A 69,387-nucleotide genomic window follows, 5' to 3' on the forward strand; every position below is an offset into this window, starting at 1 on the left:
TCTGTAACGCAGTTGGACAGCTTATCTGGAAAGTGTGATATAAATTGTTTGAATTTGTTTAAGTGCTCAAATAAGTTTAGTAATGCCTCGTGCTCGACTCCGGCGACGGTCTCGGGTAAAGGGGGCGTTACATTTATTGGTATCAGAGCTTTGGTTTAGTCGATTCTCGGAGCGAATTTGATGTGTAAAATGTTTAAAATACATGCCATATAAATCTGTGATAGTGTGATGTGAATGATTCGATCTAATTACTAATTTTGTTATAGATTGTAAAGATGTCGATAGACCCGATGGTGCTAGTCAAGAAGAGGAAGTTAATAGTAGAATCAGACTTACGGCGGGGAACAAGTGGTAATGTCCTATTTCTTTGATGAGAGAGGAAGAACTTAAAAATATGATTTACGGATTAATGAATCGGTGGTATCATGAAACAATACAAGGAAGAAGTCAGGCACAACAACCTCCTCCTCCCCTCTTGTACCACCGTTACAACCCGGTTGCTCCTTCTTTAATAGATGAATCTAGCAAAGAACACCAATTGAAAAACTCGAAAGTTTGGAGTGAAGAATTTCGAGGAGATCGGACGATGATCCGGTTAAAGCGAGTATTGGTTAAAGAGTTTGAGAGAGTTTTAAGCAGATGATGTGTTCTCCGGAGGACTATTTGGGATGTGCGGTTTAGCTATTGAAAGAAGAAGCGTATAATTGGTGGGAAACCATTGAGGCGATGGTACTGCAGATAAACTTACAGGAATTCTTCCAAAACGAATTTAAGAAGAAGTATGTGGGAAAGAGATATTTAGATAAGAAGAAGAGAGAATTTCTTGATCTTCGACAAGGAATAAAACAGTGGTCGAATATGAAAGAGAATTTGTGTATCTCAAGAGATATGCTCGGGATGTTGTACCGACAGAGGAAGAAATGTGCATTAGATTTGAAGAAGGGCTTAATGATGAAATCGAATGATGATTGGAGGTACAGAGATTCGGAATTTGTGATTCTGTCGATCGAGCTCAAAAGATGGAAGAAGTGTATAATGAGAAAGATGCAAAGAGAAAGAAGAGGTAAAGAGGTATACAAAAGAAGTTTCTCTAGACCAACTTTGACTTTTTCGCCAAAAGTTCGAAATGATTACGTCGACTGTTATAATCCCGAACGATCGAATAAAAGTAAAACGACTCAATAAGATGTCGGAGTAACTAAGAAACCAGCAGCTAGTGCTAGTAGTGTGCAAAATATTCGAGACTTAGATGTAAAATTGTGGTAGATTTCATATTGGTGAGTGTTGGGGAAGAGTGGAGCTTGCTATAAATATGGTGGAACTGATCATTTTATTCGGGATTGTCCTCAATTATTAAAGAAGATAGAGAACAAGGGAGAAGCAAGCAAATACTCCTCGAAAGGTAAACGTTCGGGTCAAAGTAGTGTCTTTGGACTGTTCATTCGGGAACGAGAGATCTGCACTCGATCGAGACAAGAGTACCTACACGTACATATGCTATCCGCAAGGAAGAAGCTTCGCTCCGGATGTGATAGTGGTAATTTCTATCTTTTGATGATTACGTATATGCTTTAATTGATCCCGGATCTACACATTCATATATTTGCTTTGCATTAGTGTCGAAAAGAAAATATTTATTGAGTCCACCGACCTTGAATTGCAAGTCACTAATCCACTAGGGCAAAGTGTGTTGGTTAATTTAATATGTCGGAATTGTCCACTTTGAAAATACAAGGTCGTGAATTCTCTGCTGATTTAATGTTGTTACCTTTCCGAGAATTTGATGTTATTCTTGGAATGGATTGGTTGATTGAACACGATGCCATAGTGAATTGTAGAGAAAAACGGATTGATTTAAAATGTCGATGGGGAAATAGTTTGGTGAGTTTGGGGATAAAAGAATGATGTCAGAATTATTTCAGCCTTTACAGCTCGAAAATTGATTCGGAAAGGTAATGAAGCATTTTTAGCTTATATTCTTGATACTCGGGGTTCTGAATTGAAGATGGAACAATTGTCGATTGTTAATGAGTTTCTTGATGTGTTTCGAGGAATTACGGTTTACCCCGGATCGTGAGGTTGAATTCACAATTGATGTAATTCCGCATGCAGCCCAATATCAACAACACCGTATAGAATGGCACCGGTGAGTTAAAAGAGTTGAAGACACAGTTGCAAGAGTTATTGGATAAAGGGTTCATCGGATCGAGTACATCACCTTGGGCGCTTTTGTCTTATTTGTGAAAAAGAAAGATGGTTCGTTGCGATTGTGTATTGATTACGAGCGGTTGAATAAGGTAACAATTAAAATAAATATCCATTACCTCGTATCGATGATTTGTTTGATCAAGCGAAAGGTCTTTGCAGTGTTCTCAAAAATAGACCTTAGATCCGGGTATTATCGGTGAAGGTTAAAGAGTGTGATGTGCCAAAGGCGCTTTTGAACTCGGTATGGTCACTACGAATTTTTGGTAATGCCTTTTGGTTTAACGAATGCCCCCGCTGCATTTATGGATTTAATGAATCAATTTTCAGTCTTATTTGGATAGATTTGTGGTGGTATTTATTGATGACATATTGGTCTATTCAAAGACAGAATCCGAACATGCACAGCACTTGAGAATTGTACTACAGACGTTGAGAGAAAAACGGTTATATGCGAAATTTAGTAAATGTGAGTTTTGGCTTCATGAGGTTGGATTTCTGGGTCATATTATATCAACTGAAGGAATTCGTGTGGATCCAAGTAAAGTTTCAGCAGTGGTGAATTGGAAAACACCGAAGAATGTAACTGAAGTGCGAAGTTTTCTGGGATTAGCAGGATACTATCGCCGTTTTGTAAAGAATTTTTCCATGATTGCTTCACCAATGACTCGTTTATTACAGAAGAATGTTGAGTTTATGTGGTCTGATGAATGTCGTGAGCTTTGATCGATTAAAGAAAATGTTAATGAAGCTCGGTCTTAACTCAACCGAATCGGTATACCGTATGTTGTGTACTGATGATGCATCTTTAAGTGGTTTGGGTTGTGTGTTAATGCGATCGGAAAGGTGGTGGCTTATGCTTCACGGCAATTAAAACCACATGAAAAGAATTACCCTACACATGATCTTGAGTTAGTGCAATTGTTTTTGCCTTAAAATTTGGAGACATTATTTATATGGTGAGAAGTGTTATATGTATACGGATCACAAAAGTTTGAAATACTTAATGACTCGAAGGAACCGAACTTAAGACAGAGATGGTGGTTAGAGTTCTTTGAAAGACTATGATTTGGTTATTGACTATCATCCAGGAAAGCTAATGTAGTTCTTGATGCCTTGAGTCGAAAGTCATCCTTGTTTGTACTTGGCAATGAATGCTCATTTGGCTCTTAATGAAGAAGGTGTTGTATTAGTAGAATTGAAGGTAAAACCAATGTTTCTTCAACAAATTCGAAGCTGCAGAATGAAGATCCAAAATTGGTCTTTGAAACGGCAAATGGTTCGGGATAATTTAGATTCGAGTTCAATATTGATGATGAAGGTATATTGCGCTATCATAATAGGATTTGTGTTCCCAATAATTCGATTTAAAGAATGATATTCTTTGAAGCACATAATAGTATGTATTCTATTCATCCGGTAGTACAAAAATGTATGGTGATCTGAAAAAGACATATTGGTGGCTGGTATGAAAAGAGAAATTTCGAATTTATTGCAAAATGTTTGATTTGCCGACAAGTTAAAGCGAGCATCAAGTGCCAACGGGTTTATTACAACCCATTATGATTCTGAATGGAAGTGGGAGCATATTTCAATGGATTTTGTGTCGATTGCTGTGACTCAGAAAGAAAGATTCGATATGGGTGATTGTTGATAGATTGACAAAGTCAAGACACTTTATTCGATCGAGCAGATTTTTCACTTAATAAGTTAGCGAATTGTATGTGTCGAGATTGTGAGACTACATGGAGTTCCAATATCTATCATTTCGCATCGGGATCCGAGGTTTACTTCAAGATTTTGGAATAAATTGCAAGAAGCCTTAGGCACCAGATTGAATTTTAGTACTGACATTTCATCCTCAAACAGATGGACAATCGAAGCGAGTGATTCAAATTTTAGAAGATATGTTAAGATGTTGTATACTCGAGTTTGGTAACAGTTGGGAAAGGTATTTACCGTTGGTGAGTTTGCTTACAACAATAGCTATCAGTCTAGTATAAAAATGACACCATTTGAGGCTCTTTATGGTAGAAAATGCAAGACTCCATTGTGTTGGTGCGAATTGAGTGAATAAAAATAGTTGGGGTTGATTTGATTCGAGAAACCAAGAGAAAGTCCGGATTATTCGAGATAGTCTAAAAGCGCTTGGATCATCAAAAGTCATATGCGGATTTAAAACGAAGAGACATAGAATATGCACGTGGGTGATCGAGTATTTTAAAAGTTTCACCATGGAAAAGGGTGTTACGATTTGGTAAAAAGGAAAATTAAGTCCGAGATTCATAGGGCCATATGAAATTGTGGAAAGGGTTGGTCCTGTGGCTTATCGTTTGGCTTTACCTCCGAACTTGAGAAGATTCATAATGTGTTTCATGTGTCTATGCTAAGGCGGTATAGGTCGATCCTTCACACGTAATTCCCATCTGAAATTGAGTTTCAACCAGATATGACTTATTCAGAAGAACCAGTGAAGATTTTGGCTCGTGAAGTTAAGGAATTGTGGAACAAAAGAGTACCATTGGTTAAAGTATTATGGCATCGACATGATATGGAGGAGGCAACCTGGGAAACAGAGGAGTCAATGAGATCACAGTATCCAAATCTATTTTGGGTAACAAATTTCGAGGACGAAATTTTTAAAGGGGAGAGTTATAACGGACTAATTTTTCGGTGGTGTCGGAAATAGTGATTTGAGATCACTAAATTCGACAAATAAGATTGAACAAGATAGTAATTTAATATTTATGAGTCAAGTAAGAATTTAGAAGAATTTGTGAAATGGTGAAATTAGTGAATTAAAAGAATTTATTAGGTCAAGCGGGTCAAAAATGAGGTATCGAGACCTCAAAGTTGAAAATCGAGCTATAAATATTTTTATAAATATTTATGGAGTGTCATTGAGTTAGTATTAAAGTTTCGTTAGAAAATTTTAACGTTTGGATGGCTAATTAATTAAAAGGATTAAATTGAAAATAGCACAAAATTTGTTAAATTGTGAGTAAATAGCTTAAGTATTTAAAAAGATGGATTTAAAGAGCAATTAGATCCAAAGGTTAATGGCTGGACGGTTTGGGTATGAAATAAGCAAGAAAACAATGTGAACAAGGGGCAAAATTGGAAATAGATAAAAGTTAATAGTTAAATAATGATGTAATTGAAAAATCTAGACATTTCTTCATATTTTCTCAGCCAAAATGCCATATAAGGTCTGGATAAATCTGTTTTTTCATATTTTTACATCATGTGAGTCTAATTCTTGCTTTTTCTTGATAATTTTTATGTTTTTATGACTTTTACAATTAGGTCCACTTGTAGAATTCATTAGTTTTTGATTTTATGGGTGAAATTGGAAGTTACCCTGGATGGATAAGGGAATTTTATGATGAATTATTATGAAATTTAAGTTCTAATTTCATATTAAGGTGGTTTTATTAAGTGATTTTGATAGGAAATGATATTTAGGACCTAATTGTGAAAAAGTTGTGAATTGAAGGTTGCTGTTGAAATTCAGAATATAAAAGGTTTTGAAATAGTTTATAATGATAAAATAAAGTGTTAATTGAGAAAATTAGTTCAATTGATGGGTGAATTGAGTAGGGACTAAATTGTGAAAAGCTGTAAATTTTGGGGTAAAAGTGCTATTTCAAAATTTGAACAGCATAAATTGTGAAGTGAAATAGAAATCAAATAAATGCTAATGAGTAGAAATATTTTATATTATAGATCAAGAATCCAAAGAAGAACGAGGAAAAGAAAAAGTTATGAGTAGTCCCTAAATTTCAATATCTTCTACAAATTAGCCGGTAAGTTCATATGGTTGAATTTAGATGTTTATTTGTGAATGATTGAAGTTTATAATGTGTTATTATATACTGAATTTGTTGTGGGATTGTGTAGATTTTGTTAATGAAAGAATAAATGTGGAAATGCAAATTAGGAAAACGCAGGATTGAGTACGTTAGTATCGTGACGTGTGATGAATTGATTGGATAAGACCATGGTTGTTCCATGGCAAAGTGTGAAATGTAGGTATGGTATCATCCATAATGAGTTGTGAAATGTAGGTATGGTATTATCCATCTTGAAGTTGTGAAATGTAGGTATGGTATTATCAAATCCATCTTGAGTTAAGAAATGTAGGTATGGCATTTCCCATACCGAGTTGAAAAATGTAGGTATGGTATTTCAATGAGGAAAACCATACTGAGTTGTGAATCGTGGCATTGAGCAACGACGTACTCAATTTCGTAAGCCGTTTCCTAATTTGATTATAAGAAATAAAAGAGAAGTGATCCAAATGGAAGAGATTGAGTAGTTATTCTTGTTGAGCTCAACTATGTGAATTATTATAACAATGGTTGTGAATCGCAGGAAACTTTAGTAAGTGTTTTGGTATTGTTTGGAAATATTATGTTTGGTAAGCATTACTTTTAACCTATGAACTTACTAAGCTTCAATAAGCTTACTTGTGTGTGTTTAATATTTTATGTAGATTGACTTGAAGTGAAGTGGGTAGATCGGATCAACACAACAAAGCACACTATCCAGATCAATTCCGGTAGCTTTTGTTTTATGTTTGAAGATTTATATGGCATGTATAGAGTTTAAATGAAATGAAGTAAAGATGTTATAAACTAGTTAACAACATTTTGTACTAAAATAGTTTTTGGTTAGTAACAGTAGTCTGAGTTTGAAAATTCACCATAAATCATAAAAATATAATTATAGGTTGAATAAAATATGAAATTAAATCTTATTGAATCTAGTTTCACATAGAAGAAACGGTGTAAGCAAAAGGCTTTCATATCAGGAGATATTTGAATTTTTGTGAGACAAGGTCAGAGTGATTTTGAACTCCCCTGTTCTGATTTGTAAAAATCATTAAAAATTATAAAAAATTAATTAGGAGTCATACTATATATGTATGGATTCCTTATTGAGTCTATTTTTAATAGAAATAAACATCTTGGTTATTTGAATTCTGTACATGGAGAAATTTGGTTCGTAGTGAACATGGGTCAGAGCAGCCGAACCCTGAAACAGGGGAGACTTCAACTAATAAACTGTACTAATTGGCCCAACCAAAATTCTAGAAAAAATTAGTAAGTAGATATATGAGCCTAGATTTGGGGAAAATTTACGGATTTATATTTCGAGTTTTGTAACTCGAGATATGATTTTTTTTGCATCTGTAACGCAGTTGGACAGCTTGTCTGGAAAGTGTGATATAAATTGTTTGAATTTGTTTAAGTGCTCAAATAAGTTTAGTAATGCCTCGTGCTCGACTCCGGCGACGGTCTCGGGTAAAGGGGGCGTTACATTGTTTTAATCCATACAAAGCTCAGTAAGCGTCCATGATGTGAGCACGACCACATCATGTTATGATGCAGTTCGACGGTGTCGAGATTGGCCCAAGCACGAAGGGCCCAAGTGCAAAATGAAATATCTCATGGGCCTGATTAATTATTGGGCCAACAATTTTAAAGACTTTTTAATTTAATTAAGTTTTATTTGATTTAATAAGTTTGCATATTTAATTATGACTTGCATTATGTGTTCTGCATTTAATTAGTCATGCATTAAAGCATCTCATATGTTCATAAAGTTTGTGTTTGAATTATGTCATGTATTAAGTATCTCCTATGTTAATTAAGTTGCATCCAAAATTATGCATTATGTAACTCATTTGTCCATTTGGTTTGCATTTTAATTAAACCATGCATTTAAGCATCTTATTTGTTAATTATGTTTAAGCACGAGTTAGTTTCATAAGTGTGTAAAGTGTTTCATTTATTTTAGTTGTTACTTTTTAATGCATAAGTTATAGTGTGTTTATTTTCATAAATAAATATGTGTGTCTCTAGTTAATTGACAAGTTGAATAAGAACGTGAAAAGTTTGCAATGCTTATTGTTTCTTAAATAAATTAATTGTGTGTTCAATTGTTTGTCCTAGGAAAGTCCAAAAGGCTGGTTACATATTTTAAAGCTACAATTGGGTTGTTCGTTTGTAAAGAAGAATCAAATGTTGTCACATTCAAATGAATATTTAGTTTTGGCATAAGAGTGTGCATTCGATCACTTAATTACTAGTGCATCAAAGGAACGTTTTTGGTGGATAATGAAGCACTCAAAGCTCATTATGGTTGTTGTTCAAAATGGTGACTATTCATAGGACCAATGACTCTTCAAGTTTGGACGGTTTCAAGCATTCAAAAGTTCATTATGGTGGCTGTTCAAATGGACCAAGGAAGACTTTTCAAATCTGATCGATTTTTGTGCCTTCAAAGCTCATTATTATGTCATTTTAAGAGGTCTTTGCACAAACCTTTTGACATTCGATTTTAAAGGAGATAAAGTGACACCAAACAACACATTAAGGGAACAAGTCATCAACAAGTGAAGAGACATATTTTTTCAACTACACATGAATCAAGTGAAAAGATATGACTCATCGGTTGCCCAACATGAGTTAAATCAAATTTAAATACTTTTATTAACAGTTAGTTAAATGTTAAATTGAAAGGTCCTTTATAGGCATTTGAAGAGTCATATTAGGCCTATAAATAATTTGCAAGATGACACTGTTTTGGTTAGACTATGATGAATCAATATACATTTTGTAAGAATTTTCTCTTGAGTTATTTAGAACATACAAACTGAACTTATCAAGGCTTATTGCTTTGTGACATTCTTTTTTCTTTTCTATACCTTCGGTTTCTTTTTTTTAAACAACGGGTCGAGGTCCATTAAAATCTATTCTTGTTTTTGATTATTTGTCATATAGAAAAAGAGTTACGTTCCAATAACACTGGTTCTTTTCTTATACAAGTCGTTGATTTAAGATTCCTATCATATTTCTTTCATTACAAGTGCCTATTTAGAAACGATCGAGCATTCGAGTGACTTGTAATTCTAAATCAATTAAGAGCTCACATCAATCCATATTTTGTTCTTCTCAATGGATTTGATTTCGCTTTCCATGGCTATTTTCCAATTTTTGCTTTCACTACTTCTTCAAAGTATAATAGATCATTTGATACTACTTGAGCCATATGAACCTTATCATTAAATAGGCCCAAAACCTTTGCACTAACATAATCACCCATTCAGATAGGAGGTCTCCTAATCTTCTTTTCACTCTCACTAGAGCTATCTTCCTCTCTTCTAACTTCCTCACCACTCACTTCTTCATCAGTACTAACTCTATTATCATTTTCACTCACCCCTTCTTCATTCTTACCCCATTCTAAGTCTACTACTATGTGTTTTTTATGACTCTCATTCTAATCTTATTGTTTACCCTCTTCAAAAGTTACATCTCTACTCACAATGACTCTTTTAGTAATAAGATCAATAATCTATAACCTTTTGATACCTCATAGCCCCCAATAACACATAAACAATGCTTCTATTGTCAAGTTTTTTCCTCATTGCTTTTGGAACATGGTCATGTGCTATGCAGTCGAAAACTCAAAAATGTTCTACTGATGGCTTTAACCCATTCTAGGCCTCCTTTGGTGTAACGCCTTTGACCGCCAATGTTGGACACCTATTAAGGACATAGATAGTCCAGTTTACTATTTTTATCCAAAATGTTTTGGGAATACTTTTATCATATATCACCGATCGGGCCATGTTCATGATGGCTTTATTCTTTTGTTTAGCCATGTTGTTCTGTTGTGATGTACAAGTGATGGTCAGTTACCTCTTTACTCCATTTTTGTTTGCAAAAATCATTGAACTTATTTGAATTAAATTCGCCTCATCTATCAATGTGTAGACACTTGAAAAATAATCTTGTTTCTTTCTCAACCATGTTCTTAAAGCATTTAAAAGTATTAAAAGCCTCTAACTTCTCTACCAAAAAAATACACCCAAGCTTTTTTGCTGTAACCATCAATGAATAACAAAATGTACCTCTTATTGTTATTGGAAGTAGGAGTGACCAGACCGCCAATACCCGCATGAATAAATGTCAATTTTTGAGTTGCTCTTCAATTACTTTTATTTGGGATGGGATCACACCGTTGTTTTCCATTAATACAATCAGTATATGCCACCTTTAAGGTGGTGAGTTGAGATAGTCCATGTACCATGGGTTTGTTTAGCAAAGTTCTCAAGCCTTTAGAGCTTAGATGCTCATATCTTCTATGCCAAAGATGAGTCAAGTTTTTAGCTTCTATGTGAAAGCACTGATAAACTCGTGTTGGAGAAGAAGTATGTGACTGAAATAGTAGAATAAATATTCTATTGGTACTCATATTGGTTTGAATAATCAAACCCCTCTCTGGATGAAAAATCTTACACATTCTATCTTTGATCAAAATAGCCAAGCCTCTTTTCTGCAACTACCCTATGCTTAAAATATTATTACTTAATTTAGGAATACAATATTTCTCACTAACATGACTGACTCCATTCAACAATAGTTTCACACTTCCTTTTCCCATCACATTCATCTTTGTATTATTCTAGAGTTTCACCGAATGCCGAAATCCTTCATCAAGTTCACTGAACATAGCTCGATCACCACACATGCGATTAGAAAATCCGAATCAAGGAATCGTGTATCTTCTTTTCTAACCCCATTTGGCTCCACATAAGCTATTAGAAGCATTTCATCTTCATCACCAAATTCTACATAGTTTGCTTCTTTATCCTCAGGGCACTTATATTGAAAATGTCCAAGTTTATGACATTTGTAACATTCTTCTGTTGCTTTGTTGAAACTTGCTCGACCTTTCCCTCTTTCTTTTCTATAAGCACTGCGATCACGACCTTTTCCTCTATCATATGTCACTTTCAAAACCTACTCCTCTCCATGATTCCTTTAAAATTTATGTTAATGTACTATTAATGAGCTTTGTAATTCATCAATAGTGAGAGAATCAATGTATTTTGATTTCTAGATAAAACAAACGACATAGTTAAACTTTTCAGTTAAATAGAGTAGAATTTTTTCTACCACTTTAGCATCCTGCATATCTTCTCTATAAGTTCGCATCTTGTTTGCCATTGCCATGATCCTTGATAAGTACTTTGTTACTCCTTCATCATTCCTCATCTCAAGCATTTCAAATTCTTTGCAGAGAGCTTGAAGATAGGATCTCTTGACCCTTGCATTTCCTTCATATTTCTTTTTTATGGCCCAGTGGGGGCTCGAATACCAAACTGTTTACAAAAAATAAAAACTACACACTCAAATTAAATTAAAGATAAGAGATAATAGTAATATAGAATAATTCAAATATCAATATCCCTATAGGCTATGAACTTATTCTAACAATAAAATCTGCAAAAGACTTTTTCCATCTTCAATAAATAGAATTTTATTTTTTTAATATTCATACATCAAATTATTCACCGTGGTTGCTTTCCTTGATTGTGACTTCAAGGACAAATCCTACCCAAGTTCCATCACTTTCGACTCTTGACTAAGCCTAATTGGGCAAAACTTATCATTATGACTTAAGTGCCCACACAAGAAACAAAATAGAGTTAATCTCTCATACGTAAAATTCACATAAGTGAACTTTAATGGTGAAATCATAATTTCCTTTCTTCGCTTCAAAGGCCTCCCAATATCCACTTGGACCCGTATACGTATATAATTCTTCAATCCCCTGCTTAATTGTTTCATACCATATTCCAATTTACCTATAAAATTCCTCAATTGTACTGCCCCACTTTCCTCAAAAAACCCGAGGGAAGATCATGGACTTAAATCCAAAAAGATGAAAAAAATCAAAGTGACCTACATCGGATCCTCATTTTCCACCACTCGTTAAACAATCAGAAGATGATTATTGAAGGTCCATAGAGTCCCATTAATCACCCATTCAATGTCAATCTCATGATAAAATTTGAAAAGATATCTCCTTTCTCCTAGGTCTGAGATCTAGACTCCCCCTAAAGGGTGCTACAAATTTGCCATTATATTTTTGATGGCTGAAAAATGAACCATACTAGTCGTAAGAAAACAACCCACCAAACATAACTCATATGTCACTGTCTGGGATCCAACATCAATCTGCAATGACAGCACCTCCTTTTTTCCATCATTAATATTCAAACCTGCCATCTCCTCCTCCATAGCCATAATATTCTCGAATAAAACCCAATACCTATACCCAAAATGAGAGAAAACAAAAATTGCAAAAACCTAAAAAACCCAAATAGAATAGAAGCGTGCTACCTTGAGCAAACACACAGCCTGCTAAATAGAGCAGACTCACAACATGAAAAATGTTTATCCATGTGCTTGATTTGTAGTTAAAGTTTAAATTAAAAATTTTCAACCACAAAAATCAACTAATCAGTGCCACAAATGAATGGAACACGTCACTGAATCAATTCAGTGGTAATGGCCACGTCTATTAATTCATTTTTTTTTTATATTTTAAAAACTATATATTCTTGATTCATATTTTTATTTATACACAAATGATAAGATAGTCCTCACTGCCAATATTTTTAAATAAACTTTAGAATTTAAATATTATAGATAAAAAAACACACAGTTTTGAGAGCTTTCTTATTCATCTTTTCTTAATTTCAAATTTTATCAAGATTTAATATGACTTTTACACATCAAAAAATCTCGATCAAAAGAAGGTAGTCGTTGGATTCCTTACTTCATGCACGGTTGGCAGTCTTTGTCTTTAATCCAAATCTATTAAATACGTTTGACAATGAAATATAACATCTCTTTTTGAATGTTTCTTTTACGTTTAACTTTAACATGCAAAATCATTTCTCCTTGTTTTCCCAACTTACGTGTGAATAGGCACTTTTTTCACTATCTATATATCGAGGTTTTTTTTTCCATTGCCTCAAAGACAAAACGCTCAGTAGTCCTAAGTTAATAAATAACTAATTTTGAAATCAACTAAGTTGATTTAATTGAGATAAAAATGATATGCACATAACCAGATTTAAGCTCGAACAAATCTAAACAAAGTTTATATATCATCTACACATTTAATGAGACTCAAATCTAAATAACTAAATTGAAGTCATTGAAGTTTTGGCCGTGTTTATTGATTAGGTTAGATTTATGTATGATATTAATGTATTTTATATTTGCTTTAGTCCAATTAAGTTTAAAATATGAGTTTAAATTTTATTTAAGCTTGTCTAAACTTGTTTTAAGCCCACTAATAAATTTTAATTTAATATTTAATATTTTTATTTTATTAAAATTTTAAATATAGATAACATAACATATTTTTAAAAATTTACCTAGTATATTATATTATATATATTAAAAAATATTATAAAAACACAAATCAATTTATATTTTAAATAAAATTAATTATTTAACTCAAATTCTTGTATTTTTATCTAAATCCATCCTATTTCAGATCTAAGCAAAGAAAAAGACCGATGGAGAGACAAGAGACCATCTTCTTCTGCTATTTAATAGCAGCCAAAATCATGGTATTGGTCGTCGTCTTCCCACTTCAAAGACAAAGAAGTTGAAAGCTGTAAATTTTAAGTAAATATATAGATATATATATATATGTAAAAGTGAGAATGCGACCCTGTTTTTAAAAAAACTTTAAATATTATGATTCAATGTTCTTCAATGCTTTAGCTTAACTCTTAACTACCATATTAGTCGCTGGTCCCATACCTACAACACACCTCCATTCAGCACCACATATCATACTTTCTTCTACATTTATACTTCACAAAACACCATTTCCAAAATCTACCCCATTGTTGCATAAACCTAGAACCTTCTATCTCTCTGTTCTCCTTCATTCCCAAATTTGAAAGAAAAAAAAAATGGAGATGGTTTTCGATAATTATATTGTCGGCACGTTCTTGGTTTCCCTTTTTGCCTTCCTTTTTCTTTTCATTTTGCGGCACTATAATAATAATAATAATGATAATAACACCAGGAAGAAGAGATTCGAGAAAGGGTATTCTAGGGAATTTAAGATCCAAACCGGTACCGGCAAAGGAGAATGCTCGCCTGGAAATGGTTCCGGCGATGAAGTCATCATCGTCGGTGCCGGTGTTGCTGGTGCTGCTCTTGCTTATACCCTTGGCAAGGTAAAATTTCTAATTTTCGTACTATGTAATGTTGTAATTTTTGTCACAGGAAAAATGAGATTTCAGTGTTGATGAAAATCTGGGTTTTCATCCATTTTGTTTTTGCTTGAGATTTATTATTATTAGTATTTGCTTTCACGTAAACAAAACTGGTTTGGACTTTGACTTTGTTGACCTAGTTGCCATGAAAAAGATAGTTTAGCATATATAATATATAGATTTTTCTTGGTGATGACTGCAAATTTGGATTTTCTGCTAAACAAACTATATCAGATTGGTAGCTGAAACTAGTTTTCGAAGTGTAATCCAGTAAAGTCTCCAATAATTATTACTTATTGTCCTTGTGGTTGTTGTCCGATTTTGTGGAGAGTTCGAGAGCCTTATGAAGTCTGTTGTGGGCTTAAGTTCAGTGATCAACGCCTTGATTGATAGAGACACAACCTGCAAAGTTCAGAGGAGAGATCAGCATTGTGTGTAGTTAATTATTTAATTATCTATATGCGGGAAAAATCGAACCTAAGATATGTATGTCATATATTTGCAAGTATAATACCACTTGAGTTACATCTTATAGGTTATATTTTCGTATCGCAACCAATCGAGACACTCTTAGATATTAGTAACATATAAACGGCTTGTTATAGAGGTTGCTTAATACATAATTTCTGAAGCATTAGAATCATTAAAAGTGCTTGAACTTTTTGAGTTTATTTAATGCTCTATCGAAAATAACAATCATTTCCAGGATGGAAGGCGAGTTCATGTGATCGAACGAGACTTGACCGAACCGGATCGGATCGTTGGAGAACTGTTGCAGCCAGGAGGGTACCTTAAACTAGTTGAATTAGGCCTTGAAGGTATATGCATATGGTTGAATCTGTTGCCCATGATTTCAAAATGCAACTTGTTAAGTTCATGTACTCTTGATTTACAGATTGCGTAGAGGACATTGATGCTCAGCGTGTGTTCGGGTACGCTCTCTTCAAAGACGGGAGAAACACGAAATTGTCATATCCCTTGGAGAAGTTTCAGGCAGATGTTTCAGGACGAAGCTTCCATAATGGCCGTTTAATACAAAGGATGAGAGAAAAAGCCGCTACTCTTCCGAAGTAAATCTTTTTTGGTTCTTCGGTTTAGTACTGCAGCATTGTCATATAAACTTAAAATTGATCTTCTTTAACCTTTGCTATGTATAAATTTTCAGTGTAAAGCTAGAGCAAGGGACAGTGACATCTTTGATTGAAGAAAAAGGGACAATTATAGGGGTGCAATACAAAACTAAAGATGGTGAAGAACTAAGAGCTTATGCTCCTCTTACGATTGTATGCGATGGTTGTTTTTCGAACCTTCGCAGGTCCCTTTGCAACCCTAAGGTGAAAGTTGTTGTCTTATAATTGTTCTATAAAGTAGAACAACCATGGCTAACATATCGTGTTCTTTGGAACTACAATTCAATATGCATATGCTTGTTTTGTTGGTGATGTTCTATAGGTGGATGTACCCTCTTGTTTTGTGGGTTTGGTCTTAGAGAACTGTGAACTCCCGTTTTCGAATCATGGCCACGTTATCCTAGCCGATCCTTCACCCATCTTGTTTTATCCGATTAGTAGTACAGAGGTTCGTTGCTTGGTCGATGTACCTGGGAAGAAAGTTCCTTCCATTGCTAATGGGGAAATGGCGAATCATTTGAAGACCGTGGTGGCACAGCAGGTATCTTGCATCGGTTGCCCACTGCAGTGCAGACATTGTTTTATCATGGTTTAATCGAAGAGAGTGTTCTGTTTCAGGTTCCACCCGAGCTTCGCGATGCCTTCATAGCTGCAGTCGACAAAGGTAATATCCGAACCATGCCAAATAGAAGCATGCCGGCTGATCCTCATCCGACTCCAGGTGCACTTCTTATGGGAGATGCTTTCAACATGCGCCATCCTTTAACCGGCGGTGGTATGACCGTAGCATTGTCCGATATTGTTGTACTTCGAGATCTTCTTAGGCCTTTGCATAACCTTCATGATGCAGCCTCCTTAACCAGCTATCTCGAATCATTCTACACGTTACGCAAGGTCAGTTGGCTTCACAATATACTTTCAATATTTTCTTGCGGTTCGCTCATAACACAACGTTTTTTCGCAGCCTGTCGCATCTACAATAAATACTCTGGCCGGTGCTCTTTACAAGGTGTTTTCCGCTTCACCTGACGAAGCAAGGAAGGAAATGCGCCAAGCCTGTTTCGACTATTTGAGCCTTGGAGGTGTTTTTTCAACAGGACCAGTGGCTTTACTCTCCGGTCTAAACCCTCGGCCGTTGAGTTTAGTACTTCATTTCTTTGCCGTCGCGATTTACGGAGTCGGTCGTCTGCTCCTACCTTTTCCTTCGTTCCAACGCATGTGGATTGGAGCTAGGTTAATTTCGGTACGAAATTTCAACCCTCTAAGCTCTTGAATGTTATTCGAATCCAAAATGAATGCATAAAATCTGTATAAGCATATTGGATGTCGACACCTTGTGCTGAACATTGTTCCCTGTATATTGCAGAGTGCATCTGGAATTATTTTCCCCATAATCAAGGCAGAGGGAGTGAGACAGATGTTCTTCCCAGCTACGGTTCCGGCGGTATATAGAGCTCCTCCTGTCGTCAACTGATGCAACCAAGATTAAAAGCTTGGAACCATTACCTCTTCGCTTTAGACCCCATGATCGATAAGTGTTATATTGCATGTATGATGAGGACATTGTACAACTGTAAGATACGTTTTGATACTATTCTTTCTATGAACAAAATTCTCCAAATGGAACCTCTGTTAAAAATTAAATTCTCCCTATCCCTTATATAATTTATATCAAATAAAAATTAACTTTGTAATAATATATAATGCTATAATGTAAATATATTAAAAAATTGAGAAGTTTATGTATACAAATTGGGTAAATTACATATAATACCACTAAATTATTAGTAAGATATAAAATAGTTACTGAATTAGTTTTTATTTAAGCCACCGAGTTGTTAAGATTGCTGTTATATGTCTTTCTCCATTTTCACTACCTATGCCAATCAAAAGTTCACTTTTCCCTTCTTTTCTACAGCTCAGTTTTTTTGTTTTTACATGAAATAACTTTGAATGTCACGGATCTATGAACTAAAATCCAAACAACTTTCCTCTTTAATCTTTGACACTAATCGTTAAACCAAGTTGTATTTAAAGTATGTTCTCATTGTCAATGGGCATTGATCTGTCATACTGATTGTCAAATTGTTGGTTAGAACTTGTTGTCCAAACTTTTTAAAAAAAAACTTAACAGTGTAATGACTTAAATAAAAACTTTCAAACAATTCAATAACTATTTTGTAACATTTTAAAGTTGAATGAGTAAAAAATATTTAAAAAAAACACTTTTATACAAAAATACAAGTTGGACACTTTTTTTTTTTTTTGCATATCTAAAAAAGACACAAAAATGAAATAAAACATATAATATTTGCCAAAGCATATAAAATATACGGTAAAAAGTCTCTCTAGTCTCTTTCAATTTTGAAATTGAGCAAATCAATATGATAACAAATTTAACTTTTAATGTTTACACATTTTGCCTTAATTCTAAAAAATTTAACAAATTTAACCTCAACATTTACACAAATATTGCAAGATAAATTTGTTAAATTAGGACCAAATTGATATAATGTATAAATTTTGAAAGCTAAATTGATTATTATAATAATTAAAATCATATATAATTGATGGAAAACAATAACAAAATGATTAATTGTCTTTAATTCATCACTTTCGAAATTGACTGACATTAAATTACTATTATTTGTTCTAGAGGGACTAATTTAATTAATGTCGAAATTGAGAAGGAATGAAGAAGTCTTCCTACCAAAATATATCAAGAATCATCATCACGGAATTAACGCAAAAAGTAGAGGACCAAAAATAAAAATTATAGTAGGGACTAAATCGGGATAAAACACATAATACAGACTTTTTATAAATTTTGACGTTTTAAATTTCCGTTCTTCACCCTTGTGAAAAGAACACTCATTTTCCGAGAAAATGCAAGAAAATGGTAACATCTGCTGAGAAAATAGGTTAAAGCTTTTCACCCTTTGCAAACAACATAAAAACAATGCGAAGATTCTCTTCCAAATCATTCTCTCTTATCCCCAAACACCGTTTTCTTTCACTTTCCTCCTATCCAAACACCCACCACTTCATTCCCAGCAACAACGACGGCGGCTTCTCGACCGGTTCCAAACCCGGGTTCGGTTTAGTTACCCTTAGAACCCCACAACCCGAATTTGGACCCGAAAACGACCGACGTGTCGACGACTTTGCTTCCGATGTCGAAAAGATTTACAGAATCCTCCGAAAATTCCACACTCGGGCCCCAAAGATGAACCTCGCTTTACAACAGTCCGGCGTCGTTTTTCGCCACGGTTTAACCGAACGCGTATTGAACCGGTGTGGCGACGCCGGTAATTTGGGTTACAAGTTCTTCACTTGGGCATCGAAACAACCTGGATATCACCCAAGCTATGAAATTTACAAAGCGATGATTAAGATTTTAGGCAAGATGAGACAATTTGGTGCCGTTTGGGCATTACTTGAAGAAATCAGAAATGAAAATCCCCATTTCATTACGGCTGAATTGTTTGTTGTTTTGATAAGAAGGTTTGCTTCTTCACGGATGGTTAAAAAAGCCATTGAAGTGTTCGATGAAATGCCTAAGTACGGTTGTCCACAAGACGAGGCCGTGCTTGGGGCATTGTTAGATGCTTTATGTAAAAATGGGGATGTAAAAGACGCAGCTTTAGTTTTTGAGGAAATGAAGGTGAGGTTTAAGCCGAATTTAAAAATTTTCACTTCTTTGTTATATGGTTGGTGTAAAGAAGGGAAGATTTTGGAAGCTAAACATGTGTTGATTCAAATGAAAGAAGCTGGTTTCGAGCCGGATATTGTGGTTTATAACAATTTGTTGAGTGGGTATGTTTTAGGAAACAAAATGGGGGATGCTTTTGATCTATTGAAAGAAATGAGGAGGAAAGGGATTGACCCCAATGCATGTTCATATACCATTGTGATTCAGGGACTTTGTAAGGCTGATAGAATGGTGGAAGCAATGAGGGTTTTTGATGAAATGGAGAAAAATGGTTGTCAAGGTGATGTTTTGGCTTATACTACTTTGATAAGTGGGTTTTGTAAGTGGGGGAAGCTTGAGAGAGCTTATGAGCTTTTGGATAGGATGAAAACAGAGGGGCTTGTACCAAATTCGTCAACTTATTTGCATATTATGGTGGCTCGTGAGAAGAAGGAAGAGTTAGAAAAGTGTTTGGAGTTGATAGAGGAGATGAGGAAGATTGGTTGTGTTCCAGATGCTGGTATTTATAATGTGGTTATTCGATTAGCTTCTAAGTTAGAGGAAGTTAAAGAAGCTTCTCGGGTTTGGAATGAGATGGAAAGAAGTGGATTTAGTCCAGGAGTTGATAGTTTCATTGTTATGATCCATGGTTTTATTGCACAAGGATGTTTGGTTGAGGCCTGTGAGCATTTTAAAGAAATGGTTGGAAGGGGTCTGTTCTGTGTTCCTCAATATGGGATTTTGAAGGATTTGTTGAATTCTTTGTTAAGGGCTGAGAAGCTTGAAATGGCTAAGGATGTATGGAGTTGTATCGTTAGTAAAGGATGTGAACTTAATGTGTCTGCATGGACAATTTGGATTCATGCCCTTTTCTTGAAAGGGCACGTGAAGGAAGCCTGTTCGTATTGTATGGAAATGATGGATGCGGATTTAATGCCACAGCCTGATACTTTTGCAAAGCTCATGAAGGGTTTGAGGAAACTGTATAACAGGCAGATCGCAGCTGAGATAACAGAGAAGGTGAGGAAGATGGCTGCAGACAGAGAGATCACTTTTAAGATGTATAAACGGCGAGGGGAGAGAGACTTGAAAGAAAAAGTAAAGGAAAAGACAGATGGTAGAAAGAGGAGGGCTCGTCGACGTCGATGGGGTTCAGCCCGTAGCAGATCTGGCATTTAACAACTTCATCACAAGGTGGTCGTTTGCCAAGTAATGAACCTAATAACAAAATTACCGATCAGATTGCTTTGGTATGAAGTAGAGAAATGGGGGAGCCTCTATATTCTTTAGAACCAGTCAGCTTGTTCTGCAGGTAGTCAGAACTAGAAAGAAGTCCATAGCCACTGCTTTTCGATGCCAAGCATCATTTTTTTTTTTTGCACATTATCATTCCTTTTTAGGTGTTTCTTGTATTTATTATATCTGGCTTTCCTTCCTAGAAATACTTTTTTCATTCATGACTTGGCTGGTCTGCAATTTATTTCTAATCAGGCCTAGAATCCTTTGTTGATATGGTTGCCTATTAGGAGCATCTGAAATGCTTTTGACTTTTGGTTGCCATACAACAACATTGTTGGTAGTAACTGTTTGTGAGGAAAATGATACATTTCTTATCATTAACTTTGTAGTTCAACACAAGTATTCATTAAACATATCAAAATTCTCTAACACCTGCATAACAGGTGTATATATATACAAGTATATTAAACATGTCTTGCCAACTTTAGTAGTCATTATAAATTTATAATTGACAAACCATGATAAATAATTCAAAAAATCTTCCTGTATTCTATGCATTGTCAAATACTTCTTCTTTGCTTTAGGTTTGTGCTTCACTCTATGGAGATATCATTAATGTTCATGGCAATGATCTGTCTCGTCAAAGATCTCCTCCTGCATGTGCAAAAATAAAATAAAAAAGTTAATTGAGATATCCATTCATGAAAAAAAAAAAAATCATTTACTTGCAAAAGCTCTTCAATGACATCTTCCAGTGTTATAATGCCAGTAGCTTCTCCTTCTCCAGTGGTCGCTGGGAGCGAATCATGGTTGAATTGCAGTATCTCCGAGTGGAAGTTCCTTCCCCATTTCTTGCTTCTGGAAGACACTCTCCCTGAATTTCGTTCTAAGCCTTTCCATTTCTTGATTGATCTCTTGCTCGGTAAGCATTTCCCTTTTTGATGCTTTTTACCATTGATGTCCACCTTCACCTCTTTGTTTGACAGTTCACTGGTTGCATGCTCTGTTTTGTTGTTCTGCTTTGCAACAACAGCCATATGACTGTGACCTTTTTGAAACTCATTTAGTATGTCATATAAAGGCATTGACTCAGGAACCCTGGAACACACACAAACAACACACAAATCTTAAACCAAATCTTAGCAGATAATAACATTCTGTATATGTTACTTTAATTTGGGTGAGCGTCAAATACGAGCATGTTAAACTTTTTCCAAGTATTCCGTACCCATATTCGAATATGTTGTGTACTTGGTATAAGTAAAACTACCTTGGAATCCTGCGAATAGTGATGTTTTTAACAGGCACCTCAGATGCTGGATGGATGGTTAATAAGTTCTTCACCTAATATGAAAAACTAGAATATTAGTGGCCCTATCAAACAAAAATTGCAAAAACATTTTTAATGGTCTAATTGTGATTTTAGTCTCTTTGTTATGCTGAAATTTGGAACTTGACATAATGTCATAGTAGATCCAATTTGATAGCACTATTAGTTGCTACAGACCAAAACAACTATTAGCCCAATATTTATTGGACTGACATTAAGAGAATTACCAAAATAAGCCCAATTATGTTCTCTATTCTCTCGTGGTAAACAGGTACCCTGCTATGCCCTTTCTCCAGGATCAACTTCATCAAATCTCTGCATGTTTTTGTATTGCATATACTGGTTAAATTTCATCTATGGTAAATGTAACTTATAATGTTGTTTACCACATCTCTTCTTGCCTGTTTAACTTGGCATTAATATTAATTGCAAAAGTTTCTGATATAGGTGTCATTGCATCCATTGCTGTTTTCTTACTTAGCTCAAGTGCACCTTCTATGATTGTTGTCTCATCACGTGTCAATTCTCCACCTTTGCCAGCCTACACAAAAAGATTAGATTGTTTTTACTTTGCATTGCTGCTATTGATTTGTTAGATTTGTAGTTGAAAAGGGGCATCATCATACCTCGTTGCCGTGCAAATCGACAAGTGTCTTCAATTCAGCACGGCGGAAAAGAGCCTCGTGTCCTTCTCCAAGGAGAAGGTCTAATAGCTAATGAAACAAACACAGAGCACAGATAAGAGGTTCAGCTGAGATATAGTGAAGTTGATTCAGTTTTCAGTTTTCACCTTGCTTATTGGATATGCAACTGGGAAACAAATCCAAATGAGGACTCGAACAAATGGAGCAACTTTTGCACCAATCGCCAATCCATACCGCGTACAAACCGCTTGCGGAGCGATCTGGATCGTAAAGAAAGAGAGCAAGACGAGCTTAAAACATGTGACCAAGAACATGAAATGGAGCTTACAGCTTAGTAACTTACCTCACCAAACATAAGTATGAGGGTGACTGAAATAAGGATTGCACCCCAAGCTGACACCAAGCTGTCTAGAAAAATTGGAAGGGCCTATAAAATCATGTAACCTCATAAGTTAGAAGCTCTCAACTGTCGACAAAATACCTTAAAAGTTGTCCAACGGTTTCATATTTCGAACCTCCATAGCTGCAGCATTGCAGATGAGCAAAGTGCAGAGGAGCAAATGTTGTCTCCTAACAACTGGAAGTATCTTTGCTGTAATGAATCAATGAAAAACACTGTAAAGGGAACTCATTTGAAGAAGAAGAAGAAGAAGAAGAAGAAGCAAGTTAGAGGGTGTCATGAGAACATTACATACCGGCATGTTTGCTATTGGTCGGTGTTCCAGATTCAGCGAGCACTTCGAGATCAACGAGGCTCAAAGACATGAGCCCCATTGTGAGACCAGACATCAATCCGGCAAACAAAACGAGACCAGCAACGATAGTGATCCTAATGAAGAACCCTGTTTCGCAGCAATGATACTCAACTTCCATTGTTGCTCTATTTGTTTATCTGATGAGGTTTGGTTTATGTACTGTGAGATTTGCATTAATGGTTCATGAACATTTTAACTTATATTCGACAGAATAAAAGTAAGATTCTAACCCTTTTTTTTATCTGTATGATTATGTCAAAGTGTTAAACGAAATGTCTGGAAAAAAAAACCTTTTCTTCTTTTGGATTCCTTCAAAATGAAGGATTGGTTGAAAGGTGATGGAGGCAACAATGTGAAACAGGTGAACCAAAGATAATTTCAAATTTTTTAAATGAGCTAAAACTATATTTTATCATCTTCAAATTAAAAATGTAATTTTATCGTTGCATCAATTTATAATTTCGAAATTTCTAATGGTACTAAATGAAATTTTACAATTTTGGAGAGCCAAGGCTCATCCTTTTAAGGATGATTGATCACATTTTAAAAATAATTGTGATACAATTTCTAACATTTATTCCTTTTGTTACTTTTCTCATAAGATTTTTTTTTTGTTTTTTTTTGTTTTTATCTTTTTGGCTCTCAACATTCAAATTTTAATAAAATTGTGTTTTTAAACAAAAAGAAAATAGACTAAACCATTAAAATGTTAACGATATTGACAAGACAAATTGTGTTGTAGTTCACGTGTTAATCACAAAAAAATTAAAGTTAAATGACTTAAATAAAATTTTTAAATAATTTAATGATCATTTTATAATTTTTAAAATTAAAAACTAAAACATAAATTTATTAATAATTTAATAACTTTCGATACAATTTACCCTAAACTCTTTCTCGTGTGCAAGATATCAATTTATCAATTAGGAAATTGTCGGCTGCCAAAGTCAGCTAGGAGATGCAACAATAAAAAGGTAAAGATTTTGGGAGGCTGGGAATATAACCAAGATTGGGTTGGATTTGATTGAATTTTTAAATATTTTAAATAGTATTGATTCAATTTTTAATTTGTGTATTAATTTTAAGTTTTAAATCTTTAAACTTTAAATTTTATTTGATAAAATAGTTTTCGTTTTATGAATTTTATTTCGACATTATTCGATAAATTTTCAAAAATTATAAATAAAAATAAATTATTTTAAAATTATAAACTAAAAACATTCGAACACTATATAATCGAACCGACTTTCGATTTATTGTCCTAAAATTGGACAATATTTATTCTGGCATCTTGTTCCCACCCATGATTTTTTAATTTGATGACATTATTCTAAGAATCAGATTATGTCACAAAGTTGTGCTTTAGAATATTTGAGAATGGTATAAGTTGAATAATCAAATAAATGTGAATGTAATATTTATGATTTTTTTAAAAAAGTTTATTTGATTTGTTGGATGATTTAGTATCGAATTAAAAATATATATGAATTTGATTTTTTTATACTTTTAAATATATTATATTCAACCTTATTTTACATATAATGTAGGCATTATAGTCTCACAATTTATATAGTAATGGAAATTCACTAATTTTAATTTTATAATTTCTCATATTAAATTGATTATATACATAGTTTAATTTATTTTAAAAATTAAATAAAATATTATTCTAAATTATTTAAATTTTTTTGCATATAATTTTAATATCTCGATCTTATAAATACAAACAAAATCTAATTAAAACAAATTAAATTTTATTAATTTATCAATAATTATTGTTCTATTTTTTTGGTAGAAGAAAAATATTAGACTAAAACAAAACTAGTCTAATTTTCGTCGATTACATCAGATGTGGTGTGATAAACATCAGTTTCCAATAGATGTCGCACATAGATTGGATGTTCATCAAGGATGATCAATTGGGTCAAGCTTCCCGAAATTTCCTTAGCCAAGCAGCCAGCGACTTTGTTGCCATCTCTCAATAAAAGTCTAAGCATCACTTGCCAATCTTTAGCAATCCAAGTGTGGAGGAGTCTGACTTCTGCTATATTGTTTACACAAGTAAAACCAGAACGCAAAATTTCCAGTAAGAGAGCATTGTCGATTTCCACTTCCACTTGTCGAATCCCTGCTCCCAAGCTAGTTTCAACACTTCAAGCATCGCTTTAGCTTCTACCTAAAAGATATCAACCAAGCTTGTCACCATGCCAAATCCCACAAGCCATCCCCCTTAGGGTCATCTTATAACTCCTCCAATAGCCACTCTACATTAATCTTGGTCCAATCGGTATTAAGGAAATGCCACCGCTTCCTCCAACTAGGCATCCCAGTTTTGTTATTCAATGACTCGTCTACGTTTCTGTTGAGGCAATAAGCTCATGGTTATTACCACTATCGTTATTAAAAATAAAATCATTCTAATTCTTCCAGATGAACTAGCAAATAATGGAAAAGAAGGTGCTCCATTCACCATTTTGGATTGATAATTTCCTTACATTCCTAGTGTTCCACCAGGTCCACTTGACAAGGGGAAGGTTAAAGAAAACCCCCTAACTGGAGTTTGGAATAGCAACTTTCCAAACTACTTGGGCAAAGCCACAATCCCTAACTGCATGCAAAGCAAATTCAACAGATAAACTACAACGATCACAAAAAGGATAGTGAGACATACCTCACATTATGCATTCCTCGTTAGTCAAGATTCTCCCATGAACCAGCAACCAAAGAAACATATGAACTTTTTGTGGTGCCAAAGGTTTTCAAGTGTACTTATCACTGACTAAACTTTTGTTTTTGATGGAGAAAAGGCCGTATTGTAAGTTAATAATTATTGTTATTAAAATTAAATTATTGATTAAATTTTATTTCTTTCACCCAAATAGTGGGTATACCATATGATTAGTATCAGGGAATGTACATGAGATTTGAATTAAAGATAACATTATTTTTAACATCTTAATTTAGTTCCTAAACTTAGCAATTGTTCCACATTAAAGTTTGAACTTTATTTTACTTGAAGTTAGTCATTGAACTTGGTAATTGTTCCCATATGGGAGCTTAAACTTTAGTTTTCAAGAAAGTATCAAGGACTAACTTGGACAAAAAATGTTTAGGCCCCAATGTGAAAAAATTACCAAGTTTAGATGCCAAAAAGTGTATTAACCCATTGAGTTTATTTAAATCTAGGGCAAACTATACCCAATGTTACTAAACTATTAATAAGTTTATGTTTTGGTCACTCAATTTAAAAAGTTACAAAATGCTCACTGAACTATTTGAAAGCTTTCATTTAAGTCATTAAACTATTTGAAAGTTTTTATTTAAATCATTAGGATGTTAATTTTTTTTCTAAAAAAAACTTGCCTAGTGAACTCTAAGCAATAATTCGTTGATCGATATGGTGGATCAAAACCCATTAACAAGTAGAATAACATATCTTAGATCTAAGTCGATCTAACAACCAATATTGGATATTAGAGAAAAAAGCTATTTGGATTTTGATTAGTAGATTTATAATATTCAAACATATTTCATTAAAAAAATTGATCTATAAAAGAGAAAAGGAATAAAAAATTTTTATTAGTGCAAGCGGTGTAAACAGAGAATGACATGCAATAACGATTTTAACAGCCTAATAATTTAAATACAAACTTTCAACTAGTTCAGTGACTATTTTGTAAATTTTTGAAGTTGAATAATCAAAATGTAATTGACTAATAGTTTAATAATTTAGGTGTAGTTTACCTTTAAATCTACTAGGCACTATTGCTATTCGAGCTATCGATACGACGCCGTGTCATGTCACCGACGCGCTAATAACTGTATATATCTGTATCACACAACTCACAAAGGCGCGCCCAAACACGGTGGATCTTAGCTTTAAGCAAAAACAACTTTAAATAAATAAATAAAAATAAAAACAGTGAAAAATAGAATAAAACTACGGCGTATCCAATTCAATCCAAAGTCCCTTTCAAACTCAGTCTACCGTTCGAAGAAAAAAACAAGCAAAAACAAGTGTTTTTTTTCCTTCACAGATCTGAGATCCAAAAGCCTCTCATTCTTCCTCTAAGGTGAATTTTTAATTTTTATTTCATAATTTCTTCCATTTATGCGAACATTTAAAAGCTTTCTCATATTTTTGGATCTGTTTCAAATGCTCAAATTTTGTGTAAATCTGTTGTTTGTTTGGTATGTTTGGTACAGTGTAAAGAATTATATCAAAGATATTATTATAAGAGAGTAAAAGCAAGCAAACATGTCAAGAAGGCAAGTAAGTTCCACGCGCCGCTTTGTTGACAGCGGAAACTTCCCGTTCTCTGGTGCTTTACATTCTAAATCCCGATCTTCTCCTATTTTATCTATCGCTCTTGTCGTTGTGGTATATCTTTATCTTTTCCTTTTCCTTTTTGTTTTTTGAAATTTTCAATTAGTGTTACATTTTGAAAAGGAAATTAACCGGGGTAATATTTTTGAAAATGATTTACAGGGAGCTATCCTTCTCATTGGCTATGCCTATAGTGGTTCAGGTATTCTTCTTTTTTTTTTTGGAATTTCTTATTTGTGTTTACTTGTTTTTGTTTGTTGGATATGCTGATCTTGTTAGTTCAATTAATTGTTCACACTGTTCATACTGTTCGCGAATATAGGTAAATTCCGAGGTGAAGCGGTTAGTCGGATCGAAGGTAAGTTATGCTTTTACTTTCTTCCTCATTGGATTTAATGTTCATAATGAAATTAACTCGTTAAGTTATTGATTTTTATTTGATTTTGACGTCATCATGTCTCTTTGGAACTACTTGAATATTTTAGTGGATTCACTAATGCTTTGTTTGGTAGAGTAGATAAATTGGGAGGATGAGTTCACATGTTATATCAAATTTAGTTAAGATTCAATGCACATATGCATCCGAGAGCGTATATATAAGATATTTTTATTCATTGGAGATAATATTTTGGACAAAAAAATTATTGATCTTAGAGGCCTTGCTTCTGCATCTCAAGGTTATGGGACTTTCTTTCCTTTGATAGTGCCACGTGTCACTGTCTAATTATTTCAGCCATGTCAGTTTTTAACAATACAAAGGATGGAATTTTTAAAAGAAAGGACCAATTTGCTTTTTGATCTAATATATAGTGACTAATTTGCCTATTTTTGCAGTAGAAGGAGCAAAATGTAATATGAATCCTATGATGCTTTTAACTTTTTAGAGGAAAGTAAGTTGTAAGATATCAGAGGCGGTTATATTAGTTAGATATGGTTTGTGTCTTCCCTGGTAACTGGAACATTGAAAGTCTATGATTATAATGGAATTGCCATGCTCTGGAAAGGGTGTATTACATTGAGTGTAATGTTCTGAAAATCAATTATTTTCTTGTTATCTTTGTAGGTGACTATACATGCAGTCTAGAAGTTCAGAGGGCAATACCATTTTTGAAGAAGGCATATGGGGACCGCATGCACAAGGTTTTGCATGTAGGACCTGATACCTGTTCAGTTGTCTCCAAACTTTTGAAAGAAGAGGATACTGAAGCCTGGGGTGTGGAACCATATGATATAGAGGATGTTGAAGAAAGTTGCAAGAGTCTCGTGGGCAAAGGGATTGTACGTGTGGCAGATATCAAGTACCCTCTTCCCTATAGGCCAAAGTCTTTTTCTCTTGTTATTGTGTCGGATGCCCTTGATTACTTGTCTTCAAAATACCTGAACAAGACTCTGCCTGAGTTGGCCAGGGTTGCCTCTGATGGTCTCATTATTTTTGCAGGTAATCCCTCACTCTTTCAAGCTGTATATAAATTATAAAACAAGAGTAACTCAGGCCGAAAATGCTTATATCCATATATATTTTCTTACAAAAAAAGCTGTACCGTAACTATAACATGATATATTTTCATTTGTCGATCAGGTACCCCTGGTCATCAGAAGGCTAAAGTGGCAGAACTATCGAAATTCGGCCGTCCAGTAAGTCTCCATCTACTATAACAACAGGATTTGGAATTTAAACGAACCATAGTATATATTTAACTTTCATTTGATCGAAAATCAAAACTGTCATTCAGCATTTTTGTTTTGCGGAATGTATCAAGATCAAATTTACCTTATCATTAACACATCTGTTTCGTTTCTGAAGGCTAAAATGCGGAGTTCCTCTTGGTGGATTCGTTTTTTTGACCAAAGTAGTTTAAAAGAAAACGAAACTGCGGTGAAGAAGTTTGAGCAGGCTACATCAAAGAGTTCATACCTGCCAGCATGTCAAGTATTCCACCTAAATCCATACCACTGATACAAAGAGAAAAGTCATCAAGATCAAATTTCCATTATTTTTATTGTCATATGCATTGACGGTGAAGTAAAAATATCTTCAGCTCTCATACAACATGTAACTCTGTTGGGGAACTAAATTTGGTAAAAGAGATGTTGGTATCAATGGGTTAATGCCCTTAACATTACAGGTTTGATATTTATTAATTCAATCGATGGGGAAAATTACACCTATTTGTTGTGGACATGGATTTATTTAGTTATATTGTTTTCTGAATGTGGAAGTAAATCTAGCTTCCTATTATGAGATTACCCATATTTCTATTTGTCTTCTCGTCAAATAACTCGTAACATGAAATGAGACAAGGTAGTCTATATTTCCAATTGGTATTGTAATTGGCACTCATTGGCATGTATTAACTTTTAGATTATTTTAAGATTGCTTTTAACTTTGATTTCAAAATGTTTTGCGCATGATTCATTGATTTTTATTTCTTCATTTCAAGCTCAACATGCCATTGGGGCAACAAAATTTTGCTATCACTTTCAAGCCAGTATGCAGAAAATCGATCAAATCACAATGGACTAAAATCAATGGGGGCAAACCGCATGACCTACAATTCCTACTAGTACCTTAAAAACAAATAACCCTTCAATCAACAAAAAAATATTTAGGTATGGATAGTAATTGATCTATTCAAAAGTTTTTCTTTACGTCATTGGATTATTAGTGAACTCCAAATAATAAATTCAATGATCGATATAATGATTAATACTCATTAATGAGTAGAACATACTTTAGATATAAGTCGATCGGATGGTTAATTTCAAAGACTGGAGAAAAAAATTAGTTGGATTTTAATTCTTAAATTTATTACGTTCAAAATTATTTCATAAAAAAATTAAACTGTAAAAAATAAGAGGAATAAAAATTTTCAATTGATAGATGCTATGCAAATAAAAAACTAAACAACAAAAATTTTAACAGTCCAGTTATCTAAACGAAAAATTTTAAATAATTTAATAACTACTTTATAATTTTTTGAAGGAAATGTTATTTTACTTGTAGTGTATCCTTAAATCTAATAGCCGTCATTGCTATTCGAGCTATTGATGCGACGTCGTATCATATCACCGACGCGCTAATAACTGTATATGTATATGTATCACACAACTCCCGAAGGCGCGCTAAAGCACGTTGGATCTTAGCTTTAAGCAAAAACAAATTTAATTAAAAAAATTGAAAATAAAAATAAAAATACTGAGTATCCAATCCAACCCAAGTCCCTTTCAAACTCGACTAGCTGTTAAATTCTCTTTTTTGGCCAAAAATGGTGTAAATTCAAACTAGTATACTGTTCGAAGAAAAAAAACAGCCAAATAAGCTTCTTTTTTTCCTTCACAGATCTCAGATCCAAAATCCAAATCTAAGGTGAATTTTGATTTTTTATTTCATAATTTCTTTCATTTTATGTTAGCTTTCTCATGTTTTTGGATCTGTTTTGTTTTTTCAATGAAATTGTTCAAATTTTGTGTAAATCTGTTGTTTGCTTGGTAGAGTGTAAGCAATTACATAAAATATATTATTATAAGAGTAAAAAGCAAAGCAAAAATGTCAAGGAGGCAAGTAAGTTCCACACGCCGCTTTGTTGACAGCGGAAACTTCCCGTTCTCTGGTGCTTTACATTCTAAAGCCCGATCTTCTCCTATTTTATCTATCGCTCTTGTCGTTGTGGTATATCTTTATCTTTTCATTTCTTTTTTGTTTTTTGAAATTTTCAGTTAGTGTTACATTTTGAAAAGGAAATTAACTAGGGTAATATTTTTGAAAATGATTTACAGGGAGCTATCCTTCTCATTGGCTATGCCTATAGTGGTTCAGGTATTCTTCTTTTTTTTTTAGAATTTCTTATTTGTGTTTACTTGTTTTTGTTTGTTGGATATGCTGATCTTGTTAGTTCAATTAATTGTTCACACTGTTCATACTGTTCGCGTTTATAGGTAAATTCCGAGGTGAAGCGGTTAGTCGGATCGAAGGTAAGTTATGCTTTTACTTTCTTCTTCATTGGATTTAATGTTCATAATGAAATTAACTCGTTAAGTTACTGATTTTTATTTGATTTTGATGTCATCATGTCTCTTTGGAACTACTTGAATATTTATTGGATTCATTAATGCTTTGTTTGGTAGAGTAGATAAATTGGGAGGATGAGTTCACATGTTATATCAAATTTAGTTAAGATTCAATGCACATATGTATCCCAGAGCATATATATAAGATATTTTTATTCATTGGAGAGAATATTTTGGACAAAAAAAAAATTGATCTTAGAGGCCTTATTCTGCATCTCAAGGTTATGGAGCTTTCTTGCATTTGATACTTGTACCATAGAATAATCTCTTACAATTTGTCATAATCTTCTCCTGAAGTGCTTTCTAGAGGGTTAAAAGTATCATAGAAGCCCCTATACTAGAAGTTGGATTTCATTTTGGCCCCTATACGAAAAAAAAGGGACAAATTAGTCCTTATACGTTAAATCAAAGAGCAAATTGGTCCTTTTATAAAAAATTTCATCTATTTTTACCTTTAAAAACTAGTTCTTGTACGTCAGCAGGACGTACACGTATGTGTCGCTATCTAGTTATTCTTTTATCCATGTTAGTTTTTAACAATACAAAGGGATGAAATTTTTAAAAGAAAAGACCAATTTGCTCTTTGATCTAATAAACAGTGACTAATTTGCCTATTTTTTAGTAGAGGGAGCAAAATGCAATATGACTCTTAGTATAGGGGTTTCCATGATACTTTTAACTTCTTAGAGGAAGGAAAGTTGAAAGATAAGGTGGGATTTTATTTAATTTTGGCACGAGGAATAAAAGGGATTATCAGAGGTGGTTTTATTAGTTAGATGTGGTTTGCATCTTCTGTGATAAATGGAAGACTGAAAGTTTATGATTATAATGGATTTGCCATGCTCTGTTAAGGGTGTGTTTTCATTGAGTGTAATGTTCTGAAAATCAATTATTTCTTGTTATCTTTGTAGGTGACTATACATGCAGTCTAGAAGTTCAGAGGGCAATACCATTTTTGAAGAAGGCATATGGGGACAGCATGCACAAGGTTTTGCATGTAGGACCCGATACCTGTTCAGTTGTCTCTAAACTTTTGAAAGAAGAGGATACTGAAGCCTGGGGTGTGGAACCATATGATATAGAGGATGTTGAAGAAAGTTGCAAGAGTCTTGTGGGCAAAGGGATTGTACGTGTGGCAGATATCAAGAACCCTCTTCCCTATAAGCCAAAGTCTTTTTCTCTTGTTATTGTGTCTGATGCCCTTGATTACTTATCTCCAAAATACCTGAACAAGACTCTGCTTGAGTTGGCCAGGGTTGCCTCTGATGGTCTCATTATTTTCGCAGGTAATCCCTTACTCTTTCAAGTTTTATATAAATTATAAAACAAGAGTTACTCGGGCCGAAAATGCTTATATCCAGATATATTTTCTTGCAAAAAAGCTGTACCATAACTATAACATGATATATTTTCATTTGTCGATCAGGTACCCCTGGTCACCAGAAGGCTAAAGTGGCAGAACTATCGAAATTCGGCCGTCCAGTAAGTCTCCATCTACTATAACAACAGGATTTGGAATTTAAATGAACCATAGTATATATTTAACTTTCATTTGATCAAAAATCAAAACTGTCATTCAGCATTTTTGTTTTGCGGAATGTATCAAGATCAAATTTACCTTATCATTAACACATCTGTTTCGTTTCTGAAGCCTAAAATGCGGAGTTCCTCTTGGTGGATTCGTTTTTTCGACCAAATCAGCTTAAAAGAAAATGTAACTGCCGTGAAGAAGTTTGAGCAGGCTACATCAAAGAGTTCATACCTGCCAGCATGTCAAGTATTCCACCTAAATCCATTCCACTGATACAAAGAGAAAAGTCATCAAGATCAGATTTCCATTATTTTTGTTGTCATATGCATTGAAGGTGAAGTAAAAATATCTTCAGCTCTCATACAACATGTACTCTGTTGGGGAACTAAATTTGGTAAAAGAGACGTTGGTATCAATGGGTTAATGCCCTTAGCATTACAGGTTTGATATTTATTAATTCAATAGTACATTTTTTGTTGTATACATGCATTTATTTAATTATATTGTTTTCTGAATGTGGAAGTAAATCAAGCTTCCCATTAGGAGATTACTCATATTTCTATTTGTCTTCCTATGGCATACTTTTTTTAATTTGATCTTGAATCTGCTACTATACTTATTTGTCACTATTGTAGGAATAAAAAACCATGTTGGCCAGTTGGATTGATCCAGTGACTATAAGAATTGGGTCTTACACAAACTGGTCAAAATCGGTTGATATTGATAATAGGTATCTATCCTTAGTGTAATCGAGTTGAGCCGACAAGCTCATGTTTATTTGAAATTCAGAGTTTCATACTCGGCTCAAGTTCAATTAAACATTAATTTCTAAGTTCGGTTCGAAACATAATTTAGTTATTTCAGCTAGTTAAGTCATTTATCAATTTTCATACTTAAGTTTGAAACATTTATCAATAATTGAGTTTGATTAAGTTCATTGGTATTCAAAATTAAATTCGTATAATTTTATAATATAAAAGTATAAAGTTTTGAATAGAATATTATGGTGCTTGCAATCGGCTTGCTCAAGTTACTTGGGATTGAATTTAGTTTAATAATTATTAAATTAAATTTGAGTATTTTTTAATTAATTTGAATAAATTTTAAACATTAATATGTCATTTATACTGTTATACAATCTCATGAAAATTTTGCATAAAGCTAAGGGTTATGGCAAGTGAACACCCAAGATTAGTCTCCTGCTTGAAAATGAGGAAAAGTGACTTAACAATCACTTTCAAGATCAATAGTGTCGAAAGAAAAATATTGGACTGTGATTACATGTCGTTAGAATCATCTTTCTTTATGATGTGTTTTTTCTAAAAGAATAAAACCCTAAAAACGATCTTTACCTTCAACAACAATTGATAACGCCCACCACCTTGCCCTTATGATTCTACCTTTCTTTATAAAAATGACCCAAAACTTGAATTTTAGCCACGTAAAAAATTTGAATTTCTTTTTGGTGTGTTGACATTGGCAGCACCTATCTACAAAATTATTTCTTTTTTTAAGGAAAACGATCACTTTAAATGAGTGGGTATATGTATACTTATACTGGTGTCACTAATGTCAACAGTGGCACCCAAAGAAATCATTTTTTATTCTAAGAGATCAATCATTAGGTGATTATGATGGGTGATGCTTCCAATGGCAGCAACAACACCTTGATTTACTGTTCAAAACAGATTATTTACATACATGATTTTCAAGGTGGACCACTTTCATAAATAATCAACACTTTTGAGTCATTTTTATAAAAAAAAAATCTAAAATAGTCTCCAAAGGTTATTTCATTTGAAACTTGTCATACCATCGCATAATTGGTATCAAATTTTAACAATCACTTTTAAGTTAGGATGGATACAATCAAGTCACAATGAACTAAAATCAATGGGGCAAACCGCATGGTCTGGTTGTCATTATTTTAATATAAACTAATGCAACCAATAATTAAAAAAAAAAAAGAACAAGCTCATAAAGGTGAGAGGCTCCTTTGATGTATTTTTTTTAAACATTAATTTTTTGTATCATATTTATTTTTTTTATAGAATGACTAGAACTACTTATAGTCTCTCTCCAACTCTTAAATAGGAAGATAATGTATTTCAGTACACTCAAACCTACATTCTCTTACATTAATAATAATACCGATCTCAATCAATTTAAAACTAACTCCTTTAATATATTAGAATAAAGTGCACTGGTTGCTCATAATTTGCTAACATCTAGACCCACTTTGGATATATAACACTAGACTAAATGAAATTATTGTGGGTACATGTCTATAAATTCTAGTCACTTGAAATTTGTTATGCCAGCCCATGATAAATAGGGTTTAGATTTTTATGTTTCGTGAAGCACAAAACATTGCTAGTGGTAACAAATCAGAGATTAGTGTTGGAAAATTTAAAAATAATCGTGGTAAAATTAATTACAATTAAATGTGTTTAAATTTAAACATAATTGTAATAATGAGATAAAAATTAAAAAAAATTATGATTAAAAATTTAGATTAAAAGTGATTTATAATATAAGTTTTAAATTATTTTATATTTAAGAAGTGTTGTGAATATGTTAAATTATAATTTTATTGATGCGTATAGTTTATTTTAAGAGTTATTTAAATTAATCCAAGTTTGTTAATAAATATTTTATAAATGTTTTAATGATATTTAACAAATAGAATTTTAATAATTTTAAATAAATATTTTAATTAATTAATGTTACGGCTGGATATTAGTGTAATAATACGAGGAAAAAATTATTTAATACATATGTGTTAAAATAATTAAACATAAAATAAAGAATAATTAGTTCAAATTTAAATTTGAAATTAGAAGATGAATAAAAATAATTGTAAAAAATAAACCATCTTCAAAATAAGTAAAAGGTTTTCTTTCTCTGACACAAGCAAATCATATGAGTGGCTAAAAATGAACAATTGTGATTAGTTTATAACTAATACATGACTAAAATATGTGCAAAAATCAACTTCCAAGTACAATATAATCGCGAGAATCTCTCCTATACTTTGCTCCTTTCTATTTAACCTTCTTCCATACTTTTTTTTTTTTGTGAATTATTAGAAAAGAGTAAAGTCCTAACAGCAATACAATTAGCGCGACTAAAAATTCAAACTAAATCTGAAGCGGTGAACACCTTAACTATCATATCAACGCGAGATTAAACCATAACTCAGTTTCCTCTCTATCTAAATTAAGATTTAAAACCCAACAATGAAATAAGATTTTAGCTAGGTTTAAGTAGAACTGATATTAATTAAAATGAAATTAAAAGAGATGTTTGATTAATGTTTAATATGTTTGTGGAATTAACAATATTTGATTAATATCCAACCAAGCCTAGAGAAAAATAAACATGAACATCACATCACTTGAACACTAAGGTTTTCGTAAATCAATTTAAAAACCGTCCAAAAGCCATTTTTAAGCTTCAAGAAAACGAATTTGACCTAACACAAAGTTATCCTATTTATATATAAATTTCCATTGCAAATTTTAACTATAATTCCTACTAATATCCTCAACCCTTCAATCACACACGAAAAAACCCTACATCTCATCTTTGAATTTTTTGTAGTTCAATGTTTTCACGACTTATATTCCTTGTTTTCTCTTTTATATATATATTCTATGTAAAGTCTTTAATCAAAATAGACTTTTAAAAAGAAAGGAGGTAAACTCAATTCAAATATGAATTTCAATATAAGTATATTCCTGAAAAGTATAAATAAATTTTTCTTTTATAAATTTTTTCATATATTTGGAGGTTATTGAAGGTTATGTTATGGGAGATAATCAGAGGCAAACAGGGGCATTAACCCCTTTGGTTAGGTTGGAAAATTTTATTTTAAGCCCTCCTATAAATTAAAACATTAAATTTAAGTCTTTTTAGCTTTTCATTAAGTAGAATTTGCATTTTGGTCTTATAAAAGTTAATAATTTAATCTAAATTTTTTAACACATTTTTTAAAATTTTATAATTCATCTTGAATCTCTAAATAAAATTTTGACTTCATCCCTAATTAGATTCCTAAATATAGGTGAGATATAAATATTGATACTGAGCACTTTAAAAAATTAAAAAGTCCAAGCAACATTTTCGATAACCTTTCTTTGGGTACTGAATTAGATTTTTACCCACGACAAGGCATCAATGTCATAAAGAAGAAACAAAGGGATCATTTCATGGAGGGTTGGAGAGGGGCCTACGTTACTGAAGAAAAGGTTACATTAATGGTGGGATGGGTCCATTGATGTCTCCCCTAAGAAGATTGAGGAATAGACTAAAATTCAAACGCTTTTAGATTAAGATAGCCTATTGGGGCTGCCCCCATATGACGGTGAAATCTAAAATTTTGAAATTAAAAAATCGAAATAAAATTATAAATTTCTAAATATCAAATTACAATTTCATTATATAAATAAAGGAGTCAAGACTCCTACTTATTTTTATAATTCTGACTGTAATCTTCGATTCGACTCATCCAAACAAGGGTTTCACATTCACATGTCTAAATAACCTTTCTCCTACAACAAAACCACGTGTCCTTCTTCAAGTCCTGGAAAAGGGGAAAAACCCTAATTGAAAATAAAATGAAGGAATTTCAAAGAAATGCTAAGCATGACAGAAAAGGAAGATGAGACAAAGTTGAATTTGCCTTTGTATATATGCAACTTGTCAAGGGGGGGAGGGTATCATATGTCGGTTTCATTTACAGCCAAACATTTCTATATATATTTACTTTTGTTAGTTTCCAAAACATGTGAAATCTACATCATAGACTAGTCGAATATACGATTTCAACACTCAACACACTAAAAAGTATGTGAACATCATTGTTAGACCCGACTCATAAACACTTCTAATAGTCAACAACTTATTTATTATATATATTATCGAATATTGAATTGAATAAACATATATTATAATAGAATTTAAGGAATTTAAGCCTATCTCTTTTCTTTTCTTTTGCTTTATCATTGAGGAACAAAGATTTACCAAACTCCACCGTCCATGTGGTAGTTAATACCTTGAATTTATGAGCTTATAATAAAAAAAGGAATGAGGGACATTAAACAAAGTGGCCGACATGGATTATATGGGGTAAGACATAAAAGGGAACATAAGGGCCACAGTTTCAAACATTAGAGTCCTAATTCAGCATGGACTTTACAGGTTGGTCAAGTATTTTATTTATGAATTTTTATTATTGAATAATAAATGTGTATATATATACCCAATAGCAATAGCTAAATCCAATCGATCTCCATTAACAACAACAATCAAAGCTTTTTTTTCCTTTTATCAAACAACAAACACAAGATTGCAATAAAAGTATCATATCATATTTGGTGGCATCAAATAAGATAAAAAATGGGGTTATTGTCAAGAAAAGCCACGTGCAACTCACATGGCCAAGATTCTTCTTACTTCTTAGGATGGCTTGAATATGAGAAAAACCCTTACCATCGTCTCCATAACCCTAATGGTATCATTCAAATGGGTCTTGCAGAGAATCAGGTAACTCACAATAATTCAAAAAAAAAAAAAACCCATAAAAATGGGGATTCTTTATATATATATATATATATAGCTTATTAAAGATGCAGTTATTATTATTATTATTTGCAGCTGTCGTTTGATCTTTTAGAGACATGGTTGGCTAAAAACCCAGAAGCTGTAGGGTGCAAGAGAGATGGGCAATCCATTTTTAGAGAGCTTGCTCTTTTCCAAGATTATCACGGCCTTCCTGCATTTAAAAAGGTATAAGCTTTATAAAGCTTATAAAAATAAAGACTTCCATTTTATTTTAATGATATAAATGAAATAAAGATGATGATATCTGTTATGAACAGGCATTGGTTGATTTCATGGCTGAAATCAGAGGAAACAAAGTGAGTTTTGATCCAAATAACATAGTCCTCACCGCCGGTGCAACTTCCGCCAATGAAACTCTCATGTTCTGTCTTGCTGAACATGGCGATGCTTTTCTTCTTCCTACGCCGTATTACCCGGGGTATGTTTTATTAAGGACAATATTATGATTTTGGTCCCCTTATTATGATCAAATTGGATATTTAATCTTTTGCATTTTAGTTTGACATGATTTAATCCTTTTAGATTTAGAATAACATTAATATTTAATTATTTTGGTTAAAATATTAATGTATATTTTTTTCTTAAAAATACCTTTTCCAACACAAAAATTTATGTCAACCTGATACAAGAGAGAAACTAAAAATTTTTAGAGGTGAAATTTAGTTGTAAATTTTGAGAGATCAAACTGTAATTTTATCATGCATGAACTTATGATTTCGTCATTTTTAAGAAAATATATATAATTTTTTCATTTTTAAGAGGCCAAAATATAATTTTTACCATAGTAACTTTTAATTTTAAAATTTTTTAGAGGACTAAAAAGTAGATATACCTTTTTGGGGCTAGGGTCCTTACCTACCTTTAATTTCACCCTTAAAATGATGAGTTAAAAGCAGTGTTTTTAAGAAAAAAAAATCCATATACATATTTTACTTGAAATAGCTAACAATGGACTAACTAATGGGATTGTAAAAGTAGAGGATTAAGTTAAGTCGAATTAATATATAGGGACTAAATGTCAAAGCTTAGCATTGCAGAAGGACTAAAATAAAAATTTTACCTGTTACTTTATGCATGAAATCATCAAATACGTGCCGACAAACTATATGAATTATTTTCTTCCGCCATTGTTTCACAGATTCGACAGAGATCTCAAATGGAGAACCGGTGTTGAGATAGTACCGATCCACTGTACCAGCTCCAATTGTTTCCGAATCACAGCATCCGCCACTGAAGAAGCTTATCAACAAGCACAAAAAAAAAACTTAACAGTGAAAGGAATCTTAATCACCAACCCATCAAACCCCTTAGGCACAACAATGACAAGACCCGAACTAAAGCTGCTCATCAACTTCATCACCGAAAAACAAATCCATTTAATCAGTGACGAAATATACTCCGGCACCGTGTTTAATTCCCCAAGCTTCATAAGCATAATAGAAGCTTTAAAAGACATGAACATGGAGAAGAACAACAGAGTTCATATTGTTTACAGCCTTTCTAAAGATCTGGGTCTCCCTGGTTTTCGTGTCGGTGCAATTTATTCCAACGATCCCACCGTCGTGTCCGCCGCCGTGAAAATGTCGAGTTTCGGTCTTGTTTCTTCACAAACTCAGTACCTTCTTTCAGTCATGTTATCCGACAAGAAATTCAGGAACCATTACATTGTTAAAAACCAAAACAGGCTTTTAAAGAGACAGAGGAAACTGGTTTCCGGCCTGGAAAAATCGGGGATTCGTTGCTTAGAAAGCAATGCTGGGTTGTTTTGTTGGGTTGATATGAGACATCTTTTAAGCTCCGACACGTTTGAAGCTGAAATGGAGCTTTGGGAAAGGATAATTTACGATGTTAAACTCAACATTTCTCCTGGTTCTTCGTGCCATTGTAATGAACCAGGGTGGTTTAGGGTTTGTTTCGCTAACATGTCGGAAGATACACTTGAACTCGCCATGCAAAGGTTAAAATCCTTCGTTGGTTCCATCAAAAAACATAATCACCAAGAGTTGGAAAAGTTAAGGAAAGAATCCCAAGTTGGGAAATGGATTTTCAGGTTATCGTTTCAATCCTTCAATGAACAAGATCAACGATAAAGTCATTCAAGCCATAACTTTTACCTAGTGTGAACATGCATTTATGTATTTGATAGGAGAGGATTAGAGATCCAAACCAGACTGGTGTCAACTGCGTTCGGTGTGAACATATTATGGATTTAAATATATATAAGAAGAAAGGTGTAGAAGCTGTTTAGAGATCCAACAGGGACTGAGATCAACTGTGTTCGGTGTCAACATTTTATTGATATCTGAGAAGAAAGGATAGGGGTTGTTTAGAGATTTGAAGAAGCCTATTCTTTATAAGTTATTTCTTAATTTGTAAACAGAGAAACTGCACTCAGCCCATATGGGATTCGTAGTGTGTTTATGCTATATCCACCATGGATGATCAAATATAGAAATAATTTATTATAATTATATAAATAGCTGTCTTTTTTTTTCTTTTTTTTCTTTTAGGGTTCATAGTTCTCCTCTCTTAACAATGTCATATTCAAGTTTTAACACTCAATAATGTGGTTTCTTTTTCTTTATTTTACGTGTGCAACATATTTCGTCAACAAAAAGTAAGATTTTGTGGAGGTTTAGATTATGAAAATAAAGGTAAAAACTGTTTTTCGATTTTGTTTCCTAGTCGATCCACCAACTATACGAAAGCTTTGGGGAGTTGCTTGCAAGAAATCTATAAAGTGAAATTTATGTGCCTTTTTTGAACATTTTTAGGGTTTAATTTAATTAATGCTTAATACAGGTTTAGAGTTATAACGCGGTTTTGAAGCAATAAAAAGGTTTAATCGCTTTTTAAACTAAATTTGATGTTTTTTTTAAGTCAAATTTCACTATAATATTTTTTAACAAAAATATTTACTAAAATTTTAAATATGACAATGGACATGGCAATTTGTGTGTGGTTCATGCTTATTTTTATAAATTTTTATTTTTATCTTTTGAATTTTTAAAACATTTTTATAATTTATAATTTTTGTTGATATGACATATATAACAAATAGTACTCTGTGAACATAAAATATATATGAACCGTCACATGAATTACCATGTCAACATAATTAAAAAAATTGTTTTACTCAATATTTCCATTAAAAAATGTAATTTGACTATTTCTAAAATTAATAATCAAATTTAATTAAAAAAGCAAATTGATAAAAAAATTAAGCACTCAATTTATTATTATATAGCTATCATAGGTTTTAGTCATCAGGCTCTGGAATTAAGAAAGCAAAAGCATGTCAATATTGTATAGTTTGGAGATTTCGTTGTCGACGACTTAGAGGAAAATAAGGACAAAATTATAATTACCAAAAAAGTATGGAGAAAATACTAGAAAGATTCTTTTTCCTTGTAAAGATAAGTGAAAATTATTTTCATTCACATGTCACATACATAATCAACTCGATTTTCATGTGGTGTTTTTTAAACAAATCAACAATTTGTTCTCTTATCTTCATATAGCTAGTAGAAATTAAATTGCTCAGAAAATTTTCATGAACGAAGTTACAATCAATTTTCATGGGTTTGGTTTCTTTTGTCAAAAACTGGGTTGAGTAATATAAAGAGCATTAATCCTCCTACTATAATTAAATTAACTGAATTTTATGGGTTTAGTTGATTTAATCAGATCATCAGTTCAATAGGTTAAATCACTTAATTAGAATTTATTATATAAATATATTTAAAATAATTAAAATGTATTATATATGTCAATTAAGTCGGTTAATCTTGCATGCTTGACTTCTTGATAGGTCATTGTTATTAGACTTGTTTAAAGGTTCAAGTGCTCGTCTAAGGTTAAACTCACATCCAATATTTTAGAGAGTTTAGGCAAAAATATTAGACTAAAAAAAAGAGTTGGATAAGAAAGTATACTCATTTGTAATATAAGCCAAGCATAGGCAATAATATCCCTATGTATGATATAAATACTATAAATAGACTTAATCTAAACATAACCCAACCTATCTAATAAACGCAGGTAATAATCATATTGTGTTTTCAATTAACAAAAAGGTTTTGTGCATAATAACTCACAAAAGCTTCGGCAATTCTTTTAGGTTATAATAGGAATAGCAAAATCCAAATTGAGCGGATATTTTATTTAGGTTACAATATTAAAGAATCTTTTCCGATTGAATGGAGTAAACTTTTTTTTTTTTTTTAAAAAAGTGAATGTTGGATGAAGCAAGCCGATATTTTTTTTACAATGGATATGGAACTATGGCAATTGCTTACTTTATCTATAGAATAGGAATGGGTGCATCTAACATTTATAGAAGTGATTCTGATTTTTTAGATTACACATTCAAAACTAACATTTATAGAAGTGATTCTGATTTTTTAGATTACACATTCAAAACAAAGCAGTCAAATGGTAAGATAGAGTGCGCCAACTATGAAGCCACAATGGATTTAGCAATATTCGTTCTTGCTTTGCTCCATTGCCACTCCTAATTACAAACATGAGTACAGCCACAACTACAAATACATGTTAGAATAACTGTAACCAAAATAAAATATTAGAAAACATAACCAATGACCATAACTACAATAAATATCATCAAAACTAGTGCTTTTTTTTTTCCATGGAGTTATTATTATTATAAAATTATGTTATTGTTCATGTCGTTAGTTTCTGTTTCATGTATATATATTGCAATTGTAGTAGAGGAAGGAAATTTAGTTTCTGTAAATAAATAAATAAAAGCCCTTCAAAGGGATATCAGGATTACCTGATTATTTTAGTGAAGGATTTGCATTGAAGCTTAAAATAAAGCACCTAAGTTGAGGGGTTAATCGCTACTACTAAAACAAATTGAACTCTAAAGCATATTACATCAATAGAATTATTTGAATGAAAATTGAAACCTTGGCCTTGGATTAGTGTATGTCATTAACAATTTCATTTTAAAAGTCAAAACAAAATAAGATTTTTGGTTGAACCCATTGTAGGAGAAAAGCTGGTTGTCTGTGAAAAGCATGTTTTCATGTTGGGTCGTAAATGAACAGCCAATACTCATTTTCAAAAAGTTGGTTCTAATCCTCCTGCTTCCTGATAAATCCAACCAAGCTTTGCTTGATTGAAAAAGTGTTATGAAACCACCCGCTGTTAAGTATATTCTAAGAAAGCTACAGAACTGACATAAAAATATATATATTATTGTGTTTTTAAAATAAATATATTTTTTGAAGGTAAAATAAATAATATATACTAAATTGGTTTAATGACTAACTTAATCGAGACCATAACCAAACCAATAAAACCGACTTGAACAACACAAACTTCACTAATTTTACTTACCCCTAACTATAACTCATACTTTTGCTCTTGGAATTGTAAATTTTAACATTTCTAAATATATATATATAAATAGACATAAAGGGAATCTATGGAAAATGAATGTTGACAGGCATAATAAATATTTAGTTTTTTAACCCAAAAATGGTAATCTCCATTAACAATTATGTTGTTTTAACTGTTACAAGGATACTGAAGTTTTTACCTGAATAAATATAAACAAAAGAAAGCGCTGCCTTTAACTTTAAGCGAGCAATCAGCTAATCAGCTTTATATTTTTAATATATACACGTATTCATATTCAGCAAAAAATAGAAACAGAGAAACAAGAAACCATGATCAACTCTATAATATATAAAAATAACATATCAAAGTTCCGGGATATGAATAAAACCGCATTCCCTCATTTTCTATTCATATATAAACACATTTAGAGATCTTAGGGACTAAAGCATCAATCCGTCCCCAACGATTTCCAACACCACATACCAAACTACGCCGATAAACCACTAATATTTTGCCATCACTTCGGCCACCAAACCAACACAAGACTCTCTCAACCAAAACCCATCACACCATCGCCCAATGAACCAAGAAAATATCAGAAAACCATATACTAAAAAGCCATACCTGAAGAAAGAAGAGGATGCATAATCATTGACAAGTTCACTCTTTTAAACAAGATCTGAGTTAGTTAAAACGGTTTGCTTATTTTAGTTACTGCAACGCAAACTTATCCCTTCTCAAGTATATATTAGTGTTTTCAGCTATTCTGCAATACACCAAAAGGAGCGATTAGAAAAGGCTGCTTTAAGTTCAATGATTGATCTCTCATAATTCATGCTTTCACAGTAGGCTAAGATGGAAGGCGGGAAAGAAAAGAGTACCTTTGTGAAAAATAGTTGAAACATCAATCAACTTTAGCACCTAGAAAGAAACTATATTTCTACAACAATTGCTTCAGCCCTGCCCTCGATCTGGTTCTCACTTTGTCATCTGGTCGGACAGTAACATTGTCTTCAAGCTTTTGTTTGCCTTTTCCCAACATGTCTTCCGTTGGCTGCAGAATAAAAATAATTGCATGAACCTTAGGGATACAGAATAAGGACGGACAAGGGAATGTAACTAAAGAAGAATATATCAAACTAAGAAAACATAGACAGCAATAAGAAGGTGATTTTGCTCTGACTAAATATGCCAAGGAACATTTCCTACAAGATGGAAATTGTATCAATACCTGATCAACTTGTATGCATATTACAAGTGCTACTGTTAAAAAATGTTGATATATCGGTAAGGGGAGAAGAGCAAAGAATTCAATTGTAAATAAGAGTCTAGTAAAATGTTCATAATGTCATCAGCATGCAAGAAACTTGCCAATAGGTACGACCGGAAATTACCTGACAAGGGATAGTAAGTTGAGAAACATTCCCCATAGGTACCGCTAATGGTTCCCCAGATTTATCCTTCGCTCCCGTATCCTGCAACTGGTCTATATTTTCTACATTGGAAAAATCATCTACAGTCTCTTTTACATGGATTGCTTCAGAAATATTAATTACTCTATCAACAATCAACTCATTGGTCTCATCAGCCCCTCCTTCACTTTGATCGTATGACATTAATTCAGGCTGATCCAGCACTACATTTGGTTCAGTTGAATGTACACTGAAAAAGGAACAAATTTTATTGTAAAGAAAAGTGAGCTATGCGAATCAAGAAAGAACATGTTGAAAAAATAAAAAATAATGCAAGTACAGAAGTGGATACCGGTGAGTGTTATCCTCTACTTCAAGTACAGAAGCATCCTTTTGCCTACTCTTCTTGGTGCCATTTGAAGGCATGTTGTCAAGTCTCCTTTTCCTTCCAGCTTGAGTTCTTTCAAAAACCTCACCTTCAGAGGGCACTTCCAGTATCTTTGGTTCTCCATCCAACTCCAACGATCTTTCTTCAGGCTTCATTTGAGCCTTGTCGGGGGTATGTTTGAATATCAATTCACTGCAGCGCTTGATCCAAGAGAAACGGGCAGAGCCAGAGGGACTGCTATCTGGTTTTGCCATCGGAGAGTTGAATCCATTGTCATTCACAGCAAAAATCTTATTTTTATCTGAACCAGATTCCACATTTTGCAGGACAGCTTGCTGTTTCAGATTATTTCTTTCGGATGCTTTCAGGTGGCTAAGTTCTACAATAGAGCGCTGCATTTGAGCCACCGTCATATTATCCAAAGCAGCTTTCAAGTCCCCCAACTTTTTTAGCTCTTCAATCTCAAAATGTATCTCTTTTCTATCAGCATGCAATAATTCCCTCTGTTGCTTCAATTTGTGTCTTTGCACCTTAAGCTCCTCAATAGACTTGTTCAACTCAGCCCATTCGTGTTCCCTTCGCTCACGATCCAACTTGATTTCTGTCCTCTCAGCATCGAGCCTTTTCATTTCTAGAGTAGCTTGTTCCAACTCTTTCTCCGCTATTTCCTTTAGATCATTAATATGATCAAGTTGATTTTTCTTTTCTCGCTCAAAAGCTTCCTCTCTTTCCTTCAAAGAACTTTCCAATTCTTCACGCCTTTTCTCAATACAATTCTCCAGCTCCCTCTTTTGGGTTTCAATTCCTAACAAGAAATCAGCACGCTCTTGTTGAATCTTGTTGAACCAATCAGAATGCTCAATCACCATCTTTTTCATGAAGTCCTCTCTCTCACGATTCAATGATTTAACATCCTTGTTATGCTGCTCTCGCATCACATCACGCTCACTTCTCAATCTATCACGCTCATCCTTGAGATACTTCGAAATTTCTTCTCTATCCTTGCAAACACGCGCTGCTTCCTTCCGCAACTCTTCTCTTTTTTCATCAATCAACTCCCACTCAGTTTCAAATTTTGCCCTCTCTACTTCCAACCTATCAACATCAGCCATAAGCTCCAATTTTTGAGCCCTAACCAAATCAAGTTCTTCCTTCAGTTTTAATTCTAAAGTTGATAATTCATGTGTCTCACTTCTCAGGGCTTCTAGTTTCTCCTTTTCATGATCAACTTGATTTCTTTTATCTTCCAATGACAACAATGACTTCTGAAGCTCTAGTTTCATTTTACTCATCTCTTCCTTTTCTTTTTCTAAAGCTGCTTTCTTCAACTCAAGTTCCTTTTCAAAAGCACTCATATTTTTTTCTTTGACATCTATGAGATTTGACTTCTCAGCTACATCCTTCTCTTTCTCTGCTAATATCCTCAATCGAGCATCAAGACCATGTTCTCTTTCACAAATTTGGTCCTCCTTGTTATTTATATCCATCTCCTTTAACTCCCAGGCCCGTCTCTTCATTTCAATCTCATCTTCCACCATTCTGCGCTTGAGCTCAAGCTCAGCCTCAAACTCAGAGTTTCTGGTTCTCAATTCATTTTCATGACTAGCAATGACCTTCTGAAATTCACTCTACATCATTCACTCAAAAGCATAAATTTCTCATAAAAGAAACAGAAACAAAGTTGAAAATCCTAAAGAGTGCTCAACAAAGTAACTCACAGATTCCTTGTTTGCGAGTTTCTCTTGAGAAACAAGCAGCTCTTGTTCTTTCTTGCTAAGCAAAGCTTCTCGCTCAATAACGGCCTGCATGGGAGGAACTGAATTATTATGACTTTCAATGACGTAAAATAAACAAATTCACATGAAAGTGCACTCCAAATCATAACTGCTATGGGCAAAGGAAATACACAACCTCCTCTCTTTTTGATAGAGAAACTAAAGTCAACTCAAGGTTGGATTTGTCATCCTTCAAAGCTCTACGTTCCTTTTCAAGTTCTGCTTTTGAAGCCTCCAACTCCATTTCAAGACGATTTAGTTCTTCCATTCTATTGAAAATATGCTCCTCTCTTTGATTCAGGGAAGCTTGTCCATCAAGTAGTCTTTCATGTTCTTGCTGTACAATCTTCTTCCTCTCACTCAGCGATTGCCGTTCAAGGTTGATCTCTTTCTCTTTTGCATCAGAACTAAAACATAGAACCAAAAAATTAACGACTCATTGAGACAAAATTTTATTTGAATTTATAGGCTCGTTGCATAATACGAAATCATGGAAAAAGCTCTCATATGAATTATAATGTCATCAGCAAACCGTAAAATGCAACAAAGTAGGCATGTATCAGCAGAAAACCACCCTGCCACAGCCAATTAGTTTTCACCTGTTCACTTTCACAACATGCAATCAATCATGTCTGTCTCATATAAACAGCTTAAATAGATTACCATGCAATCATGTCGCAGATTCTTATTCATAGGAACTTTTCATTACAAGACCTAATCCATATTGAAATTCAGCAAAGAAAAGACTACATTATACTAATTAAGAGAGATATACAAAGCACAATTATGTCTTCCTGGGAAATAAGAGAATCTCAACTGCAAACTGATGGGGAAATAAAACAGAGAAACAATCAAAAAAGCAAATGATGGAACAAACAACATAAAGGAAAACGCAATGCATATGACATACTCTTTTTTGAACAATACAATTCGTCTACTAAGGTCATCTTCACGTGCTTCAACTTCTTGGAGTTTTCTCTTAGCATCACGTTGGATGAAGGTAGCTTCTGTCTGTAAAGACTCTGCTGCACGAAACTTTGCCTCAGCCTCTGAAAACTTTTTCTCAGCATCCTCTATCATAATACGTGCTTCAGCTAATCTACTTTCAGCTGCAACCTTAGTTTCAGCAGATTCTGTACGCATCTCATGCAAAGCCTTCTCGATCTATAAAATCCAACAACAAAGCCCAAAGAAATTTATGGTCCTCAAAGAGATGTAAAAAAAAAAACTACAAGAAAGAGAGACTTCAAATAATAACCATACGCTTGCTAGGCATTCTTTCTCAACTCCTAAAGCTTTCTTCAAACCATCCTCACGCTTTTTTGCTTTTGCCAGAGCAGATATATGTGCAGCTTGATCTCGTTTATGCATTAGCTCGGTTGCTTCAGCAGAGGCTTTAATTGCTTCATACTTGGAAGCCAATTCCTCTCTTTCCAATGTAAGAAGGCCCATGTGGTGTTGGTGGTCAGAGAGCTACATACAAGAATAAATAAATATTAAAAATATGTTAGTAAGCTGTGAGACAAGAAGCAGAGAATGAATGAAGATTTACAGCATGAACTTAAGAGCAACATGTGAATGATGCAAGGATCATCATATGCTAAAACAAGACTGCCTTCACTCCACACTCTTATCCTTTGTACAAAGCAGTCATTTTCAAATTAAGATAGGTAAATATCACAGCTTAATAATACACATCCATTGGAACTATCGAGAGCAAAAACTCATAAGGAAAAATATCCACATAAAAAGCACTCAACCCCAAAATAATGACACAAAGGCGAGAAAAACTGACCAAAACGAGGATGAAACAAATAAAAGAAGCTAGAAACAAACAAACCATGAATGTTCCTAAAAGCTCTTATAAACCTACAAAATTAACAACTCAATTCCATGGTACCACAAGCAGAAACAACACCTCGACCAAAAAGTGCAAACAGACAGGTAAATGAAAATCAAGTTTGTTCAATCAAAGCTCATACAATGTAAACACATGTTATGCAACTAAATTGGCATTTAGCGTTCAAGTGAAATACAGAATTTCTAACCACGAGCAATGTTCAAGACTTTATTTGGTTGCTCAACATTGAAAATTGACCCCATAAATCCCAGTAAAAAATCTAAAACTGAAATGCCTTATATATATATCGTCTTTTGTATCCATATTCACAATTCACAATTTAAATGTTCAAAATATACTAATACTCTTTTCTTTAACCTATTGCACCAAAAACAAAATAAAACCTTAAAAAAGGGAAATAAACAGCAAATCAAAAACCACGAAAATTAATTCAGATAAGCAGTATAAAGATTTAAAGCAGACCTCTGCTTCAAGCTTCGCAATATAAGCAATAAGGGCAGCTTTATCTCTCTTCTTGATAGATTCCTCATCGAATCCAGCTTCCTTGAGTCGCTTCCAGATCGTCTCATCACCAAGAGAACTCTTCGAAACCCTAGACCCCGGAGTTATCGACAAAGCCCTACCAGTACCCGGCGTGAACGGGCTCGCCATCTTCCAAGCCCGATCAACTCACCCTAAAACCCTAATTCCCGTACGATTTAGCTGGATTTGGTCGGATTCTTCACCCTTTTTTTGTATTCTCCGCTGAAAAGAGATAAAAGAATCAAAAGTAGTGAGTCACCGGGTCACCACTGAGTCGGGTTTTTGTTCTTTAGAGAGGAAATCGCTAAGACAAAAAAGAAGTTTCTACTGTGGGTGAAATGAAAGACGGTGTCGTATTAGGAAATTTGGGCCGCCATGGAGGGAAAAGATGAGAGTAAAGATCCAAAGAGTGACAGTCAACGTTCCACGTCAGCAATTTTTTATTTTTTTTTTGCTTTTTTTTTTTTAAATATTAATCCACGGCTGGAATTCGTTGTAAAGATCCTCTTTGTGGGGCAACTTGTAGTTTACAATCAAATATTTTATCATGACTCGCCCAAAATTAATTTTTAATTTTAAGTTAAAATGTCCTCTAAGTCCCTATATTTTTTGTAGGTTTAGAATTTAGTTCCTCTATTTTTATTTCAAAAATTTAATCCCTCCACTTTTTAAATGTAAAAATATAAGTGTAATTGTTAACATTATTAAAAAAATTCTATTAAATTCAAGTCATTAAAACATCATTTTTTATTATATGACTACTAAATAAGTATTTTGTTAAACTAAGTCTTATTGGATAATATGTTTTGATATAACAAATTAAAGTGTTATTTAATAAAAGTAAAGTTGAGCAATTTCATAAAATCAAGTTGAAATGGTTTCAATTGAGTCAAACATTTTCAAATATGTTTTAATCATTTTCAAACAAGTTAGAATTGCTCCAGGACAAAAAGTATCAAAACTTTTTGTCTAAGTATCGATATTTTACAAGATATCGATACTAAATTGACATTATACCATTTTCAACCCCTGGTAGATATCGATCTGGTAAGATATCGATATTCCTGCTCCAACGGTCACTGAAATCAACGTTAATTACAAAAAATATCGATACTCTTTTAGTAGGTATCGATACTCGTTGCTACAAGTGAAGTTAATGACCAGGTATTTCATCCCCAATGACTATATTTATTTCTACAACAACTACAACGGTTGAAAATCAATTAGATGATATAAATAGTTTAGCAACAACAAGAGACATGTGCAAAGCTTAAAAGTTCAATCAAAACAACTTAGAACTTAATTCTTTCATATCTTTTTCTTGAAAATACTTGTGAGCTTTCATTATATTCATTTAGCTCAAATGTTCTTTTTTGTATTTATACTTAATTGGCAAACATCCTAATCTTGTAAAGATTGTTTCTTTGTTTACTTATTTCTCTTTGAAAGAAGGTTTGTAACTTAAGGTTTGGGCAAAGGTTGTCAAATTAGTGAATTTGAGAAAATACTTTGGTAAGCTAAGGTAATAGAATAGACAATTGGGGTCGAACCATTATAAATCATTCTATTCTTTATTGCATATTTTTCATTGCTTCCACCACAATTTCTAAAATGTCAATTCAACCTCCCTATCGATGAGTTCAAGGACAATTTCTAAAATGTCAATTCAACCTCCCTATCGATGAGTTCAAGTTGATCCTTTCAAGCTAACATATTTTTTTTCATTCACACCAACAAAGTTGACAAAATAATTTTAAGGTGCAATTAACAATTTGACCTAAATTTTGAAATTTAAAAGTATAGGGATTAAATTCTTGAAAATAAAAAGACTAAATTTCAAATTTACAAAGAGCACAATGACTATGCTTTAACCTTAATTTTATGTTTATCTTTACTTACTTTTGATTAATCTGGAATTTAGAATTCATATCTAAATTAATCAGTTATATTAATTAAATCGATGAAGGGTTTGGTTAAAATTATTAAATTGATCCATTAGCATTTATTGAAATTCATAACTGAATCCACTGACATAATTGAAATAAAACATGTCATTTTAATTTATTTTAAATATATTCATACTATAGCCGATTAAGTCGGGAGGACATTGGCTCAAGAGCGTTGAAGCGCATTATCCCCCTAATGAAAGGTTAGGGAGGGGCTATAGGCAGTTCTAGGCAGTATATAGAAAAAATAAAATACATTGACCAGAAAAACTGATTGGTCAACTCATATTGCAATGACATAGTGATCATATATAGAGAGAGACACATACATTTCATAGCTCTCACAAAGTATCAGTTTTCCTCTTTGCAGGTTAAATCATACAAACATGGCCAGAAGCATACCTTAGAACCTATATTTACACAAATTATATCTATATCTCAAAGGTTGCTTTCATTTTCTTACGATAGTTATCAATCCAACCTTGGATCAGCTTGATCTCGGTTGCCCTCTGTTCCACTAACCAGTCAGGGTCCTCTGTCGAAGAGGCACGCAAGTCGATGTGATGGGCGCCTGAAAGATTCATCAGTTTACGATGTTTAGCTGTATTCTACATACAAGCTACAGCATATCCATATTCGTCACTAACTCTTGATTTATCACACTCATTAAGAAGTAAAAGACTTCGGAATGTGTTACCTTCTTTCGTGATGAGAGCAATAATCGTTTCAGATATATTCTTCAGAACACTGCAAAGAATAACATGAACATTCATTGGAAACTAGATGATTAAAACTTTGATAAAAATCAATATAAGGAGCTAACCTGCCACCACTCCAAGGATCTAATAAACCATTTGAGAATATGATGTTGCTTCCAAAGGATTTCAATACATGCTCGATATCCTTCATACGAACATTATTGTTCATTCAACGTAGTGAAGACTAAAAAAGCGATGCAAAACTGAAGGAACTAGCCAACATATGGTAACATATTATATTGTCTTACATGTCCACCAAATTCGGTTGTTATCCATCTAGGCCTTGGTGTCACCTGGAAATCCTCCTGGCACCCTTCTCGGAAAGCAGAGTAATCCCAATCATATGCTGGAAACATGCTAGTGTTTCGATCACTAGACATCGGCATAACCATCTCAGTGCATGCCTAAATCGAGAACCAGAAATGACATAAACAATCAGTAAAAATGCACAAGTATATAATGTTTTGGAGATTTATTAAACTGATATAGAATAAAAAGTAAATAGATCACAAGACCTGCCAGTTCCACCCATCCATGCCATGAGGATCGTCATCAAGTTGAAAACAGTCAACCTCTCCAGTATAATTGTAATATACGCTTACTCCATTGAATATACGCTCCAGAATGCTAGACCTGGCAGGAGACCCATCAATCTTTTTGCAGACCTACAATGTGATTATACATATTTGAAACACGAAGTTGGATACCGGCCAAGACCCCACAAGAAAACCGAGTTCCAAAATAACAGCAACATTATATGCAAAGAGTGCAATAACACAATGAAAGAAAATACTAGCAACATCTAAGAGTTACACTAGGCATCCTCACATTAAGAACACCAACATTTCTAAGATTAACAAATCCATATCAAAATCATTGAATATTAACCACGAACCAAGAATTTTTTCAGGACTGGAATTGAAGAAAATGGACCACAGTAAAAGCAGAAATATTATCTTAAATAAAGTAGCTGAAGCAAATCATAACCTTTATTCATGGTGCATCAAAGTCATTCACAACAGTAAGTTCTGAGTTAGCTACATATGAAGCTTGCATTACCAATAGCAGATATTCAAGAATCATAAAATTGTAGTAAATAGAGCTGCAAGTGACGTGAACTGCCGTAACACTAATGCGCCCTTTATCAAAGCTTATTCCAGATAGCAAAGATGCAAATCAACAAACAGCAAAATAATAGTACATAATCAACTTAACAATTATAATTTATAAGTCACCCTAAATTGATATTTTTCCTACTTTTTATTTCACAAAATGTCACCCCGAATTAGCGCACTGATTGATAAAGAAACAACATCCTAGAACAAATGAAAATAGAACATCCATGGAAGAGCAGTTTGAGAAGTAGCTTTGTGACTGTATATGCAGAAAACCATAAATGGTCTGCGCAATCCATAATATAAGTTTCAAGTCATACATATTCCAACTAACCTCTCTTATGGGATGTCCCGGCAAAGGCATTAAAAAGTTTGAAGGATACGGGTAATTAACCATTGCCAAATAACTATATGCAGAATTCAACCAGTCTGATAGACCTTGGACACTTGTAAGTTCCCTGCCAAGAGTTTCAAAAACTACATCACTAAAAAAATTATATATCCCTCCGTCGAATCATAATATAGTATGCTACAGCAACATGCACGTATGCAAATTTTCTTCCATTGTTCTCACTGGCACAAGTGAAAAGTTTTAGACAGTTGCTTAAGGCCATCCTCCTTCTGACCCTCGGACGTCAATGCATTCCATGAGTTTTTAATGGTATCAAAGCAGCTACTACTTTCCCGCTACATATATAGAAATAAAAACAAAATAAGGGGAAAAAAGAAGGTGACTGATGACATATAAAGACCAAACTAACTTGAAACATCTATGTAGAACCTTGAATGAATTGGAGACAATGTTATAAAACGTTTCAGGTGGCACAATATCTTCAAACTGAAGAATCGGAGCTGATGAAGCAAGTGCCCCAATAGCAATATGAGGGTACTTGAGCCTCATCCATGCTGCTAACACTGCATCATTAATGGCATAAATCAAAACCCTTTCCACTAATCAATTCTTTTTTGGTATATTCTATGCTCGTTTTATTGTCCATGTTCAAGATTCGTAGCAAAGTTCGACCCTGTTGTGCAATGTATTTTACCATTCCACTAATCAAATTATACAATTTCATAAACGCCTCAAAAACCAATTTAATATGAAAAACAGAAAAGAAAAAAGGCTTACTTCCCCCATAGGAGCCGCCGAATAAAACAACGGGACACCCTTCAGCAGACAAATTCTTCTTCAAATTAGTAATGAGAACGGCGAAATCAGCAAGGGCTTGCTCTGCTGTTAGATAAGAAAGGGTAGTGGCATTTCTATAAGCTTCTTCTTTACTTCCAAACGGCATTGAGTCCCCATAGTACCTATGCTGTTAAATTATTTCTCATTAACATTAAAATTCAATTAGTTTCAACCAAACAATGCCTTAAAAAAATTATAGATTGTTAAACTTAGGTTAAATTCTGCTATTACTCTTTGCAAAATTGCTGTACTTTAATTTGGTATTTTTAGTCTTATTCTTTTCAACTTTTAACATTTCAGTCCTTGCCAATCAATAACAATTAAATGAATTAAGATCTGTTATTTACAAAATCAGATGCGATAAACATATTAATGCAATGTCAACTTACCAAAATTGAAAAAGGAACCTAAAATCATCCTATTGAAGAAAATGGACTAAATTTACCTTTGTTGCTAATAATTAAATTTAAATAAAGGAATTTATCAGTCACTGTAAAGTTATCAAAATAAGGACTAAATCCACAATTATGGTAAGGTACAGGGACTAATAGCAAAATTTAACCTTAAATTTACCTCTGGGAATAGAATCATGGCACCGAAGCGGGGAGCGATGTCCCATACAAAACCGGTGTTAACGGCGAACCATTCGATGTCACCTTCGTTGCCGCAGTAAAGGAAGATTGGGCCGGAACGGGAAGGGCCGACCCAGTGTTCAGTGTTGATAAGGTAACGTTGTCGGAACCTGGGGAGGTCCAAGAAGCTGAAGTGGTCCAACGGTTGGGAAAAATACCGGGTTTCATAATGGTATTGTTGGTGGTGGTTGGGTTGTTTGATTGGGTGCGAATGTTTGCCGAGGAAGGGCGGCGGGTTGTTGGAAGGGAAGAGATCGGACAGCTGTGAAGAGAGGGATGGCAAAAGGACGGTGGTGATGATGATGATGATGAAGGAGACACTGGAACTTGCCATTTTTGGGGGATCGTCTCTACCAGTCAACTGTTTATATGGTAGTTGAGAAGCTCGGACTCGGAGGGTAAACGCAATACCGGAGTCGGGTTATCTGATTCAATTCGGGTCCTGTTTTGGATTATGCTTTCTAATCAAGTTTAAAAATTCAAAATCTAAAAATTAATATTATTAAAAAAAATTAGATATTTGAGTATCCAATAAAATGCATAATTAAAGTGGATTCATATGATGATTTATGATAATAAATCTAATATTAGAACCATTGCTTTTGTGGATTGGACCATCAAAGTCTTATTGCCTTAATTTTGTGCCACAATGCAGCCCGCATTTTCCCGCATGGGCTTTCGCATTTCACATTGGTCCCTTGTCCAATCCCGTTTAGAAGGTTATTGGATTCGGATAAAAATATAAGCTCGAAAAATCAATTTAAATAAAAAATAAGACCTGTCTTCTAAACAGGCCAAGTTTCGAGTAAGGTTTTTTTCTCCGAGCCCAACCTAGGCCAACCTGAATTGCATAACTAGTTCCCTAGTATTTTGCTATTGTAGAATATTTGTTTTATTGTTAATTTTATTACTATTTTAGTTGCAACTATCTTCATATAAAGACTTTTTAATTTATTTTCAATTTGTTAGGTAACATTTGTTTTAATATTTTAGTATATTTCATATATTATATTTTTAAGTTTTATTTTATATAAAAAATATATTTTTAAAAGAATTAATATGGTGCAGGTGAGCTCGAGCTTGACATCTATAATCCGCCCATGAACACTTCTACTTATTATCAAATGATATAATTTAATTAATGTATTAATAATGAAAATATTTAAATAAATTCAAATTTAAATGTTTTAAGTTTTATTATTTAAAATAACGTGGAATTTTATAGTAAAAAATATCACATGAGAGCCTCGTTATTTTATTTACTAATATGGTGATTAATTGATCTATTTAATAGTAAATAAACTACATCGAATTTACTACACAACAATTTTTTTTTTTATAAAACACTTACTTTCTTCCATTGCACTATATTTTTTATGGGACGTTTGATTCATTTATTACACAATAAATTTTATTTTTTTGAATGACCTCATTATAAGTTATGATCATATCTGTTCTTTTTTGACACAATGTGTAGAACTATCCAGAACTCCTCTCTAGCTCATAAATAATAAGATAATGCATTTCAACGCACTTGAACACATATCCTCATACATTGATAACAATATTTATGCCAATAAAACTAAGACTCGATAAATTAATGCATTTTAATAGTAAATTAATTTCATTTATTGTTTTCAAATAAATAAACTATATACTTTTTATTAAAATGCGTTATTTTTATGGTTTTGAGGACAATTTTAATCAAAATTATAAAAGAATGGTAAAACTATATTATAATGAAATAGAGAACGAATACGATATTATAAGATGAAAATATACCATAAATTTCTATACACTTCTTAAAATTGAATTTATTCTCTGTACTTTTATTTTAGAAATCAGTCTCTTTACTATTTAGATTTTAAAATTTAAGTCTAATTTGTTATCCTTTGTTAAAATTAATTTGTTAAATTTAAGTTCATTACAACATTGCATGTTTTTTTTTAATTATATGACTACTAAATGAGTTTTTTCTTTAAATATCACATCAATAATTTTAATGAAAAAAATTTAACAACATTAACGATTAGACCAAAATTTTGAAATCTAAAAAGTAAAGAGACTAAATTCTTAAAAATAAAAGTATAATAACGAAATTTCAAATTTAGAAAGAGTATAGGGACTGATGACATATTTTAACCTATTAATAAACATAATTGAAAGGTTATTTGAAAAATAATAAAAAATAAGAGCATTTAATTCATTATTATTGTTTTATTTTGATTTAAATTAAAATCATTAAAATAAGGTAAAATTATTAAAAATCTCACATTACTATAAGAATACAGAACTGCTTAAAAATGGTATTAATATTTTATTTTATATTTCGACATCTGACAAACAGTTATAATTATTGAAATTTAAAAAGAAAATATTATTTTGAAATCTTGCATTTTCCAAAAATATAAAAATTCTTAAACTAAGACCCTAGACATAAAAATTAATTTCTTATTAATTTATAATATTTTTTAAAAATTTTAATTATATCTGTTTTTTATATAAAATATTTAAAATTATTCATAATCTCTCCTCAACTTATAAATAGGAGGACAATACATTTTGATACACTCAAATTTATATCTTTTTATATTAGTAACAATAATATTTATATCAATTGAATTAAAACTCATCAACTCATCCGTAATCTGAATGGAATGAGGAATGGCATAATCATGAAGATGAGTAGCTTTGATACTCTTTATATTTGTGAAAAGGCTTTGATCCCAAACTTGTCTTATCCAATAAAAGTGAGTTCAATTTTGCTTTACTCGAAGTCGGTGGATTTGTTGATTCTTGCTCCCTTATTTTCACATTGAAAAAACAAAATTAATCATGATTACAACTACACTTATTACGTGTGTGATAAAATATTTGTCTCACACCTATTATTGTATACATGTTAAACTATTAATATTATATAATATAATATAAATAGGGTACATATTAAGATCACAGGATTCGAAATCCGTTTTTAATAGAATAGGTTTGTTCTTTTGGAAAGTAGATGCGGTGGGGTAGGGTGATGTAGAATTTTTTTTTATAGATAATGGGTATAAAAAACGGTTATGATAATTGTTTGTCCTGCTTTGCCCCGCTTTACCTTAAAAAATTATAATTTTATTTTTCTATATATAATAATGTGTTATAGAATAATCTCTTTGTTTTATGTTTAATATATATATTTTAAAGGTATGTTCAAATATTTACTTGCTTTTAAAAATATTGAAAACATTAAAAGTAAGTAACAAAAATTAAATTGAAGCGGAACGGTATTGGATTAGGTAGGGTTAGGTGAAGATGGATGCATCAAACATATATGGAGGTAGTAGTGATTTTTAATATTATACATCTATAGTGGAACAAAGAGAATGGTGGAACAAAACATACCAACTGTAAAATAGTAGTAGATTTAATAACATTTGCCCCTGCCCTACTCCATTGCCATTCGTAGTAATTACTTTCCCTTACATGATAGTTTATTTAATGGAAATGCAAACTTTCACATGTCTTATCAGTTTATTTTATGAATTTCAGCCTTTTGCTTCATTAAAATTGAGAAGTTTGCTCATTTATTTTAATTTATCAAAATTTGATCCTCATATTTTATGAAAATAAGAAGTTAGTTCAGTTGACGATAACATGTGAAATTGAACTGCCATTTTTTGCTAGCTTACTGGTTTTTACTAATTCTTTGCATTTAAATTCTTGAATTGTTGCTAGTGAAGCCTGGCCAATATAATTTATATTCATACAGTTTTCGAAGTCGAGTTGATTCAAATTTTTAAACGAAAAGCTAAGTTCTTCTAACAATTTTTTTTGTCAAATTCAAGAAATCATCCGTGTACCAAATGATAACTGTGTATTTAGTTCATATACTTCAATTTAATCAAACTCAATCCTTGTAATTTATTATTTTTAAAATATCAATCTTAATATTAAAGAAAAATGTTATGTCAGTTAAACTAAATGATGTGTCATTTTATTTATATTATGTGGAAATATCATCCTCACATCAGATGACACGTATGAAAGTGAGTTGAAACATTCAAAAAAAAAAAATCTTCTTCTTCCTCTTCACTTCAGTCCATAGACCACAGTCACCATCAAACTTCTTCAAAATTTACATATTAGAGTTGCATTTTACTCCAAAACGTTGATTTTAAAATAAGGATAAACTACACTTAAGCCTGAACTATTTGAAAAGTTATAAAATAGTCATTAAATTATTTGAAAATTTTCATTAAAGTCACTGAACTATTAAAATCGTTGCTATATGGCCTTCTCCATCCGCACCAACATTCGAAAGCTTACCTTCCCCCTCTTCTTCTACTTTACTCTTTTTCATGAAACAACTTTAAATATCGATTTGAACAACTTTCTTCTCTGATCTTCAACATTGATCTTCATATCAACTTAGATCTAAGATATATTCTTTTACTAATCGATTGATATTGTTCCACCATATTGATCGTCAAATCGATACTTGGAGCTTGCCAGTTGGAATTCAAATGAAAAAAAAAAAAACTTAACAATCTAATGTTTTAAACAAAAACTTTCTAATAGTTTAGTGATTGTTTTGTTACTTTTTAAAGTTGAGTGACCAATATGTAAGCTTACTAATAGTTAAGTGACACTCGGTATAGTTTACCTTAAAAATAAACAAATATAAGGACTAATTTGAAGTATAAGTACTAAATCTGCAACTATCTCATAGTACAAGGATGATATGCAGAATTTAACCTTGTTTATCATGTTTGAAACTCAGCACGGAATCAAATGCACATCATACCAAATCATTTGTGTGCCCTACATGTCTCTTAAAATCTCACCCCTTATAACACACGTCATTTGAATTAGGTTTCACCACATTCTTTATTAGAAAAATATAAAAAAGTTAAATTCAATTATATATAATATTTTTTTAAAAATTTATAGCCCTTAAATTTTGTTATGATTATATCTTAATAGGCTAAACTATACCCAAAAATATTAAATTATTAGTAAATTTATATTTGGTCACTTTCAAATCGTTTAACGAGCTCTAAGTGACAATTTGACGATCCCCATCAACCAGTAGAAGAAGATACTTTAGATCTAAATCAATCTGATGATCAATGTTAGACATTAGAGAACAAAACTATTTGGATTTTAGTTTGTAAATTCATGACATTCAAAGTTCTTTTATAAAAAAAAAAGTTGAATCGTAGAAAAGAAAGGGAAGAGAAGTTTCGATTGGTGTAAACAATGCAAACATAAAATGTCATATAAGAACAATTTTAATAGCTCAGTGACTTAAATGAAAATTTTTAAATAATTAAATGATCATTTTGTAACTTTTTAAACTAAACAATATTGATTAATTTACCCTTCATAATAAAAACTATTTTTAATTTAAAAAAAAAACACCACTCTTTTCCAAGAAAAAGTACTCATAACTACTCTTTTTCCTTTACAGTATTTTACTTTTCTCAAAAGTATGCATATTTCTAATAAAAATGATTTATTTAGTGGATTAATTAATAAATTATGATAAAAATAAATATTTGGTGCTTTTTTTCTTCAACTACTCCAAGTCAATGTCTATCTAGTTAGGTCCAAAATTAATGGCTCATAATCTGATCACTTTTTGCCTTTTGGTATTCAGCCATCAGCTCCTTTTTTCCCTTTCTATTATTATTATTTTTGGCCATTTTCTTTTTATTAATTATAATTATTGTTGACTTATTATTTTAATCACAGGATGAAAAAAATCAAAAATAATATTACAATATTACCTAGTAGATTTTAATATATTTATTATTTACTTCAAAAATAATATGATTTAATATTAAAATTACAAAATAATAAATGAAGTCTGTTAATACACGATATTAACAATAATAGAGGTGGAGAGAGAGGGTATTTTAGTCAAGGAGCAGAAGAAAAAAACCCCAAATATGATCTATAAAAATATATATAAAGAATTTATCGAGTTAAATTTCCAGTTGAACTTGAATTAAGTTATTATATATTTTATTATAATGGTATAATAAAGTAGAATCCATGTTTTGACACATTAATTATTTAATTAAAGACACGTTTATGTGTTAATTATGCTCTCTCCTGATTGAACATTAAAGTGAGCATTAATCCCTATGAATATTCCATAAAAAAATTATTAACAAATTATAATGCTGCCTTTATGAAGTCTAACATACTTTTTTAAAAATAATAATAAAATAATTTACTCAATTCATTTTTCCATTCATTGAATAAGAATATTTCTCTTTTAATTCTTCTTTTCTAGAACCAATTTTACACACCTAAAGAATACTCTTCTATTTTTTTTCCAAATTATAAAGAAGTTTGGGTTTATTCACAAGATCAATCCCATATAATATTTAGATCGAATCAGAGATGAAGTCGAAATTCTTTTAGGGTCAAAATTAAATAATAATTTTTGCGATAGTAAAAATATAATTTTACTATTTTAATAGTTTATATCTTTGAAATTTTTAAAAGATTAAATCAAACTTTTATTATTTTTAGAGGGCAAAGTGTAATTTTACTTTTATTAATTCTAAATTTTAAAAGCTTAAATGAAAAATTTTCTGTTTTAAGGGAAGACCGAGACCTTTGCCGACCCCTAATTATGCCCTTGGATCAAATAATTTTTTTATGAATAATTCCATTGATCAGTCTAATATTAATTTATTTTTAAAAGAATTTTATAATTATGAGATATTTGTGATATGGGTGAAAAATTATGTAACAATTATATTTATTAAATGTTTATATAAAATTTAACTGGTGCTTTAGTTGAAATGGTAAAGTTGAAGATTTGATATTTATAATGTTTTTGGTTCAAATCTCTTTGCTTCTAATTTTTACTGATTTATAAAAATATAAAAGACAAATTTAATCGCTATAATATAATTTATTTTGTAAAAAGTATAAGTTTTTTGTAATTTCTCAACTAAGTTGGGACCCGATTAACAAATGATATCAACTTAATCAAAGGTTTTATTATAGTAGAGATAATACAAGCATGAAAAATATATGTTTGAGCAACTATAATTATAGGTTGTACAAAAATTTGAAGTCGGGGTGAAGGCAAGGTGGGTAAGTAGTGGCCTTGCCCCCAAAGATGGTAGATTTGTCATTTGATGCTTTAAATTATTATGTCATATCAGTATAATTGTAAAAATTACATTTTGATCCCTCCAAAAATTTATATTCATGGCCTCCAAAAGTAATTTTTATTTAGGCTTTGCTCCTTATTAAAGTCTAGAAAAATTGAAGGGGAGAACCATACATATGGTATGACACATGGTGAGACTTAACCTAAACACTTAAAGCACCATTGACCTTTATAAAAGATACCAAAGTCTCGTTACCGATATTAGTTTAACTTAACATTAATAAATAGTTACCAATAGGACGTCGATATTATCAATTAAGATACAAACCTTGAATATTAAATATTTAAATTCAAGTCTCACCATATTTATATTTGCATGAATAACTTTCAAATTCTCTCCTTAATTTATGGGAAAAAATTAAGTGAGAAATTTCAAGCAAACGACAAGTTTAAAAGTTGACTTATCCTTCTCTCCACTCAATATCTTAGAGGTGAAGATTAAACATACGATTGGGTTATTGGGGTTTGGCCGATTCCACTGTTTCCATAATACATGTTTTTGTGTGGTCACCGTCCGTACACACAGGCACACACCAAGTTCAACCCAATCCCAATTTCATAATCATTTGCACGAACCAATTTGACTAATCGAACACCCTACATTTCAATTTGATTAATAACAATAAAATTAATCCAAGTTTTCAATTTTGATCGGCTCGTGCAAATTTTAATTAATTAGAAAATAAATAAATACTAAACTATAGGATAAAACTAGCCCATCATATATCGTGGAACCAATGGCACCACACACCTTTTTGAAATACAAAATTGGCTGGTCCAGGGGGACACCATTAAAATCCCAGAATGACAACAAAATTCCCATAATTTTTTATGTCTCAGTTGTTGTTCCAATTAATTATATCTTTATCTTTATTATATAGTTTTAGGTTTGGATAGTATTTATTTGAATTAAACCCAAAAAGAGGGTCATATGAAGTTATCAAAACACACCCAATGATTCATTTGATTTTTCTTTTTATAATTAGTGTTGGATGAAATTGCTTGGCATCCAACCCAAGCATTATTTATGAATTAAAAATTTGTAAATTCATGGACATGAAAAATAATAGTCAAATTCTATTATTAAAAAAACCCTATACTTTATGAAAATTATGAATTTAGTGTTTGTACTTTTCCTATTTTAAAATTTTAATCTCAATTAGACAGTAATAGTTAAATGTGTTTGATTAAATAAATTTTGTTATTAGTTTTGTATTATACGTAAAGTTATAGGTTTAGTTAATGTTCTCCAAATGAATCATTCTTAGTCACTATATTTTTTGAATTTCGAAATTTCAATCTTAATGCAAACAACAGTCATTAAATGTATTACCTACTTTTTTTTCGAGTAACATATAAAAATAACAATCGATATAACGTTACACATATGATAATATGTTTCCCGCATCAAATTTTAAAAGTAATAAAACTTAACTTATTGAATTTAATAACTACCGTTTAGCCAAGTCTAAAATATCAAAATTTTAAAACTATAAAAATTGAAAATGACCAAATGAAAATACATGGATTAATAGCAAAATTTAACCTAAATCAATTTTTTTTTAATTTTAAACTATTGGTGTTGAACAAGTGGACAAGTGCTGAAGAATCATTCTCTTGATGTGTTCCCCCCCATTGCTAATAGTTTCAACAGGAAATTTTACTTTTTTTATTTTTTAATTATATTGAGAGAATATCATAATCATAGCCTTTCAAATGGTCAACCTTTGTGTGTATATATATATACACAGGGAGAGAATAAGAACAATGATATATCATTATATCAAAAATCAATACGATTCATTCCACCCTTCTCTTTCCTTCATTATATCAAAAAACTCCATTGTTGAAACCAAAAAAAAAAAAAATCAGCTTGATGGGTGTTGATGATTCATGTAATACAGGCCTTGTTCTTAGTTTAGGCTTCTCATCAACCCTACAAACACCATCCAAACCCTACAACAAAAACCCATCTTTTCTCAAGCTTGAACCAAACGATGAACCGTCGTTGACGTTGGCTCTCTCAGGCGTCGCCGGTGGCGTGAAACCAGCTTCGCCTCTTAGCGGTGTTTCTTCGTTTTCAAGTGGTAATAAACCCAAAAGGGAACGAGAACTTAGCAGTGATGAAGATGAAGAAGGTACTGTTAATGGAAGAAAGAAACTTCGTCTCTCTAAAGAACAATCTTCCCTTCTTGAAGAAAGCTTTAAACAACACAGCACTCTCAATCCCGTAAGCTTTCATTCAATTTCATACATATATATATATATATACATACATATACATAGAATTGATGTTTTGTTACTGTGTTTTATGGTGACAGAAGCAAAAACAAGCATTAGCAAGGCAATTAAACTTGAAACCTAGACAAGTTGAAGTATGGTTTCAAAACAGGAGAGCAAGGTAAAACAAACAAAACACAATCTGGGTTTTGTAATTTGTTGATATTATCAGCTCCAAATCATTGGGTTTTTTTTTTTTATCTTTGGACAGGACAAAGCTGAAGCAAACTGAAGTGGACTGTGAGTTTTTAAAAAAATGTTACGAGACATTAACAGATGAAAACAGGAGACTACAAAAAGAAGTTCAAGAACTCAAAGCACTGAAATTAGCAGCTCATCCGTTTCACATGCAAGCGGCTACCCTCACCATATGTCCGTCTTGTGAAAGAACCGCCGCCGCCGGCGGAGTTAGCGACGGCGATGGGAATTCCAAGAACCTATTTTCATTGGCTTCCAAGACTCACCATTTCTATAATAATCCCTTAACCAATCCTTCTGCAGCATGTTGAAGAGACCCCAACAAGGGCTTTGTAGTGAATTAATTAATTAGTCAATTATTTTAATTTGTAGAAACAGAAAAACAAAAAAGTATAATTACAACACGTTTGTAAATAATATAAGATATAGTAGTTGTATGTATGAAGGGATTATGTTTGTATTTATTATTGATTCTTTTATTTAATGGTGTATACTTGTTTATATCAAAATTTTGCCCTCTTATTTTAATTACATGGCTATGGTTGGAACAATGAATATATAAAAAGGAAAAGATAAGAAGATTATTTGATGATGACAACTTTGGTTTGATTTTTCTTTTCTTTTATTTTAAAATATTTAAAGATAAATAATAATTATGTTCACATTAATTGACTATCTTTTCAAACATTTTTCAAACATTTTGGGGGTACAAATACACTTGCTTTGAAACTTCTTCTTACATACATGCTTAACACAAATGTCATAGTAATATATATAGTCTTTATTTGGCATAGTATAAAATATCATGAAAACAAAATGAAAGGGTCATTCCATTTCCATGGTGTAAATGGTTTCCACCTTTTTTGGTGTTTCAAATAAAGAAGAAGATTTTTCCCCTATGAATTTGGTTAATTAGGTGGTAAGAGTTAGATTACGTATTGTACTTTTTATTTAAAAAATTAAAATGGTTAACACAATAATCAGTTACACGTTACGTATACCTCATGCTGATATATAAAAATCAATTTTAATAGTAGAAATAGATGAAATTTTTAACAAAATAGCTAGTTTACTCTTTGATCTAATGTATAGTGGCTAATTTTGCCAATTTATTTAAGTAAAGAATTTAAAATGCAATCCAACTTTTAATACAAAGACTTCATGGTACTTTTACCTAATTAGACATACTTCTTTTTATCTATTTTGATACTTAAATTTGACAATTAAGCATATCTTAATCATTAAACTTAAATTCCATAAAAAATATAACGATTAATAAAGTAACATTTTAAAATTATATCACGCTGATCACATTTTTACAGAATCTAATTTTATGAATAAACTTAAATTATGATTTAAGTGAGAAAGGAAAAGTGTGTGGCTAAGGAGGTTAGATCATGTTTATTTGTCTCTAATTTAATAGAAAAGTAGAACCCATATAAATATATTTTTATAATTATATGATTATATCAAAATTTATATGAATAAAATTAGAAAGCCAAAAAAAAGTGGGTAAAGAAAATTTAAATTATAAATTTGAATAATATTCGATACATTGTCTGTGGAATTTTAGATTTTATAAATTGGGTCAAGGTTGACAAATGCTTTATAGAGATATAGTAAAATATTTTAAAAAATACATGTCAATTTTTCAAGATTACTAGTGAAAAAAGTATATTGTCGATGTACCAAATACCGACCATTATAATTATGAGCATTCTATTATTTAATTTGAGATATAAATCTTAGACTTTTAATACATCATTAATTAATTCAAATAATTAACATCGTTAATTATTTAGATAAAAATATTGACGTAAACTAAAGAAAAACATTAATTCCATGAGTAAGATAAATTGGACTGAGCGTTTAGTTTTTAAGAAAAAATTCAGATATATATTTTAATTAAAATAATTAACAATGTTAATTATTTAAATTAACTACCAAACGTTATAAAAATTAAAAATAAAATTACATCAAATTAAATATAAATTTAAATCCTTAAGGATAACAGAGGATCAAAATTAGAATTCTACCAAAAAGACAAAAAAATGGTGTAGAAACGTGTAGACAAAGAAACGAAGGGATAATTCACTTGAAAAGCGAAAAGGCACAATAAATTAATTATTTTATATTGTCAGTGAAATAAAAAACGACTTTATAACTACATTTTGATTGTTGTTATATATTTTTGCGTAAATTGCACCTAAGGTAAGTAGATATTAGTAAATTTATGTTTTGATCATTTAATTTTAAGAAGTTACAAAATAATCATTGAACTATTTAAAAGTTTTCTTTTAAATCAATGAACTATACAAAAATTTTATTTAATTCACTAGGCTATTAAGTTTTTTTTTTTTAAAAAAAGTCTAGCTAGTGAGTTCTAAGCTACAATTCGATGAATGATATGGTGGGATTAGTACACATTGTTAATTAGAATAACATACCTTATAGTGTTGGAGAACAAAAAAGAAAGTTGTTTGGATTTTGATATAGATTCATGACGTTTAAAGCTATTTCATGAAATGGGAGTTTTTTATTAGTACAGGTGGTGCGAATAGAAAATGTCATACAATATTGATTTTAACACCTCAATGACTTAAATAAAATCTTTTGAAAGTTTAGTGATCATTCTGTAACTTTTTGAAGTTGAATAACCAAAACATAAACTTACTAATAATTTAATGACATTTAGTACAATTTACCCTATAAATGTAGAGGTTTTTTTTTTTTTTCTGATGGGTCATGCATCCACCTGATGTCCCAATGACTCAACCCCTTTTTTCACAATCATTATAATGGAGATTTTCCCCATGGCACATGAGACATTTTTATTACTAATGGACCCCTAAAAAGACACTCCAATTCTCAAATAGACCCTCTTTTTATCAAAATTCCAAAATCTCAACTAGAAAAAGTTACATATTCCACTTTACCATAAAAGGAATCTGATCTCAGTTTACCGACATTTATTAGATTGGGCATTAAGGGATTTAATGTTGAAAAAACTTTTCCTATTCCTAATTTATAATTACCTCAAAGCTAAAAAGAATATGGGCAAACTGCAACCTAGGTCATTAAATTATTAATAAATTTATGTTTTGACTATTAAATTTCAAAAAGAAACAAATGTTCACTAAAACTATTTGAAAGTTTTTATTTAAGTCATTGGGCTGTTAAGTTTTTTTCTTTAAAGTCCGGCTAGCGAGCTTCAAGTGACGATTCGACGATCAGTATAGTAGATCAATATCCATCAATATAAATAAAAAAAGTATCATACAATAATAATTTTAACAGTCTATAATTTAAAACAAATTTTAAATAATTAAATGACTAATTTATAACTTTTAAAATTTAAATTATCGTAAACTTACACTTAAAAATATCTGTTGGAGTTAACTAGTTAAATGCATGTAACCGTTACAGGCACGCTATCATGATTGCTGTCCACTGTTCACACTCGACAGTAACATTATTAATGAATCACAAGCTTTTCCTTGTCAAATTCTACTACTACAAAACTGTTATTATCATTATTTCTTTTTTAATTTGATGCCCTAAATCACAGCACTTTCCTGGAAAATAATTAGGGTAGCTTTCCGGGAAACTTACTCTGCCTCTCTCATTGCTCATCTTCTTCCCCATCTATCATCATGATCGTCATCCCTTTCATCATCAAACACTTTTTGAACTTCAAACATTGAATATAATCATCTTTTGCAAAAAGGATCTTTATTGATTTTAGACAAAATTATAAAAGTTTAACATTAAATTTTAAATATAATAATTCGCATAAAAATTCATATAACATATAAAATAAATAATATTACATCAACGTGAACTATCACACTATATCTTAACTTTATTTCTACTCTATTTGGCAGTTTGAAACAAGTGGGAAAACATATTTGGCAGTTATACAATATAGAATTAAATCGTTAACAGTTAATGGAGAATTTGTCAATTTCATTTCCTCTCTTCCATGATTTAGATTATTTGGCTTACGTGTGTGCCAACGTAATTTATACACGAAAAAATGGAACATCAAATGACATGTGTCGTGAGTTGGCTAATTTGTCGGTCCATGAAGCATATTTCTTTATACATATATCA

At 32.1% G+C, this 69,387-nt stretch overlaps 9 protein-coding genes across 13 annotated transcripts; 6 read left to right on the plus strand and 3 right to left on the minus strand.

Moving 5' to 3' along the window:
- The first annotated feature begins 13,652 nt into the window (after window positions 1-13,652).
- On the plus strand, window positions 13,653-17,082 carry LOC108469738 (squalene epoxidase 3-like). The gene is made up of 8 exons (XM_017770756.2): window positions 13,653-14,269; window positions 15,015-15,126; window positions 15,204-15,378; window positions 15,474-15,642; window positions 15,761-15,979; window positions 16,057-16,332; window positions 16,403-16,681; window positions 16,805-17,082. The coding sequence occupies exons 1-8, from the start codon at window positions 14,000-14,002 to the stop codon at window positions 16,910-16,912; spliced, it is 1,608 nt and encodes a 535-aa protein (XP_017626245.1). The 5' UTR covers window positions 13,653-13,999; the 3' UTR covers window positions 16,913-17,082.
- Window positions 17,083-18,239: 1,157 nt separating this feature from the next.
- On the plus strand, window positions 18,240-23,338 carry LOC108469737 (putative pentatricopeptide repeat-containing protein At5g65820). 2 transcript variants are annotated; one of them, XM_017770754.2, is made up of 3 exons: window positions 18,240-20,441; window positions 21,156-21,290; window positions 22,303-23,338. In XM_017770754.2, exon 1 carries the CDS (start codon window positions 18,398-18,400, stop codon window positions 20,306-20,308), a length of 1,911 nt encoding a protein of 636 aa, XP_017626243.1. In that variant the 5' UTR covers window positions 18,240-18,397; the 3' UTR covers window positions 20,309-20,441; window positions 21,156-21,290; window positions 22,303-23,338. The 2 variants fall into 2 exon arrangements, with proteins under 2 accessions (XP_017626243.1, XP_017626244.1); XM_017770755.2 differs by lacking the exon at window positions 22,303-23,338 and adding an exon at window positions 21,970-22,086.
- LOC108469739 (DUF21 domain-containing protein At2g14520-like) lies at window positions 20,716-23,215 on the minus strand. 2 transcript variants are annotated; one of them, XM_017770757.2, is made up of 10 exons: window positions 23,038-23,215; window positions 22,858-22,934; window positions 22,686-22,769; window positions 22,489-22,602; window positions 22,325-22,411; window positions 22,100-22,239; window positions 21,926-22,013; window positions 21,639-21,712; window positions 21,094-21,466; window positions 20,716-21,022 (listed from the first exon to the last, which is right to left on the minus strand). In XM_017770757.2, exons 1-10 carry the CDS (start codon window positions 23,213-23,215, stop codon window positions 20,981-20,983), a joined length of 1,257 nt encoding a protein of 418 aa, XP_017626246.1. In that variant the 3' UTR covers window positions 20,716-20,980. The 2 variants fall into 2 exon arrangements, with proteins under 2 accessions (XP_017626246.1, XP_052879692.1); XM_053023732.1 differs by having other exon boundaries at window positions 20,716-21,466.
- A 3,586-nt stretch (window positions 23,339-26,924) lies between the features above and the next one.
- On the plus strand, window positions 26,925-29,648 carry LOC108467457 (probable pectin methylesterase CGR2). The gene is made up of 7 exons (XM_017768073.2): window positions 26,925-27,170; window positions 27,304-27,478; window positions 27,587-27,626; window positions 27,747-27,782; window positions 28,488-28,862; window positions 29,004-29,059; window positions 29,229-29,648. The coding sequence occupies exons 2-7, from the start codon at window positions 27,356-27,358 to the stop codon at window positions 29,379-29,381; spliced, it is 783 nt and encodes a 260-aa protein (XP_017623562.1). The 5' UTR covers window positions 26,925-27,170; window positions 27,304-27,355; the 3' UTR covers window positions 29,382-29,648.
- Window positions 29,649-30,540: 892 nt separating this feature from the next.
- On the plus strand, window positions 30,541-33,807 carry LOC108467911 (probable pectin methylesterase CGR2). 2 transcript variants are annotated; one of them, XM_017768730.2, is made up of 7 exons: window positions 30,541-30,791; window positions 30,918-31,094; window positions 31,202-31,241; window positions 31,361-31,396; window positions 32,404-32,778; window positions 32,919-32,974; window positions 33,144-33,807. In XM_017768730.2, the coding sequence occupies exons 2-7, from the start codon at window positions 30,972-30,974 to the stop codon at window positions 33,294-33,296; spliced, it is 783 nt and encodes a 260-aa protein (XP_017624219.1). In that variant the 5' UTR covers window positions 30,541-30,791; window positions 30,918-30,971; the 3' UTR covers window positions 33,297-33,807. The 2 variants fall into 2 exon arrangements, with proteins under 2 accessions (XP_017624219.1, XP_052879706.1); XM_053023746.1 differs by having other exon boundaries at window positions 30,541-31,094.
- Window positions 33,808-38,314: 4,507 nt separating this feature from the next.
- On the plus strand, window positions 38,315-41,151 carry LOC108469270 (1-aminocyclopropane-1-carboxylate synthase 3). Its single transcript, XM_017770164.2, has 4 exons — window positions 38,315-38,570; window positions 38,682-38,813; window positions 38,906-39,066; window positions 39,787-41,151. Exons 1-4 carry the CDS (start codon window positions 38,424-38,426, stop codon window positions 40,736-40,738), a joined length of 1,392 nt encoding a protein of 463 aa, XP_017625653.1. The 5' UTR covers window positions 38,315-38,423; the 3' UTR covers window positions 40,739-41,151.
- A 3,101-nt stretch (window positions 41,152-44,252) lies between these two features.
- LOC108469768 (protein CROWDED NUCLEI 4) lies at window positions 44,253-50,347 on the minus strand. 2 transcript variants are annotated; one of them, XR_001869192.2, is made up of 9 exons: window positions 49,914-50,347; window positions 48,854-49,063; window positions 48,501-48,754; window positions 47,727-47,997; window positions 47,534-47,617; window positions 45,780-47,443; window positions 45,410-45,677; window positions 44,897-45,069; window positions 44,253-44,781 (listed from the first exon to the last, which is right to left on the minus strand). XR_001869192.2 is itself a non-coding variant. In XM_017770790.2 (8 exons), exons 1-8 carry the CDS (start codon window positions 50,100-50,102, stop codon window positions 44,956-44,958), a joined length of 3,054 nt encoding a protein of 1,017 aa, XP_017626279.1. In that variant the 5' UTR covers window positions 50,103-50,347; the 3' UTR covers window positions 44,253-44,955. The 2 variants fall into 2 exon arrangements, 1 of the variants encoding a protein (XP_017626279.1); XM_017770790.2 differs by having other exon boundaries at window positions 44,253-45,069.
- Window positions 50,348-52,176: 1,829 nt separating this feature from the next.
- LOC108467526 (uncharacterized) lies at window positions 52,177-56,135 on the minus strand. The gene is made up of 10 exons (XM_017768169.2): window positions 55,555-56,135; window positions 54,922-55,108; window positions 54,574-54,707; window positions 54,367-54,479; window positions 54,127-54,250; window positions 53,193-53,342; window positions 52,926-53,081; window positions 52,743-52,822; window positions 52,617-52,666; window positions 52,177-52,490 (listed from the first exon to the last, which is right to left on the minus strand). Exons 1-10 carry the CDS (start codon window positions 55,945-55,947, stop codon window positions 52,351-52,353), a joined length of 1,527 nt encoding a protein of 508 aa, XP_017623658.1. The 5' UTR covers window positions 55,948-56,135; the 3' UTR covers window positions 52,177-52,350.
- An 8,392-nt stretch (window positions 56,136-64,527) lies between these two features.
- On the plus strand, window positions 64,528-65,783 carry LOC108469215 (homeobox-leucine zipper protein HAT22-like). Its single transcript, XM_017770109.2, has 3 exons — window positions 64,528-65,026; window positions 65,118-65,197; window positions 65,288-65,783. The coding sequence occupies exons 1-3, from the start codon at window positions 64,673-64,675 to the stop codon at window positions 65,583-65,585; spliced, it is 732 nt and encodes a 243-aa protein (XP_017625598.1). The 5' UTR covers window positions 64,528-64,672; the 3' UTR covers window positions 65,586-65,783.
- Window positions 65,784-69,387: the final 3,604 nt, after the last annotated feature.

Source organism: Gossypium arboreum, chromosome 2 (genome assembly GCF_025698485.1).
Source record: "Gossypium arboreum isolate Shixiya-1 chromosome 2, ASM2569848v2, whole genome shotgun sequence".
NCBI classification, from domain to species: Eukaryota; Viridiplantae; Streptophyta; class Magnoliopsida; order Malvales; family Malvaceae; genus Gossypium; species Gossypium arboreum.

What these genes read in the sequence shown, in the direction of transcription:
- LOC108469738 (XM_017770756.2), top strand. Translation starts at nt 14,000, where the DNA reads ATGGAGATGGTTTTCGATAATTATATTGTCGGCACGTTCTTGGTTTCC. An exon ending in AGACCGTGGTGGCACAGCAG is followed by an intron (nt 15,980 to 16,056) that starts GTATCTTGCATC and finishes GTTCTGTTTCAG; the next exon opens with GTTCCACCCGAGCTTCGCGA. An exon ending in CATTCTACACGTTACGCAAG is followed by an intron (nt 16,333 to 16,402) that starts GTCAGTTGGCTT and finishes GTTTTTTCGCAG; the next exon opens with CCTGTCGCATCTACAATAAA.
- LOC108469737 (XM_017770754.2), top strand. Translation starts at nt 18,398, where the DNA reads ATGCGAAGATTCTCTTCCAAATCATTCTCTCTTATCCCCAAACACCGT.
- LOC108469739 (XM_053023732.1), bottom strand. Translation starts at nt 23,215, where the DNA reads ATGGAAGTTGAGTATCATTGCTGCGAAACAGGGTTCTTCATTAGGATC. An exon ending in TCGATTTGCACGGCAACGAG is followed by an intron (nt 22,240 to 22,324) that starts GTATGATGATGC and finishes CTTTTTGTGTAG; the next exon opens with GCTGGCAAAGGTGGAGAATT. An exon ending in ACATAATTGGGCTTATTTTG is followed by an intron (nt 21,713 to 21,925) that starts GTAATTCTCTTA and finishes TTTTCATATTAG; the next exon opens with GTGAAGAACTTATTAACCAT.
- LOC108467457 (XM_017768073.2), top strand. Translation starts at nt 27,356, where the DNA reads ATGTCAAGAAGGCAAGTAAGTTCCACGCGCCGCTTTGTTGACAGCGGA. An exon ending in AGCGGTTAGTCGGATCGAAG is followed by an intron (nt 27,783 to 28,487) that starts GTAAGTTATGCT and finishes TTATCTTTGTAG; the next exon opens with GTGACTATACATGCAGTCTA. An exon ending in TATCGAAATTCGGCCGTCCA is followed by an intron (nt 29,060 to 29,228) that starts GTAAGTCTCCAT and finishes TCGTTTCTGAAG; the next exon opens with GCTAAAATGCGGAGTTCCTC.
- LOC108467911 (XM_053023746.1), top strand. Translation starts at nt 30,972, where the DNA reads ATGTCAAGGAGGCAAGTAAGTTCCACACGCCGCTTTGTTGACAGCGGA. An exon ending in CTATGCCTATAGTGGTTCAG is followed by an intron (nt 31,242 to 31,360) that starts GTATTCTTCTTT and finishes TCGCGTTTATAG; the next exon opens with GTAAATTCCGAGGTGAAGCG. An exon ending in AGCGGTTAGTCGGATCGAAG is followed by an intron (nt 31,397 to 32,403) that starts GTAAGTTATGCT and finishes TTATCTTTGTAG; the next exon opens with GTGACTATACATGCAGTCTA.
- LOC108469270 (XM_017770164.2), top strand. Translation starts at nt 38,424, where the DNA reads ATGGGGTTATTGTCAAGAAAAGCCACGTGCAACTCACATGGCCAAGAT. An exon ending in TGGGTCTTGCAGAGAATCAG is followed by an intron (nt 38,571 to 38,681) that starts GTAACTCACAAT and finishes TATTATTTGCAG; the next exon opens with CTGTCGTTTGATCTTTTAGA. An exon ending in CCTACGCCGTATTACCCGGG is followed by an intron (nt 39,067 to 39,786) that starts GTATGTTTTATT and finishes ATTGTTTCACAG; the next exon opens with ATTCGACAGAGATCTCAAAT.
- LOC108469768 (XM_017770790.2), bottom strand. Translation starts at nt 50,102, where the DNA reads ATGGCGAGCCCGTTCACGCCGGGTACTGGTAGGGCTTTGTCGATAACT. An exon ending in AACTCGCAAACAAGGAATCT is followed by an intron (nt 47,444 to 47,533) that starts GTGAGTTACTTT and finishes TGAATGATGTAG; the next exon opens with AGTGAATTTCAGAAGGTCAT. An exon ending in GTAGAGGATAACACTCACCG is followed by an intron (nt 45,678 to 45,779) that starts GTATCCACTTCT and finishes TTCCTTTTTCAG; the next exon opens with TGTACATTCAACTGAACCAA.
- LOC108467526 (XM_017768169.2), bottom strand. Translation starts at nt 55,947, where the DNA reads ATGGCAAGTTCCAGTGTCTCCTTCATCATCATCATCATCACCACCGTC. An exon ending in CCATGATTCTATTCCCAGAG is followed by an intron (nt 55,109 to 55,554) that starts GTAAATTTAAGG and finishes ATAATTTAACAG; the next exon opens with CATAGGTACTATGGGGACTC. An exon ending in GATCCTTGGAGTGGTGGCAG is followed by an intron (nt 52,667 to 52,742) that starts GTTAGCTCCTTA and finishes TATTCTTTGCAG; the next exon opens with TGTTCTGAAGAATATATCTG.
- LOC108469215 (XM_017770109.2), top strand. Translation starts at nt 64,673, where the DNA reads ATGGGTGTTGATGATTCATGTAATACAGGCCTTGTTCTTAGTTTAGGC. An exon ending in AACACAGCACTCTCAATCCC is followed by an intron (nt 65,027 to 65,117) that starts GTAAGCTTTCAT and finishes TTATGGTGACAG; the next exon opens with AAGCAAAAACAAGCATTAGC. An exon ending in TTTCAAAACAGGAGAGCAAG is followed by an intron (nt 65,198 to 65,287) that starts GTAAAACAAACA and finishes ATCTTTGGACAG; the next exon opens with GACAAAGCTGAAGCAAACTG.